Here is a 72,089-nt window from a genome sequence, read left to right on the forward strand (position 1 = left end):
GCTTAGATCCCTGAATTTTTAATAGATATGGACGTAAAACAGTCTCGATTCTTAGTTAAAAGCAAAAAAAAAAAAAAAAAAAAAAGGCAGTTAGCATTTATTTTACGTAAATACGTCGAATGTGCTGTTAGTCTTCAAATCACTGTGGCACCGCCTTATCACCACAAAGAGCTTTTTACGTTGAAATTCTTGTGTATAAATGCTTCAATCTCTGAATTCTTTATAGATATGGACATAAAAGTCTCGATTCTTAGTTAAAAAAAACCAAAAACAAAACGGGCAGTTACCATTTATTTGACGTAAATATGTCGAATGTGCTGCTAGTCTTTAAGCCACTGTGGTGCCACCTTATCACTACAGAGATTTTTATATTGAAATTCTTGTGAGTAAATGCTTAAATCCCTGAAATCTTCATGGATATGGACGTAAACCAGTCTCGATTCTTGGTTAACAGCAAAAAAATGGAAAGTTAGCATTTATTTTACATAAATACAATGAAGTATAATGCCAATGCTGTAGCAGCTAATATCTCCCATTGATTTTTTTCATGTTTCAAAATGGTTGCATGGTACGAAAAATATAATAATGACCTTGAATCCTCAAACAAATCACTCCTGAGACAATCCTTCCTGTTTGTATGCGGTACAGTTTTCATACTTTTTCAACCTAAATCCAGCGCTGGGTCGCTGCATGTGTTTGAGAAGAACTAAGACCGACTGCGAATAACTGAAGCGGAGTGTAGGACGGCCCCCTACGAAACGGCGTGCCGCAGTGTCTGGGGAATCTGTCACGTCAATATAATTATGATGTCTGTGCTCCAACGTGTTTAGTGTGTCTAGCAGTGGTAAAACGTGTTTTTTTTTTTCTCAACTGTCTGTGTTGAGAAAGAGTGTGTCTATAATGTAAACATATTACAAGTCATACACACGTGCTTTTTATGAAAATAATTCAATATTTTTTGTTGTGATGGTAATAATGTTGAGCTGTCGCTGTAGGTTTAGGCTCACCTAACGGACTGCATTTATTCTAATTTTATTAGGATATTTCTGTTTATTTTTGCTATTTTTAAAATTTGTTTTAACTTAACATTATACTTTTGTTCCGATTTGCTAGTATGTTTTGGAGAAAAAAAAATCCTGCTCTATGGAATTTTTTTTAAAAGCCAAATATCTCAAGGTAACACATTTTAGAGCTATAATTGCAATACCATGAAACCGTGATATTTTGGCTTAAGGTTATCATACCGTCAGAATATCATACCGGCACATGCCTAGTTGATTATTCAAATAAAATTCGAAAAATGTATTTGTACTAGCACAGCAAACATTGTTCAACTAAACCGTGCATTCTTATTCGATGCGGAGTCTTAATTGTAATATTGCAAAAAGGTCTTAATATTCCTAACAGTATTTTTTTTCATTTTAGTGCAGTAATGGCTTTTATTGAGTAATGCCTTTTTCCCTTTCAGTTGGTGTAATAACAATGCAAGGCCTGCACTTAAACAAATGTCAAACACTCCACGGTGCTCCCTGTGTTGACAGCGAATACATTTCAATAAAGCCAGCGCTTCTTATACACTCAGACACACACAAACACTCTCAAGTACACACAAGAGCATATATGGAGAGCAATTTACTGAACCCTTTAGGTTAAGTACTTTACTGTACCACAGAAAACATACGGGAACAGCAGAAAACAGTACAACACTGAGACAGGTACATTTGATGGCTTGAAGTAATTCCCAAAGATTGCATCCAGTCTCTCTGCTCATTGGCCGTTCCTTTAGGTACACTGGTTTGTGAGGTGCATTCATTGAAAATGTAACTAGGGGTGTGACAAAATATCAAAATGGTGATATAACTACTTTGTATCCCAAAAGGTTATCGATATGCTCCTGCCAAGAATCAAGATATCGTTTTAAAAAGGTGTCAGTGTTTTAGAAAAAAAAAAAAGGGGACCAACATGTTGCTACCAAAATCTTCCACCATAATAGTGTCTCAGGTAATTCTAAGGCTGCTATTGACAGTGCTCGACACCCAATCCATTTGAACGTATGGCATACACATTTAAAGATTAGTGGTCACTTGTACAAATTATGCCGAAACTGTACAACTTGACAAGTATGGTCTTATGGCAATCTTATGATGCCACAGTCAAATAAAGTGTTACCTTTTAACTAGGGCTGTCAAAATGATCGTGTTAACGGGCGGTAATTAATTTTTTAAATAATGACGTTAAAATATTTGACGCATTTAACGCACAAGCCCCACTCAAACAGATTAAAATGACAGCACAGTGTCATGTCCACTTGTTACTTGTTTTTTGGTGTTTTGTCGCCCTCTGCTGGTGCTGGGGTGCGACTGATTTATGGGTTTCAGCACCATGAGCATTGTGTAACTATTGACATCAAGAAAGGCGAGCTACTAGTTAATTTTTTGATTGAAAATTTTACAAATTTTATTACAACGAAAACATTAAGAGGGGTTTTAATATAAAATTTCTATAACTTGTACTAACATTTATCTTTTAAGAACAAGTCTTTCTATCCATAGATCGCTTTAACAGAATGTTAATAATGTTAATGCCATCTTGTTGATTTATTGTTTTAATAAACAAATATAGTACTTATGTACAGTATGTTGAATGTATATATCAGTCTTGTGTATTATCTTTCCATTCCAACAATAATTTACAGAAAAATATGGCATATTTTATAGATGGTTTGAATTGCGATTAATTACGATTAATTAATTTTTGATTTGTAATTAACTCGATTAAATATTTTAATCGTTTGACAGCCCTAGTTTTAATACAAAATTTCTATAACTTGTACTAACATTTATCTTTTAAGAACTACAAGTCTTTCTATCCATGGATCGCTTTAACAGAATGTTAATAATGTTAATGCCATCTTGTTGATTTATTGTTATAATAAACAAATACAGTATATATCTGTCTTGTCTTATCTTTCCATTCCAACAATAATTTACAGAAAAATATGGCATATTTTATAGATGGTTTGAATTGCGATTAATTACGATTAATTATGTTTTTAAGCTGTGATTAACTCGATTAAAAAATTTAATCTTTTGACAGCCCTACTTTTAACCCAAATAAATCAACCAATAATCCTTACTGGACTCTAATCCGCACAAAATGATTTTTTTTTAAAAGTAGCGGGTTATAGTCTGAAATTTACGGTACTTTTAAAGTGCTGTTTTAGACCAGGTGTACCTAAAGTTGTGGCCAGTGATTACTGATCCCTGCTGAACAAATTGTCATTCTTCCACACGATTTCCCAATGATTGCTATTGTTCTTACTTTTCCGCATGCAAGTCTTTATGTTGATATCGAGCAAAGTATGGCACTGAGAAATTGGATGTAAAAAATAAAGACTACCATATATATATAGATTTACAATATGGACAATTTACATTACAATTCTACTTAATTCTACTATTTTCCATGAGCTGCTTTGGTCTTTAAGAGAAGCGTCTGAGCTTCATGAGTTTCTGGAAGGCCTGCTTGAACTCGTCATTGAACACGGTGTAGATTACTGGGTTGATAAGCGAGTTGAGGTATCCCAGCCAGGTGAAGACGTCAAAGAGCACCGGGTGAAACCAGCATTCTTTGCAGATGGCCGTGACCAGCGTGCCCACGAAGAAAGGCAGCCAGCACACGATGAAAGCGCCCAGAATGATGCCCAGTGTCTTAGTGGCTTTCCTCTCACGTGCCGCGCACAGCCGCTTCCTTTCCAGAACGCTGTCGGCCAGCTTCACCTTCACGCTGTTCACGAACAGGGGTGAAGCTCCTGTTCCCGAGTGGTGGTGTCCTTCCTGGAGCTGTCCTTCCTGGTTGGACGAGGAATTAAGAGAACACAGGGAAGATCCCGCCGAGGTCTGAATAAGCTGTGCCGTGGTGAAGCGCTTCCCGGATGACATCGGCGTCTTAAAGATGCGCGAGCGCGCCGCCACGTAGATCCGTCCGTAGAGGATGATGAGAAGCACCGTGGGAACGTAGAAGGCCCCGAACGTGGAGTAGAGTGTGTACGAGATCTGATCTGTATTCACCAAGCACTCAGTTAGCTCCTCGTGGGCTTTGGCCTGCCGCCAGAAGAGCGGAGGCATGGAAATCGATATGGAGATCACCCACACTACACCGATCATGATCCCGGCTCGGCGCATGGTGCGGCGTTTGGAGTACTCCAGCGCGGCCGTGATGGCCCAGTAGCGGTCCAGGGCGATGACACAAAGGTGGAGAATGGACGCCGTGCAGAAGGTGATGTCGGACGACAGCCAGATGTCGCACACGATCTGCCCCAGCGACCAGGTCTTGCTCACCGTGTACACGATGCTGATGGGCATCACCAAGATGGACACCAGGAGGTCGGTGACGGCCAGCGAGCCAATTAAGAAGTTGGCGGGCGTGTGCAGCTTCCTCGTCAGGAAGATGGTGGCGATGACGAAGGCGTTGGACAGCACCGTGGCGAAGGTCACCAAGCCAAGGAGCACAGACAGGGAGATCTGAAAGCCCAGAATCCAGGCCCCACTCCAATACGGAGACGCGGCGGTAGGATCGGGAATCTCTGTCGTGTTGCTGATGAAGTAGTCCAGGGAGCTATTGTATAACTCCATCTTGCTCGTGACCCCCTACACCATTAGAAGAGCCTCATTGCAAACCCGGGAGTACAGGGTTCAATACCCCGTTGCCTTGTATTTCACATCCATCTGATCCCATCATTTCAGGTTCCGAGCTAATGGTCTTGTAATTGAAGCCAACTTATTTGTCCATTTTAGTTTTCTGCTATCGATTAAGTCCCGCTTGCATTGCGGCAGGAGCCATGGATCCTCATTTGTATTCTGCTTCTGTCAGAGGGCCACTTTTGTTCCTTTTCTTTCCACTCCTCTTATCGCATCTAAGCTGCAGCCGGCCGGCAACAACACCTCAACGCCAAACCTTCGTATCTATCAAACGCTTTAATGGGCTTCTCCGTTTCAATAAGGCGAGGCGCCGAGCTGCGTGCGGTAAGATGATGACAACAGATATACAGGTCGGCTTGTTGTCAAGCCGGTATCTCAGGCGGAGTCCAAGTGAAGCCAGTCAACAGTTACGTGGTCCAGTTAAGGCTTGGTCCGTATACCTCTTCATCCTTGTTCTGGTTCTGTATGTGAAACACAAAGGAGAAAAAAACTTGCATTGAACTGCTTTTCGTCATCATCCCTTCGTCCATTCATATACAGTAAAAACAATACCCACATGAATCATGACCAATATCAACCTGTAAATGGAAAATTTGGATTCAACACTAACACACACTTATCTACTGCCAGTTTCATTTATTTAGTCTCATCACATGCCTGATGACCAAAATTCCTTGCAAGGTTAATGTATATTCACTTCAATTCAGCCCTTTTTAGCATGAATGGAAGGACTTTGTAATCACAGGAAGGGCGTAGGTTTGGTCTTAGAGTGTCGGGTCCGATCACGTCTTTTTAAAAGTATCGGAATCAGCAAAAAAAATATCGGACATGCCTTTTTTAATATATATATATTTTTTAATTAAATTGTTTTCTAATTGTATTTAACGTTACAGACATAATATGTTACACTCATCCAGAGTCTTTAGTTTAAGCTTAAGGTAGGGTTATCAAATTTATCCCGTTAATTTTGTAAAAAATTTATCACGTTAAAATATTTCAGATTCAGAATATTTATTGTCATTGTCACAAAAAAGCACAACAAAACTTTGTTTGGAGCATCCATCCAGCTCATACAGCTAAGTTGGTAAAGTGCAAAGTGCACTTTAACGCATGCACTGCACAACCCACTCACGCATTGTCGCGTTCAATCTGTAACTGCTCCGTTTTACCTATATATAGAGCTAAAAGGCAGCGTAAAATGAGTAGAGTGAATTTTGGCAGCCTTTGGAGCCTTTTTTTAAATTGACTAAAGCCTTCTAATCCCTCTCCCTATGATTAGAAATATCGTGGGAAGCAATGTGGGGAAGAAAGTTAGTAGTTTTTTATTTAACACCCTACGTTATTTTCCAACGCAGAGACGATATATCAATTGGTACCACGACGCACAGTCATGGTGGCACTTCCCATCATGCATTTGGGCATGGCTACAGTATCATTTACTGAAAGCTCAACAAAAACACTAGATGGCAATATTTAGTCACAATATACAAAGTCACATTTATCCTTTAAGAATTACAAGTCTTTCTATCCGTGGATCCCTCTCACAGAAAGAATGTTAATAATGAAAATGTCATCTTGAGGATTTATTATCATAATAAACAAATACAGTACTTATGTACTGTATGCTGAATGTATATATTCGTCAGAGTTTTATTCATTTTTTTCTTAATGCATTGCCAAAATATATATGATCGGGAAAAATTATCGGGAATGATTGGAATTGAATCGGGAGCAAAAAAAAAAAAAGCAATCGGATCGGGAAATATCAGGATCGGCAGATATTCAAACTAAAACGATCGGGATCGGATTGGGAGCAAAAAAACATGATCGGAACAACCCTAGTCTTAATATTGGTACGGACGATATAACAGCATAACCTGCTTGTACACTTTTTGCTGCGGACGGGATATTAATAAGACCAACCAATAAGAACCTTATTATTTGATAGGCTACATGATTAATGCAATATACTGTAAATCTGTATTGACTTATACTAACTTTCACATTGCAAATTTATAACGTCTTAATGTTTTCTTAAATCTAGTCGAATTATTTTCTTCATCTTGTTTTGAGTTTTAAAGGCTAGTTAACAGATTAATGCGTCAGATTCTTCCACTTACCTTTAGCAAATATTACCATTTGTTCTTAATAACACTGGAACTACCAGGGTTTTTTTTTTTTTTTTTTTTGCTATAAAGAAATATCAGAAAGGCATCAAATGACCCCGATACCAAACTGACTACTTGGCTTTGTCAATAAATAGAACACGCAATCAAGCAGCCTAGGTGTGAAGGGGAGGGGGGTTCACTCTGGATCGCTGCAATGAGCATCTTGAATATTGTTAAATCAAGACTTGTTAACTACTGAGTTAGTGTAAAAATGATGAGAGGGCCATGTGGCATGAAACTACGACTAGCATCCAGAACTGTAGTGAAACTGGACTGTCTACATCAAAAAAACAAAAAAAAAAACAAAAAAAAAACTGTGTGTTAGAACATCTGGGACAAATCCCATCAAGCACCTTTACTTTGTCTTGACAAGTCTAACACTCAGTTGTCAAGGTTCACAGTATATTATGTTGAAGCACACAATGACCTTTGAACTTTTCACAGCAGCTCAAACAGCTGTTTTGTACAGCAAACACAAGCTTCAGTATACAGTATATACAGTAGGCAAACTGCAGCTTTTGGAATACTGTATGTAAAAAGGTTGTCCACCCGACTGCCTGCCTGAGCGGTCCACTGTCCAACAAAGCCAAGGCAAACACTCAAGATGCTAATTGGAGCAATCCAACCCTGTGGTTTTGCGAGTGTAAATGGGAATGACTAATGAGGACCTCAGTGCTCACAAAAGATATACTGATTAGGGTCAGTTGACCCTTCTCTGGTTACAAAAGTGATTTGTATCAACTGATCTACCCTTGGTACTTCTGGTGTTAAGCACAAACATCTAAAAGTTTGTCATTTTTCACCTAAATCAAGAAGAAATACTTTAAAATATTTTTAAAAGTATCTATTCTTGAATTAAGAAAATTTCTTTTTTAAAAGATTGAATATACAAACTTTTTGCTTAAAATAAGTCTGTTGAGCTTATTTTCAGATAGTGATTTTTCTTATTTCAAAAAATCTGAGTAACATTTACCTGAAGCACTGGCAGATAATTTCACTAATTTTTAGTAGATTTACACTGAAAACACACAGAAACACTGAAACCGCTACTGTTTTCCCTCATTTTGAATCCTGCGGCATATAGTCCAGTGTGGCTTATTTGTTTATTTATTTGGGTGAATACATAGGTAACACTTTATTAAATAGCGGCATCATAAGACTGCCATAAGACTGTCATAATTATGACACTATCATAGGCATTAATGAATTTATTAAAGGGTACTACGAATAGAAAGACATGTTCTTTAAAGATAAATGTTAGTACTTGTTATAATAATTTTATATTTTAAAAAACCTCAATATTTTCCTTTCAATAATATTTGTAAAATTATTTTAACTAGTAGGTCACCATTGTTGTTGACGTCGCTGGGCGGTGATGTCACATGGCCGCACTGCCAAAATTCCACGTGTCACTCGAAAAAAAAAAAACGAACAACTATTTATGTAAGGCAGTGATTTAAATACGCCACAAGGTGTCAATGGCAAGTATTAAATGAATTAGGGCTCAAGCCGATGAGTGCGTTTTGTCCCTTGACTGACGCTGTAGTTTTCCCTTAATCCACAATGGGGTGTAAGGCAGAGAGAAAGGAGAGTGGACACAGGCGTAACTCGGACCGCCCCGTTTATTGGCATAAGCTTCAGCAACTCCTTCACAACAAACTAAAGTATCATATATAAGTAACATATCATAACAAAAATAAATATTCATCTCTCAAAAATTATATTCACAAAAAGAAATATGCGTCAATCTGTATTGATGAGGCCCTATTCTCACACAGTTAAGCAACAATGCAAAGCGAACTGGCATTCACAATCAAAACAGATATGCAAAATACACATAAAACTTACTCAGACTTTGGTCAAGTTCTATTTAAGCATTTTAGGAACTCGTTTGGCTTAACAAATACACTGGATGGCACTATTTAGTCAAAATATACACAATATATACATAATATGATGCTGGCAGCCTTTATCAGGAGACAACACTACAGTCGAGGGACAAAACGCACTCATTGGCTTGACCTCCTATTAATTTAAAACTCGCCAATGACACCTTTAAATCACTACCTTACATAGTTAAAGAGTGACACTGTGAAGTACGGCAGCGTGGCAATGTGACGTCACCGCCGTGCGACGTCGACAACAATGGCGAGCTAATAGTTTATTTTTGGATTTAAAATTTTACAAATTTTATTAAAACGAAAACATAAAGAGGGGTTTTAATATCAAATTACTGTAACTCGTACTAACATTTATCTTTTAAAAACTACATGCCATTCTCTCCGAGGTACCCTTTAATGCTCATGGCCGTGTCATGTCATATTTGTGGTGGTTTTATGACAGCCTTATGGTGCCACTGTCAAATTAAGTGTTGCCAAATACCATAACTAGCTATTAATGAAACAAGTAGAACAGTAACTGAAGAAATAATCAGCACAGGACATGAATTTTGATTGCAATTTACATCTGTAGTGCTGCAGTGCATGCTAGGAGGTATGTTGGACGACAACAATGTTGACAGCATGTGGCAGCAGAGGTTGACTGTCTCCCTCAAGGGAGCAGTGATGGCCAAATGAAGCTTCTTGAAGCTTCATGTGGTTCATTTGGTCTAATGACAGTCTTATGATGCCGCTGTCAAATAAAGTGTTACCGGTTAAATTTTTTTGGTGTAAACATCCCATGATACAGTGAGGACAGCTGCAGCTTATATTCCAGTGCGACTAATTTACGAACAAATTCGATTTTTGTGTCAAATTTGGTGGGTGGTGGCTTATAGTAAGGTGCGCCTTACAGTCCGAAAAGTATGGTACATGCGATGACATTTTTCTGTTGTCATTCTAATGTTTAGGCAGCTAAGTGAGAAAAATTGGCAACAAGTAACAGATAAATTGCTTTTGAAGTAGGCGTAATCAGTAATCAGTGCTTACATTAATTTTTTAAGTAATCTGTGACAACACTGCGTATGACACATGTTTTTGGACAGTTATTTTGTATCTAGAGGGACTTAATGGTTAATTCCGATTTACGCGGAAATTCGGGCTACATCGCCAGACTAGGAATGGAACTCATTTGTAACCCAGGGACTACCTACAATTTGACATCATCTAGAGACCACACATTCAGAATTCACTCTGTACAAGGAATGAACAAGGCAGTTACAGCAAAAGTCAACCACCCTTTCTTTTGGATTAATTTTTTTCAATTTAGGGAATGTTAGAACAACAGCAATTCTAGAGCATCTTATCAAATTTCTCTGTTCTTGCTGGGATGTGTTATTGAACGAATTACACTTAATTTAAACAAGATCAGATTCGAAAACCTCGCCCTCTGTTTGCAGTTCCATACAGGTTGAGCCTCTACAAAGCATCCTTTAATGAAAAACTTGTGTTCATTGATTTCTTTCTGTGGCATTTCATGACGCCAGCATCTCTTAGCAGTCACTATTCATTCCCAAGGCAATGCAATGGCATACAATTCTTGTCCTACCCTATTGATAGCAATTTCAAGCATTCTGGATCCACAGTAGGGGTGACAGGTGGCCAAATGTAGGATGCAGGATTTTGCGCCAGGAGCTTTTAAGAGCGAGCTTTTACTCTCCTTATCTAATATGTGTGTCCACAGCAATCATGAAGGTTTACCACAAATTTGAGCACGCTCACACAAGGATGCAACAGAGAGATAAAAGGAGAAGATTGGCTTGTCAGAACATGGCTTTAATTTGTTATTGAATTTGAATGATTTAGTATTTACTTTCACATTTATATAAAAAACGGCATTGGCTTTTTATGACTGTATCTTTTTTCCTTATGAACTCCAATTTGATTGAAATACAAGCGACATAAAGTGCATTCAGGCCACTGTGTAAAGTCTTGTGGGTACATGTTCCGAAACGCGACCGTGACTTTACATAGTTAGTGAATTCATGACCTGCATGATTATTCTGTGAATAAAATGTGAACACTCATTCTACATACCAAAAAGAGGCTAACTCCTTTGCTAAATCAAATATGCACCACAGAATGAATATATACGATATAGCCTACAAGACTCAACTGACTATAAGCCGCCACCAACCAAATTTGACACGAAAACGACATTTGTTTATAGATAAGCCACATTGGACTATAAATCGCAGCTGTCCTCACTGTATTATGGGATATTTAAACCAAAAGATATTAACCGGCAACAATTTATCTGACAGCGGCATCATACGACTGTCATACGACCAAATGACCCACCATGGAGCTTTGAACCAATTGGCTGCAAGGCTTCATTGCTTCAAGAAGCTTTATTTGGCCATCACTGCTCCCTTAGGGGAGACAGTCAACCTCTGCTGCCACTTCTTGTCAATACTGTTGTTGTCCAGCATGCCTCCTAGCATGCATTGCAGCACTACAGACGTAAATTACAATCAAAATTCATGTCCTGTGCTCATTATTTCCTCAGTTACTGTTTTAGTTGTTTCATTAATGGCGTTTTATATTTTTAACTTATTTTTTTAGCGTAATGTTGTGCCGTACTGCTTCTGTCTGACAATGAATGACCTGAAAAGAATTACAATGGTATCTGACTGCCACTGTTACCGTTTCTGTTATATACTGTGTATATATATATATATATATATATATGTCTATATAGGGCTGTCAAATTTAACACGTTTAACAGGCGGCAATTATTTTTTGTATTTATCACGTTAACGCATGCACTGAATGACCCGCTCGCATATTGCCTCAAACAGATTACAATGAGGCCGTTTATGGACATTAAGAGTGAAGAGAATGCCACCGGCCGCTTGGGGGCAGCGCCGTTCCATACTCATGTTATTTCTTCTAAACGTGGGAGAATTAGTAGTTGTGAGACATTTATGCTGTATTCACAATGCAATGCAACTTGCTATTTGTGCTCCACACATTTTTCAGTAAGTCTTCTTTCTTTTAGTGGCAATTAAGTGTCTCTTGTTGTATTTTGGGTAAGATATGTACAGATATATGTTATACAGCAAAGGCGAGTGGACACAGGCGTTCTTTGGACCGCGCCTTTTATTGGCAACTCCTTCACGACAAACATAAGTATCGTTTAGTGAAAGGACAACAAAAATAATATTCCTATCTCTCCCCCCCAAAAAATAATGTTCACAAAAAGAAAAGCACTTCAGTCTATAGCAGTGGTGGGCAAACTATTCCACAAAGGGCCGCAGTGGGTGCGGGTTTTTGTTGCAACCCATTAAGAGGACACCTTTTCACTAATCTGCTATTTTACAAGTGCAATCAGTCGATTGCAGTCAGGTGCTTCTCATTTCTGCTGAAACCGCATTGGTTAAACTATCTGTGTTGGGTCAGTTGGAACAAAGACCAGGACTCAATGCGGCCCTCGAAGACCGGTTTGCCCACCCCTGGTCTATAGTAATGAGGCCCTATTCTGACACACAGTTAAACAACAATGCAAAATGAACTGGCATTCCATATCAAAATAGCTATGCAAAATACACGTAAAACTTTGGTCACTCTGTTTTTATTATTATTTTTATCCTTATTATCTACTTTTGATTGAAAATTTTACAAATTTTATTAAAACGAAAACATGAAGAGGGGTTTTAATATAAAATTACTATAACTTGTAACTATAACATTTATCGTTTAAGAACTACAAGTCTTTCTATCCGTGGATTACTTTAACAGAAAGAATGTTAATGCCATTAGTGGATTTATTGTTACAATAAAATACAGTACTTATGTACAGTATGTTGTTTGTAGAGTTGTGGTCAAAAGTTTACATACACTTGTGAAGAACATAATGTCATGGCTCTCTTGAGTTTCCAGCAGCGCTAATATTTGGTAACATGTCCCTTGGCCATTTTCACTTCAATTAGGCGCTTTTGGTAGCCATCCACAAGCTTCTGGTTGAATCTTTGACCACTCCTCTTGACAGAATTGGTGCAGTTCATTTAAATTTGATGGCTTTCTGACATGGACTTGTTTCTTCAGCATTGTCCACAAGTTCTCAATGGGGTTTAAGTCAGGACTTTGGGAAGGCCATTTGAAAACCTTAATTCTAGCCTAATATAGCCATTCCATTACCACTTTTGATGTGTGTTTGGGGTCATTGTCCTGTTGGAACACCCAACTGCGCCCAAGACCCAATCTTCGGGCTGATGACGTTAGGTTATCTTGAAGAATTTGAAGGTAATCCTCCTTCTTCATAATCCCATTTACTCTCTGTAAAGCACCAGTTCCATTGGCAGCAAAACAGCCCCACAGCATAATACTACCACCACCGTGCTTGACGGTAGGCATGGTGTACTTGCGGTTAAAGGCCTCACCTTTCCTCCTCCAAACATATTGCTGGGCATTCTTTCCTCCAGAAGGTCTTATCTTTGTCCATGTGATCAGCAGCAAACTTCAGTCGAGCCTTAAGGTGCCGCTTTTGGAGCAAGCTTTTCTTGCACGGCAGCCTCTCAGTCCATGGAGATGCAAAACACGCTTGACTGTGGACACTGACACCTGTGTTCCAGCAGCTTCTAATTCTTGGCAGATCTGCTTTTTGGTGATTCTCGGTTGAATCTTCACCCTCCTGACCAATTTTCTCTCAGCAGCAGGTGATAGCTTGCGTTTTCTTCCTGATCGTGGCAGTGACAAAACAGTGCCATGCACTTTATACTTACAAACAATTGTTTGCACTGTTGCTCTTGGGACCTGCAGCTGCTTTGAAATGGCTCCAAGTGACTTTCCTGACTTGTTGAAGTCAATGATTCGCTTTTTCAGATCCATGTATGTATATTTTTGACCCAGCAGATTTGATCACTTTTTCTGTTAACCCATAATAAAGTCATAAAAGAACCAAACTTCATGAATGTTTTTTGTGACAAAGAAGTATCTGTTCCAATCACTCTATCGGAGAAAAATCAGAGTTGTAGAAATAACTGGAAACTCAAGAGAGCCATGAAATTGTTCTTCACAAGTCACTTACAAACAAGCTTTTGACCACAACTCTATATATCCGTCGTGTGTCTTATCTTTCCATTCCAACAATAATTTACAGAAAAATATGGCATATTTTAGAGATGGTTTGAATTGCGATTAATTGCGATTAATTGCGATTAATTTTTAAGCTGTAATTAACTCGATTAAACATTTTAATCGTTTGACAGCCCTAGTTTTAATATAAAATTAGTATAACTTGTACTAACATTTATCTTTTAAGAACTACAAGTCTTTCTTGTGGATCCCTTTACCAGAAAGAATGTTAATAATAATGCCATCTTGTGGATTTATTGTTAAAATAAACAAATACAGTACTTAAGTACAGGATGTTGAATGTATATATCCGTCTTACGTCTTATCTTTCCATTCCAACAATAATTTACGGAAAGATATGGCATATTTTAGAGATGGTTTGAATTGCGATTAATTACAATTAATTAATTTTTAAGCTGTGATTAACTCGATTAAAAATTTTAATCGTTTGACAGCCCTAATATATTAGTATATATCATAGTAATATATTTAAACATCAATGTGTGATTGCGGCTCCCAGTGAGGTTGCCACCCCAACTGTCCCACTGCTCTAGACTGTGAGGGAGATTAACAACCACAAATACAAAATGCTGCTTATTCACCAATCCTGTTAAAAAACAATTTTTGTTAATTTTTCCCATGGTTGATCAAAGAATTACTAAACAAATGCCAATCTTATAGTTTGGACGCTCACATGGTGTTTGCTTGCAAAGGAAGGCGTGCCACAAGGCCAGATGTGATCCACGCAGGCAATCAAACAGTAGACATCTGCAGAGACTCAAACACAAATCCTGGATTACGAGACTGGAGCTGATCTTTGTTTCATCTTTTCGCTATCTGCCCTGTGTGTGTGGATTCTTTCATCTCAATCCTGCAGGCTTGAGTAGTTACAAAAAGTTTGAATAAATAAAATGCTCTGCTCGTGTTGTGTTCCCTGCACTAAAACTATAACATATGGTGAAATAAGGTACCGGATTTTCTGCATGGTAAATCAAAAAAGTGCAAAGTAGGGCAGCCCTTTGGACAGATTTGTTTACAAGACTGAAGATGAAGTTTGGTTAACAAAGTACATTGTGTGGTTTAGGCTATAATTATGTGCAGTGTTGTTTTCATGTCTTGGGAGACTAAACCTAACAAGACGAATGCCGGTTGTCATTTGACGAGACTAGAACGAGAAAAAATGCGCCATTGTTTCAGTCACATGTTCACAATGTGTAACATTTTTATGTGTAGCTAACCAGTCTTGTCAGTAACGCGTTAGTTAGTAACACGTTACTGTAATCTGATTACTTTTTTCAGTAATGAGTAATCTAACACGTTCATTTTTCTACACCAGTAATCTGATTAAAGTTAGTTTCCTTAGTGTCTCTGCGTTACAATTTTTTCATTGCCTCATAACGTATGTAGAATGAAGAATACTGTAGTCATGTATGAGGAGCATTTTGAATAGAAAATGCTAAAATAAAAGGTTCCCGGTACGTGTTTCCATGACAACCTCTTAGCTATTTCCTGTTTTGGTCTCGCGTCACGTGTTGTGGGACTGAGGCGGGGGGACATTTGCGCCGAGTGTTGAGACGTTGCAAGGGAATGTTGATCTGTGGATATCCATGAATGAAGGTGAGTATTTTTCCTTCATTCTGGAGGGTATCAGCAAAAGGTTGGAACCCCCACATGCGCGGCCGTCGTAGCTTTGCCGAAGCAACGACGGGTAGTCATCGCTCCAAGTTGGCAAGCTTTGTTTACATCATATGCGTGTTGCACATTTACGCCGTGAGGTGATGTGTTCGTTTAGCATCTGTGGGGTGTGTTGTAAGTCCGACTGAGTGTAAAGTGCTTAGTTGCCGCCATGTTTTGTGGCCAAATTTACCGCGTGTGTGTTGAGAGGAGTACTTCCAGGTTGTTAATGTGCACGTCTGTACGCGCATCCGCGCCCGCCGCCACCTTTGTGTTTATTGCACTGTACAACCCACTTGTGTGTTGTTGATTATTGTGCCGTCAGTTTGCATTGTTTTACATTGGCACTGATGTGTTGATAAACCGAAATTCAGAAGTTTTGACATTAGGCCTAATCTTGGAGTTAGCTGGGTTTAATTGGTCGGTGGAGTTGATTTCAACAAATTCCAAGCAGTTTGTCAGATATTTCTTAGTTTCAGGGCTCCGGAGTGGCTAAGCTAGCGCGAAATTCTGATATTCCCCTTGAAATTCAATCATCGGAAAGTCAATTACATTAGATGACATTTTTCTGTTGTCATTCTTATGTTGAGGCGGCAAAGGGAGAAAAATGGGTAAAAAGTAACTGATAGGTTACTTTTAAAGTAACTTAGTTACTTTGATAATGAAGTAATCAGTTAAGTAACTAGATTACTTTTTTGAGACGTAATCAGTAATCAGTAATTAAATTACTTTTTCAAGTAATCTGTGACAACACTGTAGCTAGCATGCATCGTATGGAGTCACAGGAGTGCCAAAATTAATAGTAAATACTTAGATAACCAATAAAGGAGAACATTTACAAATGCAGTTTTAGAAAGACAATAAAAGACAACATTTACAACAATGGTGAGCGGAGATTTAGTCTAACAGAGCCACCACCGGGCGTGCCATATTCAATAGACGACGATCTTGGCTAAGGCCTGATTTAGAATTACCCGAAAAAATGATGGGGGATATAAAAAAAAAAAAACAACACTCATTTTCAAAGTATTATTATTATACATATATTTCTGGCTGGAATATTCAAGAGACAGAAAAACATACAGCTGGGATGCCTGTATGTACGAGCATGGACTAAGCTACTATCAGAGCAGATATCTTAGAGCAGATATCTATCTCTAAGTTCATTTTATTGCTGACACTGCATTTCGGGGTCATCAGCATGTTTTGCCTATTTCGTTTTGTTATTGCATGTACATGATGGCTGGCCCTGTATCAGAAAAACAAAAGCCCCGCCCATACGTGGAGATTAGGGGGGGCCGGGAGGCATAGCCCCCTGGTGGCAGAAAATGTCATTGCATGTAATTGACTTTCCCATATATGAATTTAGAATTAAGACTTTGGTGGGAAAAATGTTGTTAATGAGTTGTAAAGTAATAAGACAAAAAACAAAAATGAATGAAATTAACAAAAATATTTTTATAACGGGTCAAAATTATTTTTCGAACCGATCATGTGACTAGCACTTTAGAGATGGTCATTTGCTTTGCTTAGCCAAAACCACCTGAAGACAGAAGAGGCAAGAGGGATACTTTTGGTAATTTTTTTAAAGCTTTCAAAAGTGACAACAACTACTAAGCGAAACGCCGGAGAGCACTTCCAAAAATTAGTCGATCCCCACTTTCATGATTACCTACGTTGGCTCAGCGCTCTTCGCAGGACGCCGGGAGCAGAAACCGTGTCACACGCAGGAAGTAGATGCACATTTATCGGAAATAAAGGAGGGAAATATAAACATTACCGACGTGGACCAATAGCGTACTGCATGAATGCTATTTTTAGACCGTGAAGTCAGATCTTAAAGCGGAAGTGGGACATTATAGACACGCCCTTGCATACAAACCATTATATTTCTGCAAGTTTTCTCCGGTAATCTTTCAAAAACAAACATGCCGATCAAACTACAAATGACTCGGTAACACTTTACAATAAGGGTCCCTTAATTAACATGAGTCAATGCATTTTAAAACAATAACTAATGTACAGTGGGGCAAATACGTATTTAGTCAACCACTAATTGTGCAAGTTCTCCCACTTGAAATGATTAGAGACGCCTGTAATTGACAACATTGGTTAACCTCAACCATGAGAGACAGAATGTGGGGGAAAAAAAAAAACTGAAAATCACATTGTATGATTTTTAAAGAATTTGCAAATCATGGTGGAAATTAAGTATTTGGGCAATACCAAAGGTTCATCTCAATACTTTGTTATGTACCCTTTGTTGGCAATAACGGAGGCCAAACGTTTTCTGTAACGCTTCACAAGCTTTTCACACATTGTTGCTGGTGTTTTGGCCCATTCCTCCATCCAGATCTCCTCTAGACCGGTGATGTTTTGGGGCTGTCGTTGGGCAACACGGACTTCCAACTCCCTCCACAGATTTTCTACGGGGTTGAGATCTGGAGACTGGCCAGGCCACTCCAGGATCTTGAAATGCTTCTTACGAAGCCACTCCTTTGTTGCCCTTGCTGTGTGTTTGGGATCATTGTCATGCTGAAAGACCCAGCCACGTCTCATCTTCAATGCCTTTGCTGATGGAATGAGATTTTCACTCAAAATCTCTTGATACATGGCCCCATTCATTCTTTCCTTTACACAGATCAGTCTCTCCTGGTCCCTTTGCAGAAAAACAGCCCCAAAGCATGATGCTTCCACCCCCATGCTTCACAGTGGGTATGGTGTTCTTCGGATGCAAGTTAGTATTCTTTCTCCTCCAAACACGAGAACCTGTGTTTCTACCAAAAAGTTCTATTTTGGTTTCGAAACGATATCGTCATCGCACACACCATATAACTGTTTGCATTAGTCTAACACATATATAGTCTAACACATACATATGGTACAGGTTTTCGTAGGCACCGTCTAACTGTTTGCATTAGGCTAACACACGTAATATAATTAATCAGGAAATGTGTATCATTTTCATATTTACGGTAGGACTACACTACTAATATAAAATAAATAGCACACCATAGTTTAATGAGAAGAAATAGAGATACACAATGCCGTCTTATCACAAGAGTGACGCACATACTCGGGGAATCTGCTCTCAGCAAACTCCAAGGACAAAGCGCTTTGTCCTAAAACAAGCACCACCAGCCCGGACAGCAAAGTTGATAGCGGGCGTCCCAATCCGCGCACGAACCTAAACCGCCCAAAACCGGCCACAGCGGGGGCGGCCCCAAAGCAACGCCCAGAAACGCCTTCGACGAGACCCGCGTCAGCAAAGACTTCAAAAAGACTGGACACTGAGATAAGACAGATTTTCTTCTGCTCGGAAACATGTAGCCTTGTTTTGGATCCAGAATTGTCCCTCCGTCGTCTGTTTTTGCCTTGTTTTTGACCATTGTCGACGAATAAATTGTCAACCTGTTTTCGGCGAGTGTTCTTCAAGCTTTTGAAACATGGAGTCAGTGTGCAAAGGGTTAACACAGGAACGCGCGGAGTTTAGCTTCCTCCTTAGCCTGGCTCCTCGGGGGAGTCAGCGACGGAGCACATTTCCGTTCTGTTGCCGGCCTCCCCGTGCAGTTTGGGCTGGGAGGACTAAATTCCTTCAGTCTGACCATAACACATTCTCTCAGTCCTCTTCTGGATCATCCAAATGCTCTTTAGTGAACCGCAGACGGGCCTGGACGTGTACTTTTTTCAGCAGGGGGACACGTCTGGCAGTGCAGGATTTGAGTCCCTGGCGGCACATTGTGTTACTGATAGTAGCCTTTGTTACTGTGGTTCCAGCTCTCTGTAGGTCATTCATTAGGTCCCCCCGTGTGATTGCTCACTGTTCTTGTTATCATTTTGACGCCACGGGATGAGATCTTGCATGGAGCCCCAGATCGAGGGGGGTTATCAGTGGTCTTTTATGTATTCCTTTTTCTAATAATTGCTTCCACAGTTGATTTCTTCACTCCAAGCGAAGAGTGAAGAGTTACAGAAAAAGTTTGGCCTCCGTTATTGCAAACAAAGGGTACATACTAAAGTATTGAGAAAAACTTTTGGTATTGACCAAATACTTATTTTCCACCATGATTTGCAAATAAATTATTTAAAAATCAAACAATGTGATTTTCTGTTTTTTTTTTTCCACATTCTGTCTCTCATGGTTGAGGTTTACCCATGTTGACAATTACAGGCCTCTGTAATCTTTTCAAGTAGGAGAACTTGCACAATTGGTGGTTGACTAAATACTTATTTGCCCCACTGTACATAGTTGTTAAAAATAGCAAAAAAATATTATAAATGATCTCCGTATTCGAACAAATGGGAGATCGACCTACATCTCAAAATAGATGGTGTTGGACCGTAGAGGGTTCCATTGTATTCCAGTCTCACCTTCATCATTCACATGTAATAGATGGCTGAACAGCCTATCTGCTTACATATCAGTCAAGTCAAACACAAGTCTTATCTTCTTGTGCTCTGGTTTACAGGACAATGAGATAATGAGGCTGGTAATGAATGCATGAGAGGAAAAGATCTCCAATCAAGAACAGGCGCTGCTCAAATTGGGCTACATACTATTTGCGTGAAAATGCATTAGTTCCTCCGTCTGGTTTTGAAATTAAATAACACGAGGGGCAGAGCCCAAACCATGACGCGTGTTCAACTTGTAAGTACACTGTACTGTACAGTACATTACAGCCCCATTCATGAGAAATCCAATTCACTTCTCCTTTCAGACTTGGCTCCAGTCCCACCAGATGCCTTACAGTAATGTGTTTGCAGTACACGGCAAACCAACGGCTCACCCCGTGAACCGGGCGGACCTGCTAACGCCGCAGGAGGGGGGCTAATTGATTTAACTCAGCGGAGGTACAGCCATCGCCGCTCATCTGTCAGCGCCTGTCTGCTGTCGACTTCGGCGTGCGCTAACGGTAGCACGACTTTAATGAGCGAGTGTGTTGATGAAGAGTATGTTTAAGAGAAACTCAGTTGATGGCGAGGAAATTGGATGAGGACTTAATAGGAGCCAGGGGAATCTTTAATAATGAAGCAATATTGGGACACTACATTCGGTACTATAATAATGGGGGGGAAATACTATAATAACAACGCAATTAGGTTAATAAAGGATTTATGAGTGCGAGAGTAAGCCCTGGGACAAATCAAATATTTATTTCCCATGAGAAAATTTTGTATTGAAGTCATCAATTATCCTAAAATGGATTTCGTTAAAGGTTCCACTGTATTGACAAAGCTCAATAAGCATGCAGTCTAAAGGTCATGCAAAAGAAACAAGCTCAAACTATTTAAAAACAACCTTTTGAAACAACTATTACAAAGTATGACCAGGGGTGAAAGTGGGCGGGATAGGCCAGGAACGCAGTTCTGGTATAAGAATCAGGGCTGGAACGCAGTTCCGGTATAAGAATCAGGGCCAGAACGCAGATTCAGGGCCGGAATGTTGTTCCGGTATACGGTGCATTGATTCCGAAAATATGACGGCAACTGTCAAAACGCTATGTAAAAAAAAAAGAAAAAATACAAAGCTGCTACATATGCATTTTATCTCCAAGAAGAAAAAAATCTACAACAATCAGATTTACATACACAAGTGTTAACAACAAGCATAATAAATTGCTAGTGTAGCGTAATCCATTTCCACTGATATTTATTATTTATTTTATTCCACGGACGGCATGGAGTTTTCCCCGGCTGCTGCAGTTATGAGTTTGACGATGACGAGTCACGTTGCAGCAAAGCGAAACGCCTGGACTTATTTATCCGTTCAATTGGCTGACATACTGACAAGTGGTCACCAGAGATAGTTAGCTCTGATTGGTTCAAATGTACATTATTTCTGAAACATGAAACAGCGAAAAAAGGGCAATGCAACAGAAAATGGATCCAATCTTTAAGAGCAAGGAAAGAGTAAAGGTGGCTTATTTATCATATTTAGTTTTATTTGCTCTGATGGGGAGCTTCAGAACATCTTAGCTGCCAATTTTATTTTTCAGTCTCAAATGGTCAAAAATGTACCTTGAGTGTATTTTTAGTTTGGATGTGACTTTTTTTTTTTTTTTTTTTTTTAATTCAGGCAAATTGATGCGCGTTAAATCTTTTCTATTACAAACAAAACAATGTTAATAAAGTTATACTTTATTATAAATTGGTCTGTTACTTTTTTTCTTTAATAGAAAAAAAGGACACAATGTTAGGCAGAGGCATACGTATAATAGTAATAGACAAATGATACTATTTACAATGGCGGCAGAGAGTTTGGGGGGGGGCGCGAAACATTTACGTCTTCCTTGGGGGGGCGTAACAAAATAATTGAGAAGCAATGGGCTACTTATTCATTTCCTTTTAATTTAAAAAAGTCAATGTTTGCGCGATCTTCAAAATATATTTCATGTCACTCTGCATAATATAAGTCATTTGTACTTATTTTTCTGAATGTATGTTACTTATATCTTTATTATTTAAAAAAATACAACAGAAAGAAAATGTTTACATTATCTTCAATTTTAATATACATCCTATGTTCTTAAGTAGTTAAAATTGAAATTTGGCATTTAGTATGTGAGGAAATGAGGGAAAATCAAAATTAGGAGATGGATAAATAAAATTTCTGGCTCCGTGGCGACCTTCACGTCGGGGAGTTCCGGCAAGAAATTCTAACCACTTTCACCCCTGAGTATGACAGAACGTCATTAGTTGTAATAAGTATTGGAAATGCGTTTATGTGAAACTGAGCCCCGTCGCTACTGGAACGGAGGTTATACAAAGTCACACTTTTAGATGCCAGCCGAGCACTGAAGCGTCTCTTTATGAGCCAGATGTCCACCTTTATTTAAAATTTAAATTTTGCCAAGTGTGCCGTTAACAAACATGCTTACTTTCCACTCCCGTGCTGCTTGACGCCACAATATATAAAATAACAGTAGTAGTGTTTTGTTTCTCTAACATTCATTCAAACAATGAATGATTAATAATGGCTATTGTGGAAGAATCGACCATAGAGATGTATAAAATATAAATTAGTAGAGGTGTTGGATTCTTAATTCATTCACTACCCTTGAAGGGGAAAGACGTCAATATCGTTTTAAAGGGGAGGGCTGGCAGATAGAATAGATTGGATATCAATGGCAGCGAAGAAAGTTACACTATCCATTGGGTATATAACTTGTAAGAAGTATATATTTAAAGGTCTGTCAGTATGAGCAACGGGCTAAATAATAAGGGGCTCTGTTATAATGGTGTGAAAAAGTATCTGAATCTTTTGGAATTTCTCACATTTCTGCATGAAATTACCATCAAATGTGATCTGATCTTTGTCAAAATTACACAGGTGTAAAAACAGTGTCTGATTTAGCTAAAACCACCCAAACATTTATAGGTTTTCATATTTTAATGAGGATAGTAGAGGTAGAGGACACTACCAGACATTGCTATGTTGCAGGCTAACTACAAATAAAAAAAAGTTACACATTGTGAACATGTGACTGAAACAGTGACGCCATTTTGTCTAGTTCTGGTCTCATCAAATGACAACTGGCATTTGTCTCGTTATGTTTTAGTCTTCCAAGACACCTTTTTAGCTCGTTATTGTCTTATCATCATATAAAAAATATTGACGAAATATTTTCATTGTCGTCATCTTTGACGAAAACAACACTGCAATTAACTAGAGCCTAAACAACACAACATATATTGTTTCCCACACTTCATCTTCACTATCACTTCTAAACATATCCGACAAAAGAACTGCCCTAGATCGCACTTACAGCGGTATGAAAAAGTATCTGAACCTCTTGGAATTTCTTACATTTCTGCATAAAATCCCCATCAAATCTGATCTGATCTTTGTCAAAACCACACAAATGTAAAAACAGTGTCTGGTTTAACTAAAACCACCAAAACATTTATAGGTTTTCATATTTTAATGAGGATAGCATATAAAAAACAGCAGAAGGGGGGAAATAAATAAGTGAACCCTCTACCTAAGGAGACTTAAAGAGCAATTAAAGCCAATTTTTACCAAAAAATTTAAGTCAGGTGTGTGCCCAATCAATGATGATTGGTTTAAAGCTACCCTGCCCACTATAAAACACACACCTGGTAAGAATTGGCTTGATGAGAAGCATTGTCTGATGTGCATCATGGCTCGGTCAAAACAGCTGTCGAAAGAACTGCGATCAAGGATTGTTGATTTGTATAAAGCTGGGAAAGGATACAAAACTATCTCTAAAAGTCTGGATGTTCATCAAACAACAGTCAGAGAAGTTGTCTACAAACAGAGAGAGTTTGTCACTGTTGCTTCTCTTCCAAGGAGTGGTCGTCCACCAAAGATGATGCCAAGAGTTCGGCGCAGAATACTCAGAGATGTAAAAAAGAACTCTAAAGTGTCTTCTTAAGACATACAGAAATCACTGGTACAGTCCAATATCTCTGTGCACACATCAACTATATGTAAAACGGCCCGTCTAACCAGACCATAGGACATGGTTTCAGTAATCCATGTGCTTTGTTGACATGTCTTCAGCAAACTGTTTGCGGGCTTTCTTGTGTACCGTCTTCAGAAGAGGCTTCCTCCTGGGGTGACAGCCATGCACACAAATTTGATGTAGAGTGCGGTGTATGGTCTAACCACTAACAGGCTAACCCCCCCCCCCCCTTCAATCTCTGCAGCAATGCTAACAGCACTCCTGTAACGAGTCACATGACATTTTGGAGGGAAAATTACCTGTACTCAATTTGGACATTTAGGGATGTATGTAGTTTCTAAGGGCTGTACTCACTTTTGTTGCCAGGGGTTTAGATATTAATGGCTATATTTTGAGGGGAAAATAAATGAACTCTATTATATAAGCTGCACACAGACTACTTTTCATTGTGACAAAGTGTCATTTTGTCAGTGTTGTCCCATGAAAAGATATACTTAAATGAAAACTCACTTTTGTGAGTTTCTGTATCTTGCAATAATAATAATAATATATATATATACCGTAATTTTTGGACTATAAGCCGCTACTTTTCCCCTCATTTTGAATCCTGCGGTCTATAGTCCAGTGCAACTGATTTGTTGATTTATTTGGGTTAACAGGTAACACTTTATTTGACAGCGGCGTCATAAGACATAAAATAATTGTCATAATTATGACATGACACTATCATAAGCATTCATGAACTCTTATGACAGAATTTTGTCAACAACTCCATTTATGTCCAGCTCGGATCTTTTAAAACCATTCAAAAGGGAGAGAATTTTACCGGATGACCAAAAAAAATGACATCTGTCATAAGCATTCATTAATGCGCATGGCAGTGCCATGTCATAATTATGATGGTCTTATGACAGTCTGATGGTGCCACTGTCAAATAAATTGTTACCAAATTCCATTACTAGCAATTAATGAAACAACTAGAACAGTAACTGAGGAAATAATTAGCACAGATCATGAATTTTGATTTATTTACATCTGCAGCGCGGAAATGCATATTAGGAGGCATGTTGGATGACAACCATGTGTACAGCAGTTGGCAGCAGAGGTTGAATTTCTCCCCCAAGAGAACAGTGATGGCCAAATGAAGCTTCTTGAAGCAGTGAAGCTTTCCAGCCAATTGGTTCAAAGCTTCATGGTGGTTCATTTGGTCTAATGTCAGTCTTATGATGCCGCTGTCAAATAAAGTGTTACCGGTGGATATCTGTTGGTGTAAATATCCCATAATACAGTGAGAACAGCTGCGGCTTATAGTCCAGTGCCGCTTATCGATGAACAAATACCGTTTTAGTGTCAAATTTGGTGGGTCGCGGCTTAGTCAGGTGCGCCTTATAATGTCTTATGTTACTATATTGTACCATCTACAAAGACAACGACAACTTGGTAGTGATAATGTATACTCAACAAGAAAACAGTACATTATTTTCAATTAACGGTACCCACCTGGACGCCACAAACTCTATGCAAAAAAGTTACCCGAGAGTTTAAAATTACGCTTACCACACTGAATGCTAATACTAACGGGAATGCGAATGCTCCGCTAACGCTCCGAGCCACCTAGCATCGCATTTCCCTCCTCCGCCCTCCCACTCTGCTACCTCCCAGGCAAAATCAGACAACAAGTGGTTCATTCAACTAAATTGTAGTAACGCCGCTAACGCGCCCCTTCACATCCTCGGTAACTGTAACGGCATTGCAAATATGGGGTAAATAATTAGATTACTGACTACTGGGAAAAAAAATAACACCGTTAGTACTGGTGCACGATAATTATTGGTCCGATAATTATCGGTCCGATAATAGGAATTATGACATCATCCCGATAAATCCAATAACATTATTAATAGGACCGATAATATGTATTGTGCTGGCTTTACAGTTTACAGTGACTTTACACACTAGTATAGGAAAGCATTTGACCATTTGCGGGGCATTGCCCCCACCTGCTGGTCAGAATAATTCGTTGCATCTATTTTTTTGTCACAGTAGTTTTGTTCACATTACAAGCTCATTCACATACACATTGCGGTGTGTAGCGGTCTCATTGACAATCGTGAATGCTTTCTGTTGCGTTTCCGCCTCGGAATTATGTCTGTAAGTATTAATGTTTACTTATACATATGGATGTGCACCATATGTTTACTTCTGTGGTGAAGGGTCATATGTACAGAACTTAAGTTGTTGTGTTAGAGAAGCCAGCCAATGCTTTAGTAGCTCAAGCTAGTGTGCTATGCTATACATATAATAGTTGTGCATATAAGTGTATTGTGCAGTTTGTTGTATATTGAGTAGAGATGTCCCGATCGATCGGGTCCGATCACGTCATTTTCAAAGTATCGGAATCGGCAAAAAAATATCGGACATGCCTTTTGATAATATATATATATATTTTTTTTTAATTAAATCGTTTTCTAATTGTATTTAACGTTACAAACATAATGTGTTACTCTTCCAGAGTCTTTAGTTTAAGCTTAAAGTAGGGTTATCAAATTTATCGCGTTAACGGCGAGAATTATTATTTTTTACATTTATCACGTTACAATATTTAACGCAATTAACGAATGCGCTGCACGACCCACTCACACATTGTCGCGTTCAATCTATAATGGCGCCGTTTTACCCATACAGTATATAGAGCTAAAAGGCAGCGTAAAATGAGTAGAGTGAATTTTGGCAGCCTTTGGAGCCTGTTTTTAAATGGTTAAAGCCTTACAATCCCTCTCCCAATGATTAGAATAATCGTGGGAAGCAATGTGGGGAAGAAAGGTATTAGATGATCTTTTTCTTAACGCCCTATGTTATTTCCCAATGCAGAGAAGATATATCAATTGGTACCACGACGCACAGTCATGGTTGCACTTCCCATCATGCATTTGGGCAGAACAGGTAAATGGCTACAGTATCATTTACTGAAAGCTCAACAAATACACTAGAAGGTAATATTTAGTCACAATATACAAAGTCACATGTATCCTTTAAGAATTACAAGTCTTTCTATCCGTGGATCCCTCTCACAGAAAGAATGTTAATAATGTAAATGCCATCTTGAGGATTTATTGTCATAATAAACAAATACAGTACTTATGTACTGTATGTTGAATGTATATATTTGTCCGAGTTTTATTCATTTTTTTCTTAATGCATTGCCAAAATGTATATGATCGGGAAAAATTATCGGGAATAATTGGAATTGAATTGGGAGCAAAAAAAAGCAATCGGATCGGGAAATATCAGGATCGGCAGATACTCAAACTAAAACGATCGGGATCGGATCGGGAGCAAAAAAACATGATTGGAACAACCCTAATATTGAGTATTGAATATGTGTATTTTTCTGCTGTACTTTCACATTATTAAGACGAGTGTCTTCCCATAAAAGCAAAAAAAGACCAAGCCTTGTGGTTTATGGACGTGCATTCATTTTTAGCTGGCTGTCGGGCAATGCAGAAGTGAAACGCACTGTTTTGTTCATGTCATCATGAAAAAAATCTGGTGAGATCAAAGGCAAATCTATGTTGAATCCACCACTAGTTTTTTTTTTTTTTTTTAAACCTCCAGATGTTCAAAAACTCAGGTTATACATTTAAAAATATATATATTTATTATCGGTTATCGGTATCGGCTTTGAGGAGCAGGAAGTTATCGATATCGGTATCGGGTTCAAAAAATGGATATCGTGCACCCAAAACCATTAGTAACAACCTTATACTCTAACGCCGTTATTAACAACACTGGAAATAGTAAGATTACAAAAACTGACTTGGCTGTTTAATTAGTTGTAGCACTGGAAGTCAATTTAATGACAATTAGAACCTTTCAGGAATGGAACATAAAGAAAGCTTTGTTCTTATTTTTTATGTGCTGTGGGGGGCTTGTGGTCCATCCGTTTTGTTTGCAGGTGCCCTGGAGCACAAAGAGTAGGTGTTCTTCCCGAGCTGCGTAGGCGTATACGCACATGCGCCATCTGCACCACCCCCCAACTATCCGCCTACACACACATGCAAATGCAAGTACAAAGAAAAAAAGATTTTTTTTTTTTTTACATTCATGGACATGCAAATTTAGGCCTTTGAGGTAAAAGTCAAAATGAGCCTGCGGTGTAAGGCACAAGTGGACTAAAAGCACCTGGCCAAGGGTGAAATTACATTTTTGTTAGGGCCAATGTTTGATAATGTGTCCTTAACGACTTTTGGCCTTATTCTTATGTTTTCAATTTTGAATAAAATCTTCACAGAGATTCTCCACTTATGAATAGAAAGTCACTAGGGTGAATTTAAAGCTGTAATGTGAAGTAAGGTTGGCCAACCATGTTTTTGAATAATATCAATGGCTAAACATTCATAAGCATATTTTCGTTACTTTTTTTAACGCAACCCTTCCAGATTCTTTGTTTAACCCATAGCAATGCCCTTGACAACGAAAATGCTTTTCTTCGGCAATCTTCGGAAATTACGTCACACTATGAAGTGCGAGGGAAGTCCGCCATAGAACAGTATTGTTTGTTGCATTGCTTCTCGGTAAGATGCCACGGCGGTTTTGTTCTCACTCAAATGAAAAGTTGTATGAGTGGCCAAAGGATAGCAGGGCACGTAAATGGACATCTTTCGTTCGCACGAAGCAAATGAATTTCACGCCATCATCGAGTAGTGTTCTCTGCTGCAAACACTTCGAAGATGCCTGCTTCCTTTACCGGTCTGCTTATGATCAAGGATTTGCCAAAATGTAAGTGTGATTTTTGGATAGATGACTGATGACTTTGTCAAAGCAGAGCTACCAACTGTTGTGGAATGTACAGTAGAAGCTAGCGACGTTAGCCGAAAGCCAACTCGTGGCAATAGTCGTGGCATAGTTGTTGTTGTGTTCGCTAGTGTTACGTCCCAAGGACGGCTCGCGAAGGGCGTAACATAAAACGAGCCACACAATTTCACAAGTGGCACAAAATTTACACAACAATCAAACTCTCAATGAATATGTACAAAATGTAGATGACGCGCGGCTTCAGAGTAAGCCCAGGCCAAAACAACAAACAAAAGGAATCTACACTTGAACCCCACCCGCTAACTAAAGACAGCCACTAACCTAGCTTCTTACGCTAAAAAAAACAGGAGAAAACGGGTTGAACAGAAATGACGACTTACCCCTTCTTGCTTCAGTGCTCTTATTTACAGTGGTGAACAAAAACGATCCAATAACGAATAAACACAAAAAACCTCACTGAAAAAGCGGGAGTGTATCAGACTAGCGATCAAATGTAAACAAGCGTGAATGGCGAGCAAACAGCTGGCGAGGAGGACCGCAGCAGAATGCTGTCAAACGTGAACGTTGACAGCTCAAGTCCCGCAGTGAATCATGGGAAATGTAGTCTCGGGACAACACTGAAGTGGTGCTTTGTAATCTGTTCGCTTGTGTGAAAAAACTACATTTCCTCACGCCATTAGACGCCACTTCCTGCCGATAGTCCCAGCTAGGAATTAGTAGTAGCTGGTAGTAGGAGGCGAGGCGAAGATGAGTGAGAAGCTAAACTTTACGGTCGAATGTGGCGGCAGTCCGCTATTATTTTGTTTTCTTATTGTTGCCGCAATAAAGTGGAGAAAGCTATCTCCTTCTTTCCCCCCAACGTTTTTATATTATTATTTTATATGCACGAGAGCTGCAGGATCGGCCAAAATGAACATGCAGTCTGATTATTATTTTTTTAAACAATGTCGTCAGATAGACAAAAACATAAAATGATGTGCAAATGCCTGCATCTTCAAATCATGAAAATAATCACAGCCAATCTTGTAATCTCGATGGGTCTTGTCTCCATTCCATGTCAGTTAGGCTCGGCACATTGTTTGCATCCTGATTAGTGTCTGGCTAATACATGTTAGGTCCAACATAAAATTCCAAGCTCCTCTTCTTCCTCCAACTCTTCAAAAACTTGGATCTCCTCCCTTGCGCTCGATCTATTATATCGCTGTTTGAAGGGCTTTGTATGGCGGCCGTATGGAGCGCTGCCATGGCTGTTCTCGGTGTGACGTATCACTTGCGGGTTCGTCCCCTTTCAGGCTCGAACTTCGGAAATGCGATTATTTTGTCAAAGATACAACATATCAATTATTTTTTTCATGCTTTATTTGTTGGACAATGTTTAATTACTTTAATTGTGACCCTATTTGGCATGTTATGAAATTACTTCACATCACTGCTTTAAAAGTGTTTGCGTTTACTATTCAGCTAAAGTACTTTTTACTGAAACTGTATGTAAGGTAATGTATGTGTGCTGCATGTATTAAATGCGAGTTGGCAAAAGAAAGTCGTATGACCCATTAATGCTGGCACAGATATCTCTGCCAAACTTTCTCAAAAGCTATTTGCATAAAACTGATTAAAATGCAGCTTCCTGATGTCGTATCTCCCGTTTTCCTAAAATAATCCACACCGATAAAGAAAACTTGGTGCTTGAGAACTGATATTTCCCACCATCCTACACGGTGACTCTCCTGCACGGACGTGACCCTCAGAAAGTGGAGCAGGTACTAGTACAAATCTAGGACACCTGAGAAGCCCTTCATTAGAAGTGTGTCTATATGATGAAGCTGACAGAGAGAAAGAGAGAGAGACACACACAAATAAACAGGCACACAAAATGAAAAATCACTGCTGTCAAACTAAAACGCAAACCTCCATCAGTGTTTAAACAGAGGTCACCCATAAAATGAAATGCTGTTTTGGATGCGAGCCCAACAACAATATCCTGTCATCCACAAAGACAAACCAATCTGATGAGATTTTATAGAGATTCAGGCATCTTTAATATGTCGACTGACAACTAGTTGTATGACACCTCTTTCATATCTTGAGGGGGTCTATATCGCTTTCACCGGTACTAATTAATTTTGAGGAGGGTGGTAGGAACTCCGCCACACAAAAAAACTACAAATGTGCTGACTGCTTTATGGTGTACGTCAGTTGCCCCTTTCCCCATTCATGATAAAGACAGAAGTTGATGTGAACGCTTTTGCGCTAATTCCGCAAAAATGGCAGAGCAACAAAAGCGACAAAACGTTTTGTCTGAGGAGGAAAAAAAGGGAAGCTATCAGGAAATACAGAATAAACATTGACCTGGCTTTCAATCGCTGGTGTGACGCCCCCCCCCCCCCCCCCCCCCCCCCAAACAAACTCGTCAGCGCTGACAAGTTTTGGTGGGGTGGGAGGGTTAGCCACACTAAGCCTCACGGTTGCTCACCGTCATATGCTATTGCATAGACTTCATAATGATATTGACCGGACACGGGGTGCGGGGCCGATTAATAGGGGGCCTATTTCCGTCAAAGCTGACCAAGTGGAAACACAAAAGAGCTTTTTACGTTGAAATTTTTGGGAATAAATGCTTAAATCCATGAATTCTTTATAGATATGGATGTCAAACAGTTTCTATTCTTGGTTAAAAGCAACAACAAAAAAACCGGGCAGTTAGCATTTATTTTACGTAAATATGTGGAATGTGCTAAAAATCTTTAAGCCACTGTGGCGCCGCCTTATCACAACAAAAAGCAAAAAAAAAACTGGCAGTTAGCATTTATTTTGCATGAATATGTCAAATGTGCTGCTAGTCTTTAAGCCACTGTGGCGCCGCCTTATCACGACAAAGAGCTTTTTACGTGAACATTTTTGGGATTAAACGCTTAAATCGCTGAATTCGTTATAGATATTGATGTCAAACAGTCTCGATTCTTGGTTAAAAGCAAAAAAACGGGCAGTTAGCATTTATTTTACATAAGTATGTTGAATGTGCTGCTAGTCTTTAAGCCACTCTGGCGCCGCCTTATCACCACAAAGAGCTTTTTATGTTGAAATTTTTGGGATAAATGCTTAAATCCCTGTATTCTTCATACATATGGATGTAAAACAGTTTCGATTCTTGGTTAAAAGCAAAAAAAAACAAAAACAAAACGGGCAGTTACCATTTATTTTACGTAAATATGTCGAATGTGCTAAAAATCTTTAAGCCACTGTGGCGCCGCCTTATCACAACAAAGAGCTTTTTACATTCAAATATTTGGGAATAAATTCTTAAACTCAAGAATTCTTTTTTTTTTTTTTTTTTTTTTTTTTTAAAACCTGTCCTGTTCAGCTGTTTGACACAGAGAATGGAAGTCTAAGTGCCCGGGTTGTCTGAACAGTTTTAATGTTTCACATTGAGAATCTGATATACTCCCATTGTGATCATTCAAAATACCTTTTTATTATGACAAAGCAGCGAACAGGAAGGGATTATGGGGGGACAGAAGAAAAGCAACACAAGAGAAGAAAGAAAAGAAACACATACACAAACAACAACAAGAAATACATAGAACATCTAGACTAATTATTAATATGCTGGTGCCATCGTCAGCGAGATGTATTTCCAGTTTACACCATGTGGGGGCCTATTGGCCAGTGAAAGAGGGGGACAGGTGTGTCTATAAGATAAGTGATTGAAAGAGATAGAGTGTACACAAATCAGTTCTGTGATCTAGAACCCAGTAATCATGTGAATCTCTTATGAGTGTAAGCCCGTTGGCGACCAACCCTACGCCGCCCCATCGCCAATCCCGGCACCAAGACCCCCAACCCAAGCATGCACTACGGCATCCCGCGGCACGCGAGCCCCACCGGACGCGCAACAGCCACGCAGACGGGCGGAGGAGCCGCGCGGGAGCCAACCCAGGGCCACGGCCCCCACCCAGCCAGCCCGGGGAGGGAGGGCCGGCAGGGGGTCGGGGGGTCCAGCGCAGCCCATCCCTCCTCCCGCAGCCCAGCAAGGGAGCCATCGCCCCCCCCCCCCCCCCCCCCCCCCCAGGATCCAGGGTGGTCCCCCGGGCCACCTGCGCACCCATCAACCGGCCTTCAGGGATGGCAGGAGGGGACGCACCACCAACCCCACATCTATCCCCACCCCCGCCCGCCCACCCGGGCCACGAGCCACAGCCGCAGCCCCCCAACCGGCACGGCACGCCACGGGAACCCCAGCAGCCCACTAAGCCCAAGGCAGGGCAGGGCCCCCCGCCGGTGCAGGCAACACCCTGCTGATACACCGGCGCCCAGCCAGCGACCCGCGACAGAGCGCAGGGCGGATGCCCAGCCAGAGAAGAGGGGAAGGCGGAGGCAGGAGAACGCCGAGGAACTGCCACGGGGCGATGCAAGATCGGAGCCCCGACCCCCCCACCCCACTCCCCCCCACTCAAGAATTCTTTATAGAGATGGGTGTACCATGACTGAACCATGACTGTGCGTTGTGCTACCAATTGATATATCTTCTCTGCGTTGGGTAATAACATAAGGCAAGTAAAGTTAAGACAATGATCAACTGCCACCTTGCATCCCCACATTGCTTCCCATGATATTTCTAATCATAGGGAGAGGGATTGCAAGGCTTTAGCCAACTAAAACTAGGCTCCAAAGGCTGCTAAAATTCACTCTACTCATTTTGCGCTGCCTTTTATCTATCTCTATAGGTAAAACGGCGTCATTACAGATTGAGCACGACAATGAGTGAGAGGGTCGTGCAGCGCATGCATTAATTGCGTTAAATATTTTAACGTGACACATTTTTTTAAAAATTAATTGCAGCCGTTATCGGGATACAGTAAATTTGATAACCCTACCTTAAGCCTAAACTAAAGACTCTGGATGAGTGTAACATATTATGTCTGTAACGTTAAATACAATTAGAAAATGAATTAATATACATATATATATTAGGGCTGTCAAAATTAACGCGTTAACGTGCGGTAATTAATTTTTTTGATTAATCCCGTTAAAATATTTGACGCAATTAACGCACAAATGCCCCGCTCAAACATATTAAAAGGACAGCAAAGTGAAAGGTGTACTTGTTGTGTTTTTCGGAGTTTTTCCGCCCTCTGCTGGCACTTGGGTGCAACTGATTTTTTTAGGCTTCAGCATCCATGAGCATTGTGTAAGTAATTGACATCAACAATGGCAGGCTACTAGTTTATTTTTTGATTGAAAATTTTACAAATTTTATTAAAACGAAAACATGAAGAGGGGTTTTAATATAAAATTTCTATAACTTGTACTAGTTATTATCTTTTATTTATTTTCTATAAATTTTTATAAATATTCATATATTTTATTTATTTATATATTTATATATTTTATTTATTTTTATTTATCTTTTAAGACCTACAAGTCTTTCTATCCATGGATCGCTTTAACAGAATGTTAATAATGGTAATGCCATCTTGTTGATTTATTGTTATAATAAAGAAATACAGTACTTATATACCGTATGTTGAATGTATATATCCATCTCGGTCTTATCTTTCCATTCCAACAATAATTTACAGAAAAATATGGCATATTTTATAGATGGTTTGAATTGCGATTAATTGCGATTAATTATGATTAATTAATTTTTTAGCTGTAATTAACTCGATTAAAAATTTTAATCGTTTGACACCCACCCCTAATATATATTAAAAAAAGGCATGGTCGATATTTTTTGCCAATTCCGATACTTTGAAAATGACGTGATTGGACCCCTCATACAACATTCAATCTTTTTCATATTTGGCATGTACGTGATGTAGCCCAGCCTGAACTCGACTTCATTGAAATATCACCCATTAGGCCTGGCGCCCCCTGCTGGGAAAAGGAAATGTCCTTTTTTACGAGACCGACTCCTCCTCGAAGGGACAAAAACCTAATGACCCCCCCCCCCCCCCAAAAAACAAAAACGAAAAGAAATTGGAGAAATCAACACAGGATTCCAGAGGGCCCGTTGAGTCCTGCTTGCAGGGCTAGTTTCATTTCATTTCAGGCAGTTACATTCATCTTCACAAATACAGTTCTTTGCTTTCAACAAACGACAAAAAAAAAAAAAAAAATGGCAGAAAGGGAGTGGGACGGAGTTTGAGTGGGAAAATCCATGATAAGGAGTGTCCATGTAAAAACAAAGAGTTTGGTTGGTATACTGAATCTAGCAGTAAAACAAGAACCTGTAAAAAGTTGACGTTTGGTGTTGTGATGATTATTTGGCCTTTTCTTGCTGTTTACTTTCAATTTGTGACACTCCAGTGTCAGTGTTTACCTCGACTCGGCAATGTTTCTTCGATTCGCCTCTGGTGTTTTGATTACTGCGGTGACAAACGACGACAACAGCCTGATTTCACCAGCACATCAATGACGACGGTCTACTTGCACGGCTACAACAGCTTTGTGTCAACGGCGAGGCTTATCTAGGAGTTTATCTTCATTTGTGTTATTGATCATTCGTAGAGGGAGCGCTTTGCCACATCTTCACAACATCTCATTACTGGTCCGGCGGGGTTTGTTTCATAGGCAAAAGCAGACTTTTTGCAGTGCCATCTGCTCAGCGGCTTCCAAGCCAACTCGTGTGCTGACTACTGTTAACACTTAGGGCCAGCGATGTGACGCCGCCGCTATTGGAAGGCACCTCAAAGCGTTTCGGAGTGTTTGTAGTTCTGTTTTTCTGCTTTTGAGGAGCGTTCAAGACACAAAGTCAGACTAAAATTATCTCGCGTCGGTTTCATTGCCTTCCTGTGCTGACAGACCTCAAGCAAACACATTAAACACAGGGAGGACGAGGTGTCCCCAAACTTTTTATGATGATGCCAAAAAGCGTGACATTTCTCTATTCTGTACTTATAGTTGCTATTAGGAGGCAAGATGGATATTTAAAATTTCTTTAAACCTAAGCTTTCAAAAGCTTCAACAACAACTGAGCTTGAACCAAGGATTGAATACGATATATTATCTAGTAAGTTAATTTTATTGCCAACAATGCGTTTTCAAAAGTCAAACTCCACCTATGCTTGGAACCATAGGCGGATCTACTATTGAGGCGAAGTAGGCTATTGCCTTAGGCCCCCAACCAGTCGGGGGCCCCCAACCAGCTACCCCTGCCCTAATGAGCAAGGGCCTGGGCCACCAGAGCCAGCAGCACCCCCAACTATTTGTCATGTATAATTATGTCAGCATACCAAACAAACAAATATAAAAGAAGAAATCCATTAAATGCTGCATTTATATTACCCCCCCCCCACTCACACTCACAAAAGCAGTAACAGTAACAGTCAAAATTTTTAGGGGGGGGTCGTAAGTCTAACTAAGGACATGTTTTATTGAAGTTGCAAAGCCTGCCCCGATATGCAATGAGTCAATTTAACGCAAGGTAAATAAAAATGAGGGCGGTAATTTTCACGGCAGCGTTTTATCACCGCATGCATGCGTGCAGATGACATATGAGACTCCAGTTCCTTTCACAGATGTTTATTGGTCAATCAACACGCCGTAGAATTACAGTTCAGACATGAAAAATTAGGAAACACGTCTATATTAAACACTGTAAACGTTAGCACTGCTACATTGAGGCTAATGGGGAAAAAGAACCTACTTTAGCCTGCTATAAAACATTGGCTGTCTTCTCCAAAACGCAAACTTGAGGTTAAAAGGAGACACTTCAAACATGAAAAATCGCTGGTTAACAGCGTTGGCTAACAAAAAATGAAAAAAAAAAATCTATTAATGACACCACAAGCAATAACGAAGAGTGCTTTTTACGGAGTGTATAGCTTTTAATATAAATATAAATAAATGCCACCTGCGCGTTTTTTTGCCTTTATCCAAGAACCGAGACTGTTTTATGTCCATATCTATGAAGAATTCAGGGATTTAAGCATTTATTCACAATAATTTTAACAGAAAAAGCTCATTGTTTACATTTGGCGGCCACTAATTTCCTTACTGACTAGACTCACAGTTCGCAATATTTATGTAAAATAAATGCTACCCGCACCGTTTTTTTTTGCTTTTAACCAAAAATCGAGACTGTTTCACATCCATATCTATAAAGAATTCAGGGATTTAGGCATTCATTCACAAGAATTTTCAATGGAAAAAGCTCTTTGTTTACATATGGCGGCCGCTAATTTCCTTACTGACTAGCCTTATATGAGGTGTTGATGTTGGTGAGCCGTTCTATTTTTCCTCCACTCATGACATTGTGTGTTACTCCCAAACAATTAAACTTTGGTTTCATCAGCAAAAACGTCTGTGGCGTGTGTAAGGGCCTTTTACGAACATTAAACGAGCAACAATGTTTTTTTTTTTTTTTTTTTAGAAAACAGTGGCATCCTCCGTGGAGTCCTCTCATGAACACCATTGTTGGCCATATTCTTACATATACTTGCTGTGTGCACAGAGATATTGGACTGTGCCAGTAATTTCTGTAAGACTTTAGCAGACACCCTAGGGTTCTTTTTTACCTGAGTATTCTCAACTCTTGGCGTCATCTTTGGTAGACGGCCACTCCTTGGGAGAGAAGCAACCATGCCAAACTCTCTCCATTTGTAGACAACTTTCCTGACTGTCGATTGATGAACATCCAGATTTTTAGAGATGGATCCCAGCTTCAGACAAATCAACAATCCATGATCGCTGGTCTTCAGACAGCTCTTGACCGAGCCATGATGCACATCAGACAATGCTTCTCATCAAGACCTTTCTTACCAGGTGTGTGTTTTATAGTGGGCAGGGCAGCTTTAAACAAATCATCAGTGATTGGGAACACACCTGACTTTAAAAAATCGGTAAAAATTGGTTTCAATTGCTCTTTAAGTCTCCTTTGGCCAGTACTTATCAAATAGTGGGGCGGGCCCCCTCAGGGGGGTGCAGAGCGATGTTGGGGGTGGCGCATGTCACTTTGGGGAACATACTTTTTTGCCGTACGAGAATAAAGTGTAATTGCACATCCTTTTACTGGGTGGCAGTGCCGCTCTCGTTTTCAGTGTTGCGCAATATTTTTGAACCAAACAAGAGGACACAGCAAAGAGCACTGGAGATATGAAAAGATACAAAAAGGAAATATGACGAAGCGTATGTAGCATTTACCTTTTGGCTTTGACTTTTAGTACAGTGGGAGACAAGGAAAGACCAATCCGTTTACTTTGTCAAAAAATGTTCGCAGCGGACAGCAGGAATTATTTTTTTCAGCGAAAACTTGCCGAATATTGCCAACACTCCTCCCGCTTTGTCAGTGTTACATCAGTAAACCAGCGAGCACTGTCATATAATCATATAAGGTGGCATACAAAGTTGCTCAGTGCAAAATAACTCCACAACATAGGAAAGGAGCCGAAACTGCCAGGAGCAAAAATAAACTGTCCATCTGTCCAATGACACTGTCGTTTTTGTTCTATTAATTTTTGTTTTTTCGGTCTAATTGTTTGGCATATTGTCCTCGTGAGTTAATATTGCTAATCAATTTGAATGCATTATTATTTATTAACTTTATTAAATTGCATTTTTCAATGTCAAACGGTGAAAAAATCTTGAGTGTATTTTTACAGTATGGATGAGTATTTTTTTCCTAAACTTTATTGTAAGTTGATCTATATTACTTTTTTTAATATTAAAAAGAACAAAATTTTGTGCAGAGGAGTATTTCATATACAAATGATACTGCAGTATATTTTCAATGGCGGCAGAGAGTTGGGGGGGGGGGGGGGGGTAACAGAGAATCATTGAGAAGCACTGCCGAGGGTTCACTTACTTTCCCCCCATCTGTCACTGCATTTTCATCTGTGTGATTTTGACAAAGATCGGATCGCAATTGATGGTGATTTTATGCAGAAATATAAATTCAAAAAGGTTCAAATACATTTTCATACCACTGTAGTTTCTGTTATGTTTACATTTCAATATATCAAATATCAAAATTGCAATTTGAAAAACTGAAAACTAAAAATCCTGTTCATTGAAAAAAAGTTTATTTATTTCTTTATTTTTTTAAGCCAGATATTTCAAAGTAACACATTTTAGAGGCAGGGGCGGACTGGTAATCTGTGGGTTCTGGAGGATCACAGAACGGCCGGTGCCCTGGACGGCCGGCGGCCGCCATTCATTATAGATCACTGTTTTTGTCCCCCCTAGCCTCTGATTATCTACAGTTTGCATCCAATCCGACAGGTGGCAGCAATGCGCCTGGCTGTTCATCGCCAGTCCGATAGAAGAACGAAAGAAGCACAAAGTTGCCTTCATTGGTTCCTTGTGGAAGCAAAATGGCGACGAGCGTTAATGCCCAATATGGATGGTGGTGGCAAAAAAAAGAAAAGAGAAGGGTGGCGCGGAGAAGGTTAGGAAGAAAAAAATTAAAGAAACTGGAGAGCAAAGCATTAAAATGTCATAAATTGACAAATATTTTCGCAACCAGCAGTCTGGCTGCAACGGCCACGTTGGGTAACAGCAGCCCAGCCCCGGCGATGGTGAGAGGGGGCAGCCGCTCTGACGTGCAGCCGGTGCAGGGAGGGAGAAAAATAGAGGGAGGAGGTAATGATAAGCTGGTGGAAGTTCGAGAGGGAAGTTCCCCAGACAAGCGCAGAGCAAGTAAAAAGGGATGAAGAGGGTCACTTGCTCGGTATACTGGCAATTGTTATCCACAAGGTAGGTACATTTTAAATGAAATAAATGACAATTAAAGGGTTAGTGCCAGCTAGTCGATGTACTCGTTTGCAATCGTGTCAAGTTATGCTAGTCCTACTATCACTCTCCTAAGAAAAAATATTATAGCTGTAAAACAACGTATGCACACGCAGCAGCAATATTAATTCAGAAGAAATATAACAAAATATTAATAAAATGAATGGTTTTACTTTAAAGTTTAGGTAGTTAAATTGATATATATTTTTAATCATTTATATATCGTTTTGTTTTCTGGTTAATACTTTCCAATGAAGGTTATGTATACAGGATTTGTCTTGAAATGTTTTTTGTATTTTCATTGAAATTTATTATTTGTATGGCAAGATTAATTATGGCAGGGGTCTCCAAACCGGTCCTCAAGGGCCACTGCGGGGCCTGGTTTTTCTTTCAACCGATCGAGTACCGACAGTTTAACCAATGAAGTTTCTGCTAAAACAAGCAGCACCTGACTGCAATCAACTGATTACACTTGCAAGAGGTGTTGTCTTGTTTTGTTGGAATGAAATCCTGTGCCCGCTGCGGCTTTATGTGGAATAGTTTGGAGACCACTGAATTATGGCATAAACAATGAAATCGTTTTATAGACAGAGATATATAGAGATATATTATAATCAATTGGATACATGAATGAATGAATGAATGAATTTATTGTCATCATCATCATAATCATTGACAGTTTCAGAATGTGGAATTTGCCCGAATACATAAAACTTGCTTTGAAGAATACATTTTCATTTGTTTATTCAGGTCTATCATAGAGCTAGTACAGAAAATGAACCCAACTCCAGTTCAGCCTTGCAGTACTTTGAGCGCCCCAAGTCAGACAGTGACAGTCTAGACATATTTTCTTCATTTTCTCTTAAAGTGCAAGAAATTGGTGCATTTTACAATAAAATGTAAAAAAAAAAAAAAAATCTCCCCGAGGGTTTGGCGGTATGCCCCCGGACACCCCTACGGGGTCTGTTTCCCTTCGTATAGCGTATCTTGTGGGCTGGGCTGAGTCAAAGTCCAGGGCTGCTTTTTAGTCCCAGTCCGCCCCTGTTTAGAGGTGTAATTGCAATACCGTGATAATGTGAAACAGTGATATTTTCGCTTAAGGTTATCATACCATCATAATTTCATACCGACACATGCCTACTCTCATCAGATTTTTGCTTTCAGAAAGACTCCCATGTCGGTGATTGAACGGGATGAAGTTGTGTGTAATTTTTCCTCAGTTTTCCTGTCACCCTTGACACTGAGCCCTATACCTGGCCCTGAGCGAGCTCAATGATTTGCAGCCGGCAGCGCCATACGTCCTTGTGACTCCGAGCAGGGTATCAGGCTAAAGTTGTACGGCGTCTACTTCCTTTAAAAGAAAGAAATCGTCCCTGTTGTTTTTCCCTCCACATCAGCATGAATTTCCTCTGGTATAAATTATGAAGCCAGATTTGTATAATTAGCCTAATGAGCTACAAATGGGCCCTGAGAACAGCCCCTGATCAAGTCAACTATTTCCTAATCCATTTCATTTCCATGAGTCCGTGTCATTAACTATTTATCAGCGGGTGCATGACGTGACACTGCCAGGATTTTCCTGCTGTTCTAATGGCTCTGATGTAGTTGTGTTCACCTCTGAGCGAGAAGCGAGAGAGCAGAGCATCAGCACGGTGCAGTCAAGAGTGCACTTTTCATCATGGTGCTTCCCTTTCATTTCCACAAATCACATTGCTGAGTGACTTCTTTCATGATTTACTTCTTCAACTTCGGACTTCTGACATCTTCCGATATTCCCAATATGGGGACCAATCAGCAGAAGAGATGCAACAAAGATGAGGATGATAAAACACCATATGCCTAAATCCTCATTGGACCATATTAAGTTCTTCAGCCTGGATAAAATAAATCTCCAAATGCGCCCCTCAGTCATCATCATTATGAGTTGCTCTGGATATGCTTTCTGCATAATTGCACAACGAGCAGCAACCAATACGAGCCATGTAGGATGCAGTGTGAACAATTGTCTCACTGTGATGTCACCATGTTGATGACACAATAAGTCTTCCATTCATCCATAACTATTAGGAAAATGTGGATTTCTATCCCTTTCACATGCAAACTCTCATGTAATCCAACAAGAAAAGACTAATTGTAGAAAAGGCAAACCGAATTAGATAATTATACTGAGGTTTCATTTATTCTCACGTTTGTTTTTCATTTATTATTAGAAAACATGTATGGTTTTATTCATAAAAAAGTGGCGTGAAGGTTTTTTATGCCTTCCTCATTGAGGAGCCAAAATATTAGGGACATTTCTCAGTCCGCGCTGCAGCGCACTTCCACACCACCGCAAACCGCGATAAATAACACATTAAAAAATAACTTGCTTTCTTTTATTTGACTGGGCAGGCCTCCCCAATAAAGTTCTAGCAACCACTTGTACTCTTATACTAGTTTTCACCTCGTCGCTGAATACAAATCTTATCAAATGACTGGGCGTAATGGAATCAGAATGCCTGAAAAGAATGAATGCTATGAAAAAATTAAGCACTCACCGTGTTTTGTAGCGATTACAAGATGCTACGGTTAACAAATCAACCAATCAGGGAATCCCTGGGAAGCGGAGAAGTCCGTTTCACGCGCGTCCGTCCCGGGCAAACGCACGATGGAAGCAGTCCGTCCGGCGCGCAGCCTCTTGTGTGCGTCCTGTTTGCTTTGCCGTCACGCACTGCGCTCCACATTGCATATCTCCGCGTGGAAATTGACGTCGCGGTCCGGTTTAAGTAAAGTTGGTCAAAACAAGTCGCGTGCCAACCCACGCGGAAGACGTTCTCTCTCTTCCAAGGTGGATGCAAGGTGCACCAAAGTGTGAGTGAGTGAGTGAGTGAGTGAGTGAGTGAGTGAGTGAGTGAGTGAGTGAGTGAGTGAGTGAGTGAGTGAGTGAGTGAGTGAGTGAGTGAGTGAGTGAGTGAGTGAGTGAGTGAGTGAGTGAGTGAGTGGTCACTACATTGGACATAGGTGTATATTGCATTATATATTGAAAATTATTGTTAATGAGCCAACTAGATGGTTGTGTATTGGTTTAGTTGTGTTTTTTCATTTTATGTTTTGTTTTTGTTTTGTTTTTCTTCTGTCTTTCATTGTGTGGACAGGAGCAGGGGCGTCACTAGCTTTTAGGAATTAGGGGGTGTTGAAATTCGCCCCCCCCCCCCCCCCCCCCGGCCCAGACGCACCCGGGGACAGCACCAACCAAAACAAGTGCCGCACAGCTGACGCTGCCCTGCGTGCGCCTGCCGGGAAGGCCGAATTTCGCGCGTCCTCTTATTTTAACCCTTTGTACTGACGCCATGTTTCAAAAGCTTGAAGAACACTCACCGAAAACAGGTTGACAATTTATTCGTCGACAATGGTAAAAACAAGGCAAAAACAGACGACGGAGGGACAATTCTGGATCCAAAACAAGGCTACATGTTTCCGAGCAGAAAAAATCTGTGTTATCTCAGTGTCCAGTCTTTTTAAAGTCTTGTCGAAGGCGTTTCTGGGCTTTGCTTTTGGGTCATCCCCTCTGTGGCCGGTTTTGGGCGGCTTAGGTTCGTGCGCGGATTGGGACGCCCGCTATCAACTTTGCTGTCCGGGCTGGTTGTACTTGTTTTAGGACAAAGCGCTTTGTCCTTGGAGTTTGCTGGGAGAGCTGATTGCCAGAGTTGGTGCGTCAATCTTGTGATAAGACGGCATTGTGTATCTCTTCTATTTCTTCTCATTAAACTATGGTGTTGTATTTATTTTATATTAGTAGTGTAGTCCTACCGTAAATATGAAAATGATATTATTTCCTGATAAATTATATTACGTGTGTTAGAGTAATGCAAACAGTTAGACGGTGCCTGTACCATATGTATGTGTTAGACTATATATGTGTTAGACTAATGCAAACAATTATATTGTGTGTGCGATGACTGTACCTTTTTCCTTCAGGGGGCTTAGCCTCCGGGAGATGACCAGGATGTAAGTGAACGTAGCGTTATATATATGGCGGAAAACACTCAGGTGACTTGAAGTTCCTCTCTGAGACCCCCAGTTTGACCAAATTTCAAAATTGTTCTATATGCATGTGCGATACATTATTGGTAAGCTTAAAGTGCATGTGACACGAAAAAGCATGTTTATTTCATAATACGCACGGTATTTTATGCTCCTGAATGATATAGACCGCTTGGATGTGTGTGGAAGCGATCGCTATATTTAGTTAGTTTTTTTTAATCCCGCGCCATGAAAATGAGCGACTTCCAGCTTCGGTCTTGCATTGAGGAGGAGGGCGCTGTGACGTGTACAGTAGAAAGCGTCCTCTTCACTATACAGCTTACTGTTGTGTATGAGGACGAAGGATTCAGCTGATTTTGTGGATTAATACGTTTATTTTTCGTATCACGCCAGCCAAACGGCTGCAGAAAAATCATTCTGTATGAGAGAGAGGCATATGCGCCTTTTTGGAGTTTCAAAAGGTTCCCATTCAAGGTGGATATTTACTGTGGGACCATTGGACTTACAAGGAAGTGAGTAAACATCTTGTTTAGTATTATGTCAAATATTAATACAGCTTTTACAAAGTAAACACTACAAACTTTCTTTAAATTCAAGGACTACTTACGTTTGATCATTGATAGACATGTAAAAAGCTCTCCTCATGCACATTAGCAGCACGTTAGCTGCACAACAACTGCAGCCACCCTCCTCCGGGGAACGAACTGTAAATTGCTCTCCGCCGGGCGGTTTGCCGATCCCGATGACAATCGACAACTCAGTCGTCATGTCAAATAATCCGGGCTAGTTATGTGGGATTTTCCGCTTCGAAGACTTTGAAACATCACTCGGTTCGGGTTAGCATGTCGGCTAGCTGTCATGCCTTTTGGTTTGTTTACATTCTCCGAAGCCGGGGAAGGGAAATGACATATGTCCGATTCAGGTGTCATAAAATATCATTCGGGAGGTGCGACAGTAAAGGTGAAGTCGACAGTTTGACCATTATGGAGTAATTTTGCCATGTCGTCCTGAATAAATGCATTTTTATTATTTCATAATCCATTTAGCACAAGACTGTTATTTGTCATGACCATGCGATTTATTTAGCAATTGGGGAAAATACTTGGATAAAAAGAATATCCTGTAAAAATATTGAAATAAAGAGACAGAAACAATGACATTTTGCAGTTCTCTTCGTCGCGTTTTCCTCGTTGTAAATAGTTCCCCCTCGACGGGCTGACTGGCCCTTCTCAAGCCATTTATATAGCTATTGGGGAAAAATACTTGGATAAAAAGAATATCCTGTAAAAATATTGGAGTAGAGAGACTGAAACAATGACATTTTGCGGCTTTCTTCGTCGCGTTTTCCTCATTCTGAATAATTCCCCCCTCAATGGGCTGAGTAGTAGAACCGATGAGCCCAGTCTACCGCTGACGTCATCCACCTGTTGGGGACGCTAAAGCCCTATAATGGTAGGCGTGGCTAACCAGCAGATTAAAAGACTAATTTCTCGTCATCTGCGCTTTGCTAAATTGTTGTATAAAGTCGAATCGTCTCAAAATATGATTCTAATTCACATAATAATGCCATTTAAGACTTTTTTTTCTCCTGTCATATGCTTTTTAAAAGTAAGATTAACAAAACTGCCACATAGTATATGAATGAATCTGTTGGAAATGTCTTGGCTGACATGTGCTTTCTGTTTTGCCTTTTATGCAGCTTATTTGCAGAAATTCAGTGACACGCCAATAGGGAGCAGTCGTAAGAAAACGTCATGGTTGATAAATCCTCACTCTAGCCTGCGTTAACCACATCACGGTGCGGAGAAATTTACTGTGGGTGGTAAAATTGAGTAGAGGTAAAGAAAAAGCAGCTGCCACAAAAAAAAAAAAAAAAAACTATTGTGACCCACGGCTATGCTTCTCCTTGGATGGATGAAGACAGTTTGGACTCGCCCTACACATAAACAATAGTCTTGCTGATACTCTGTAAATAGGTTTGAGCAAATGATTGGGAAAATGCGCATTAAAACCTCAATCTTTTATTAACCTTTGAGCCGTGTACTTCCTAATCATTGTTCATGTTCGATGGTCATCATCACACCTGTGTTAGCATGAAAAAATGTCAATTTAAAAAAAAAAAATTGTCAATTCTAAATAAGACTCGAACCTCTAAACACATAATGTGCAGCAATTCACAGATTAAACAATCTTGTCAATTCACAGATGAAGCAATCTTGTCTGTTCATTAAAAAGTGTTGATTGAGCTAGCGGGTTCTCATCCTTCTCTGCTATATTCAATCTTTAATTGAATCAATACGGTGCTCCTTGAAAGCTAATTACAAAGCTCTTCAAGTATAGAAAATGTTAATGAAGAAACAGAGCTCATCACTCATCCGGGCGGAAGCAGAAATTTAGGCGGGTGGACGCACACCAAGCGACGATCCAGCCAGTCTACACTAACTTATAATACAGTATACAGTAGGGGTGCGCCATTTTAGGCACCCCACGATTCGATTCGATTACGATTCCGGGTGCTACGATTCGATTATTGACCACGGTACTGATGATGATCACTGTTATCACGATGATCGATGCATCGTACATTACTAATTAATAGGGCTGTCAAACGATTAAAATTTTTAATCGAGCGAATTACAGCTTAAAAATTTATCGTAATTAATCGCAATTGAAACCGTCTATAAAATATGCCATATTTTTCTGTAAATTACTGTTGAAATGGAAACATAAGACACAAGACGGATATATACATTCAACATACGGTACATAAGTACTGTATTTGTTTGTTGTAACAATAAATCAACAAGATGGCATTAACGTTATTAACATTCTCTTAAAGCGATCCATGGATCGAAAGACTTGTAGTCCTTAAAAGATAAATTTTAGTACAAGTTATAGAAATTTTATATTAAAACCCCATCTTAATGTTTTCGTTTTAGTAGCTCGCCATTGTTGATGTCAATAATTACACCATGCTCACTCATGGTACTAACTAGAGATGTCGTGATGACGTGATCCGATCACGTCATTTTCAAAGTATCGGAATCAGCAAAAAAATATCGGTCATCCCTTTTTTTTAATATATATATATTAGGGCTGTCAAAATTATCGCGTTAACGAGCGTTAATTTTTAAAATTAATCACGTTAAAATATTTGGCGCAATTAACGCAGATGTCCCGCTCAGACAGATTTAAACAGTGAAACGCTCACTTGTTGTTATGGAGTTTTGCCGCCCTCTGCTAGCGCTTGGGTGCGTCTGATTTTATAGGCTTCAGCACCCATGAGCATTGTGTAAGTAATTATTGACATCAACAATGGCGGGCTACTAGTTTATTTTTTGATTGAAAATTTTACAAATTTTATTAAAACGAAAACATTAAGAGGGGTTTTGATATAAAATTTCTATAACTTGTACTAACATTTTTCTTTTAACAACTACACGTCTTTCTATCCATGGATCGCTTTAACAGAATGTTAATAATGTTAATGCCATCTTGTTGATTTATTGTTATTATTGTTTATTATTATTATATAGTACTTTTGCACAGTACTGTATTTTAATTAAATCGTTTTCTAATTGTATTTAACGTTACAGACATAATATGTTACACTCATCCAGAGTCTTTAGTTTAGGCTTAAGGTAGGGTTATCAAATTTATCCCGATAACGGCGGCAATTAATTTTTTAAAAATGTGTCATGTTAAAATATTTAACGCAATTAATGCATGCGCTGCACGACCCTCTCACGCATTGTCGCGCTCAATCTGTATAGACGCCGTTTTACCTATATAGAGAGATAAAAGGCAGCGCAAAATGAGTAGAATGAATTTTGGCAGCCTTTGGAGCCTTTTTTTAAATGGCTAAATCCTTGCAATCCCTATCCCTATGATTAGAAATATCATAGGATGCAATGTGGGGAAGCAAGGTGGCAATTGATCTTTGTCTTAACACCTTATGTTATTTCCCAACGCAGAGAAGATACAGTATATCAATTGGTAGCACTACGCACAGTCATGGTTCCACTTCCCATCATGCATTTGGGTTGAATGGCTGCAGTATCATTTACTAAAAGCTCAACAAATACACTAGATGGCAATATTTAGTCACAGTATACAAAGTCACAAGTTTTTCTATCCGTGGATCCCTCACAGAAAGAATGTTAATAATGTAAATGCCATCTTGAGGATTTATTGTCATAATAAACAAATACAGTACTTATGTGCTGTATGTTGAATGTATATATTCGTCCGAGTTTAATTCATTTTTTTCTTAATGCATTGCCAAAATGTATATGATTGGGAAAAATTATCGGGAATGATTGGAATTGAATCGGGAGCAAAAAAAAGCAATCGGATCGGGAAATATCGGGATCGGCAGATACTCAAACTAAAACGATCGGGATCAGATCGGGAGCAAAAAAACATGATCGGAACAACCCTAGTACTAACCCATAAAATCAGTTGGACCCAAGCGCCAGCAGAGGGCACCAAACACCAAAAAACAAGTAACAAGCGGACATTACATTGTACTGTCATTTTAATCTGTTTGAGCGGGGCATGTGTGTTAATTGCGTCAAATATTTTAACGTGATTAATTTTAAAAAATTAATTACCGCCCGTTAACACGATAATTTTGACAGTCCTACTAATTAATAAAGTAGCCAAACAAATTTATGCCCATTATTTATTTAAAATATCCAAATGATTCAACAGGAACAATGGAAACATGCCCATACAACAAAAAGCTGCCTTTAAACTGCTTTTTTGTGTTGTTGTTTTTTTTTTTTTTTTTTAAACAAAGTGCAAAAGCATTAACCATTTTAAAGGCAGTACTTATTTCTCAACATGCCCATACAACACACAGCTGACCTTGAGATGCCCTTTTTCAGAAGAAGATGCAAAAACATTTGCTGTTTCAAAGGCAGAGCTTATTTCTCTCAACAATACAATAAAATTTACACTGGTGGAATGAATTCCATATTTTCTGGAAACAAACAAATTGTCTTTAATAATATGAATTCTTTTAATCAATATACTTTGTTTTCACAGATTTCTATACTATTTCACATGTTTGTAGTGTTACCGCTGTACTTAAAGTGCCTGTGACACGATAAAGCATGTGTATTTCATAATACGTGCGGTATTTTATGCTCCTGAATGAAATGGACCGCTTGGATGTGTGTGGAAGCAATCGCTGAATTTTTTTAGTTTTTTGAATCCCGCGCCATGAAGATGAGTGCGTTCCGGCAACAGTCTTGAGTTGAGAAACAGGGTGCTGTGACGTGTACAGAGGAAGTTGTATGAGAAGGACTAAGGATTCAGCTGTTTTTAATCAACTCGTGTTTCGAAGCCTTTTTCCAGTTTTTAAAATTGAGTCAGTACAAGGGGTTAAGACTAAGGTGAACGTGCAGAGTTTGGCCTTTTGGCCGGGTTGTTGGCGTTCTGCCGGCCTGGGCTGTTGGAATTGTGCTAGCGCAGTTCTTGCGATTCGGCTGGCATCATTCCGGCAATCTGGCTGAAAGGTCAGATGCCTTCATCCATCATTAAACAAAATACAATACTTTGGACTTTTTGGATAGTTATTTCCGGATTCTTAAAGGGTTAATTCCGACTTAATTCGGTTTACATCGCCAGCATAGGAACGGAACCCATTTGTAACCCGGGACTACCTGCACACTGTGACTTTACTGGAATAGACTCATAGACAAATTTGCATTTGCATTTAGATCGGCTCGTTTCTTATCATACTGGATATAAAATAATTCCTCTCATGTTGCCTGTTTCTGTATTAGTCCAGTATTAGTCTCCCTTCTGTGCTTGCAACTTTAGTTTCAACATTCTTTTAAAATACAGTATATTTTTTGTTTGACTTCCCATACCCGAACCGTGACCACAAAATCGAATTTTTCTGATGAAATCAATAAATGTCACAGCCCTTGTAGATAAGGAATAATTGTCAGCAGCAGGAATCTTTTGAAATGATTACAGGAAGTCTACAAATCTGAGCTTTGACCTGAAATACTGCAGGCATCTTTTTTCAAAGAGTGATTAAAAACTTTTGTGCTTCTTAAATTGAAGCATTAAACAGCCTAAAAGAATTGAGGCAGCATTCAGAGTTTGACAGCCGTATCAAAAATAGAGCTATAAACTCTGCATGCAGAGGAGAAATAATTATAAATGAATCTAAATGATCTACCTATCTGAGCTTTCAGCTAAAAATTGATTTCAGTTTCAATAGAACAAGCTTTAGAACAAGCTGCCGAAGCAATACCTCGAATTATGATTTCACATTTATACAAAATTAAATGTTAGTAAACACTGTCATGAACGTTTCCCACCAGCTACGAAAGTTAACTCCAGCGTATTTAGTGTGTCTAGTAGTGGCAAAATATGGTGTTTTTTCTCTCTCGGGCAACTGCCTGTGTTGAGAAAGACTGTGTGTGTATAATTTAAACATGATACGAGTCATACACACGTGCTTTTTATGGATTTTTTTTTTTTTTTTCTGATGGTAATAACGTTGAGCTGTGCCTGTGGGTTTATGCTCACCTAAAGGACTGCATTTATTGTAATTTTATTTAGAATATTTGTTTGTTTTTTATTTTATATATTCTTTTTAACTTATTATACAGTGGTATGAAAAAGTGGATAAAATCACCATCAAATGGGATCTGATCTTTGTCAAAATCACACAGATGAAAAAACAGTTTCTGCTTTAACTAAAACCACCGAAAAATTTATAGGTTTTCATAATTTAATTAGAATTACAGTATGCAAACAATGACAAAAGGGGGAAAAATAAGTAAGTGAACCATCACATTTAATATCTTGTGCCCCCCGAAAGAAATTCAACTTTGGTTTCATCAGTCCACAAAATAGTTTGCCAAAACTTCTGTGGAGTGCCCAAGTGCATTTTTGCGAACATTAAAGGAGCAACAATGTTTTTTTAGACGGCAGTGGCTTCCTCCGTGGACACCTTCCATGAACACCATTCTTGGCCATAGTTTTACATATAGTTGATGTGTGTACAGAGATATTGGACTGTGCCAGTGATTTCTGTAAGTCTTTAGAAGACACTCTAGGGTTCTTTTTAACATCTCTGAGCATTCTGCGCTGAACTCTTGGCGTCATCTTTTGTGGACGGCCACTCCTTGGGAAAGAAGCAACAGTGCCAAACTCTCTCCATTTTGTAGACAAATTCTCTGACTGGCGATTGATGAACATCCAGACGTTCAGAGATGGTTTTGTGTCCTTTCCCAGCTTTATACAAATAACTATCTTTGCTCGCAGGTCTTCAGATACAGTAGCTTTTTTAACCGAGCTATGATACACTTCAGACAATGCTTCTCATCAAGACATTTCTTACCAGGTGTGTGTTTTATAGTGGGCAGGGCAACTTTAAACCACTCATCAGTGATTGGGCACACACCTGGCTTAAATTGTTTGGTAAAAATAGGATTCCAATTGCTCTTTAAGTCTCCTTAGGCCAGTGCTTCTCAATTATTTTCTGTTACGCCCCCCCCAAAGGAAGACGTAAACGTTCCACGCCCCCCCCAACTCTCTGACACCACTGTAAATATACTGTAGTATCATTTGTATATAAATTCTTATTATTATAAGTACAACTCTGCATAACATGCATTGTGTTCTTTTTAATATAAAAGAAAAAAGTAATGTAGATCAACTTACAATAAAGTGTAAAAAAACAAAAACAAAAAACAAAAAAAAACAAAAAACACATCCATTCTGTAAAAATACACCCAAAATACATTTTTTGACTGTTTGATGCTGAAAAATAAAATTTAATAAAATCAATAAATAATAATAAATTCAAAATTGATTAGCAACATTAACTCATTTGGACAGTATGTCGAACAATTAGACCGAAAAAACTGTTATTATTTTATTTATTATTATTTTGCACTGAGCAGCTTGGTATGCAACCTTATATGATGCTGACAGTGCTCGCTGGTTTACTGATGTAACACTAACAAAGCAGGAGGACTGTTGGCAATATTTGGCACTCGCTGAAAAAAAAAAATTCTGCTGTCCGCTGCGAAAGTAAAAAGTCTGGTCTTTCCTCATCTCCCACTGTACTAAAAGTCAAAGCCAAAAGCTAAATGTTCGTCATATTTCCTTGTCTAAGCTTTTCATATCTCCAGAGCTCTTTGCTGTGTGCTCTTGTTTTGTTCAAAAATACTGCGCACACGCTGAAAATGAGAGTGGCACTGCCACCCACTGAGTGGATGTGCAATTACACTTAATCCTAGTATGACAAAAATGTATGTTCCCCAAGGTCACATGCGCCACCCTCAGCATTGCTCTGCGCCCCCCTGGGGGGCCCGCCCCACTATTTGAGAAGTACTGCCTTAGGCAGAGGGTTCACTTACTTATTTTCCCCCTTCTGTCATTGTTTGCATGCTATCCTCATTAAAATATGAAAACCTCTAAATGTTTGGGTGGTTTTAGTTAAAGCAGACACTGTTTTTACATCTGTGTGATTTTGACAAAGATCAGCTCATATTTGATGGTGATTTTATGCAGAAATATGAGAAATTCCAAAAGGTTCAGATACTTTTTCAAACCACTGTACATACAGTGGGGCAAATAAGTATTTAGTCAACCACCAATTGTGCAAGTTCTCCTACTTGAAAAGATTAGAGAGGCCTGTAATTGTCAACATGGGTAAACCTCAACCATGAGAGAACAAATGTGGAAAAAAAAAAAAACAGAAAATCACATTCTTAGATTTTTAAAGAATTTATTTGCAAATCGTGGTGGAAAATAAGTATTTGGTCAATACCAAAAGTTTATCTCAATACTTTGTTATGTACCCTTTGTTGGCAATAACGGAGGACAAACGTTTTCTGTAACTCTTCATTCTTCGCTTGGTGTAAAGAAATCAACTGTGGGAGCAATTATTAGAAAATGGAAGACATACAAGACCACTGATAATCTCCCTCGATCTGGGGCTCCATGCAAGATCTCACCCCGTGGCGTCAAAATAATGACAAGAACAGTGAGCAAAAATCCCAGAACCCAACGGGGGGACCTAGTGAATGACCTACAGAGAGCTGGAACCACAGTAACAAAGGCTACTATCAGTAACACAATGCGCCGCCAGAGACTCAAATCCTGCAGGGCCAGACGTGTCCCCCTGCTGAAGCCAGTACACGTCCAGGCCTGTCTGCGGTTCGCTAGAGAGGATGATCCAGAAGAGGACTGGGAGAATGTGTTATGGTCAGATGACACCAAAATTGAACTTTTTGGTAGAAACACAGGTTCTTGTGTTTGGAGGAGAAAGAATACTCAATTGCACCATACTCACTGTGAAGCATGGGGTTGGAAACATCATGCTTTGGGGATTTTTTTCTGCAAAGGGACCAGGACGACTGATCTGTGTAAAGGAAAGAATGAATGGGGCCATCTATCGAGAGATTTTGAGTGAAAATCTCCTTCCATCAGCAAGGGCATTGAAGATGAGACGTTGCTGGGTCTTTCAGCATGACAATGATCCCAAACACACAGCCAGGGCAACAAAGGAGTGGCTTCGTAAGAAGCATTTAAAGGTCCTGGAGTGGCCTCGCCAGTCTCCAGATCTCAACCCCATAGAAAATCTGTGGAGGGAGTTGAAAGTCTGTGTTGCCCAACGACAGCCCCAAAACATCATTGCTCTAGAGGAGATCTGCATAAAGGAATGGGCCAAAATACCAGCAACAGTGTGTGAAAAGCTTGTGAAGAGTTACAGAAAACGTTTGGCCTCCGTTATTGCCAACAAAGGGTACATAACAAAGTATTGAGATGAACTTTTGGTATTGACCAAATACTTATTCTCCACCATGATTTGCAAATAAATTCTTTAAAAATCAAACAATGTGATTTTCTGGGTTTTTTTTTCACATTCTGTCTCTCATGGTTGAGGTTTACCCATATTGACAAGTACAGGCCTCTCTAATATTTTCCTTTGGGAGAACTTGCACAATTAGTGGTTGACTAAATACTCATTTGCTCCACTGCATGTTCCAGTTTGCTTCTATGTTTTTTGAAAAATAAAAATTCTGTTCAATGGAAAAAACGTTCAAAGATATCTCTAAGAAACACATTTTAGAGCTGTAACCTGAATACCGTGATGCCGTGAAACCGTGATATTTTGGCTTAAGGTTATCATACCGTCAAAATCTCATACAGGCACATGCCTAGGTACAACTGTATAAAATGTCATTAAAATCCGCCCAGCCATTTCGGGGTCCATTGGGAACGAACTCCCACACATAGACAAGCACACAGACAAAGTTCCATTTTTATGTAAATATAGATATAGATACTTAGTTGTTGGTAGAAAATCAGTCAACACACTAAAAAGGACCACGAGGCAACCATTCTAAGCACATGTACTCCTGGCTTCCATTATATCTTTCAAAATAGATAGGCTTCTTGCTGACATAGAGCAATAAACCCTGAATGTTGAAGCTTGAATAACTGGAATTTTGCAGTAAACGCTAAAACTGAGATGATACAATATAGTAATCCTTAAAAATGGGAACTTTATCTTTTTTTGAGTGAGGGGCAGCCCTCAAAATAAGACTTGCTGACAGTGGCCAATAAAATGTGACTGATTGGAAACAACGATCGGAAATGCTGAATGGAACATCTCCCTATTGATCCCATAATTTACTATACTTCTTGCCACTCCTCTTCCTCATCCACATTTGTCATTCACTGCATCGTTCAAAATAAATGTGTTCCTTGCTGACAAAGCATTGAAGCTTGAATAGTCGTGCAAATGCTGAAAAGGAAGACGTCCGGATCAATTCGACCTTTTCTCTTGATGCCTTCGAATATATTTTATCATACTGCTCATAATAGAAAGAATTCTCGCTGACAAAGACCAATACACCTTGAAATCTTTCGAGAAAATGGTTGAAATAAATAATAATTATGTTGTGGCGGAGCACTGACAAGGCCGATGTCCCTACAAATCTCATATTTGTGCTCAAATCAATAAGGTTGATACTTCAACACAGCTAAAAAAAAAAAAAAAAGACAATTTGAAGGAAACTAGTAAAATAAAGCGGGGTTTTGACCAAGGCAAAAGAGTGCTGTGAAAAAAGTTTTTTGCCATTTATTGAGGTTCCCAACTTTAGTCATTGAGATCATTGAATAAACCTAACCATCAAAGATACCCAAAGTAAACTTAAAATGCAGGACTTTTAAAAATAATCATTTGTATGCATTAAGGCAATGTTTTTCAACCAATGTGCTGCGAGAGATCGTCAGGTGTGCTGTGAGAAATTATCCAATATCGTATTGTTTTTTTAGGTCGTTGGGCAGAGTTGCCGATTAGAAGGTTTCGGACGTGTGCATATGAGCGAGGTATTGCTGGTGCCGCGTTCCAGAACTGCTCGGATTTCTAACCATCAGCCACCTTGCTGTCCGCGACAATGTGGACCCCAGCACATCTACTGTTCGTCATTTGATTAGACTCGTCAAGTGTCGATATACACGAAAGCGTCCTCTCCATTTTACCTATGTGACGACCGTCAATCCTCCCTGTGTTTTATTCCAACACCATAGACTTCACCATCAGCTGAGGGGACACGGGGCTCGCTAGTGGCCTAAAACCAAAACAAGCACCTCCCTTAAGCATATATGAAGCTCCATGAGCAGCGACATAAAAAAAATCAAAGTTGTTCCCTAATAAAATCCCGATTAATTATTTTATTATTATTTTAAGTATAACAAAAGTTAAAATGGCTATAAAAGATGCAGAAAAATCACCAAATTCAGAGATAATCACCTATATTTTCAGGATCAATAATAATATTTAACATATTATATATGTTTTTGCCCAAAATAGCAACTTCAGTTAATTTTTTTTCAATTTAGTGCAAGTTTTCAACAGCTAATAAATCACTCAATTTTCACATCAGAAACTTAATACCTGAGGAAAGCATGCAAAGTCTTTTTAATTTTATTCAACAAAAGCCAAATTTGTATTGTTTTGGTATACGGTTAGAGCTTATTTAGGTTGAATTCCGCTACTGTGTAGAGATACCAAACCCAACATGGCGGCCGTCACAAAACAAAGAACTTTTTAAGTTGAAAATTCTTGTAAGTAAATTTCTGTAGATATAAATGTAAAACAGTCTAGATCAGGGGTCGGCAACCCGCGTTTTGTCTTTAGCCGCAGTTTTTCAAAAATGTTTGAAAATGGAAAAAGATGGGAGAGGGAAATATATTTTTTGTTTTGATATTGTTTCTGTAGGATGACAAAAATGACACAAACATTCTTAACGTTTTCAAATGCTGTAAAAAGGTGTAGATTAAATAATGAATTTGAACATTTCTGTCAATGAAGATTTGCGTCATAGCCTGCGACACACGTTTCTATCAGTAGGGCGGGATGCCAGGCAGGTGGCAATTGTAAACACACTGGCGGCTGTGTGATGGGCCATGGATCTGAACGGGAAAAAGAGAAAAATAACTAACAACACAAGATTCAACGTTTCTTGGACCGAATCATTTGACTTCATTGCCAACGCGGAAGGAATGCCTGAATGTTTATTCTGTGGTGAGAAGTTGCTAAATAACAAAGAGTCATGTGGAAAAACATTTCCAGGGAAGGCATGCTACATTTGAAGCCAAGTACCCAGTTGGGAGTGAGAGAAAAAGTACTATTGTATTACTTCTGAAGAACTTAGAGGACCTCAAAAATAGATTTAAGAAGTGGATTGCATCGACAAACTCCACTACTGCTGCAAGTTTTATTGCAACCCGGGAGATAATTCAATTCATTTTTATTTGTATAGACCTAAATCACAACAAGGTTGTCTCAAATGGCTTTGCAGAGGCAATATGATACACAATTTAGAAACAGCAAATGAAGCAACAAAGATGAATAAATAAAGTTCAAGTCCTGGGCATCCCCCATCCTTAGACACTCCATGTGGGCAAGGAAAAACTCCAAAAACTCCAGAGTCTTTGGGAGAAAATGAGAAACCTTGGGGAGTACCGCAGTCAGGAGAGATCCACTCCCAGGACGGATAGACAGGAAGCACCAGGACTGCTCATGGGAAATAGCAGGCGAAGTTACAGTCCCTAAAGATGCAGTGGAGTAAAGGAACAAAAAGAGGTCCATCTAGCCAGATGAGACAGGGGTAGCAACGAGGACGTCCATCCAGCCAGGGGTCCGGACAGTCAGGAGGCTGCAGCTGAAAAATAGCCTCTCCCCAGAGGGGAGGGGGGAAGGGGGACACGGGGTGACTAGTGATGAAGAGACTAGACAACTAGATATTACCATTGGAAAATAGAAATAAAGTAAGACAAGTGGTAGGTAGAGTGAGAAAAAGGAGATAGAACTCAGTGGCTGTACTTCCCCCAGCATTATAGCTTCTAGTGCAGCTTAGACTAAACTGTGAGTCTACTCCGACTTCAACTAACCTGACCATAAGCTTTGTCGAATAGGAACGTTTTTAATCTAATCTTAAATGTGCAGACTGTCTCGGCTTCTTTAATATTAGCTGGAAGCTGATTCCATAAAACAGGGGCTTGGTGGCTAAAGGCTCTAGCTCCGACAGTACTTTTAGAAACCCTGGGAACTACCAGTAGACCTGCATTCTGAGAGCGGCGTGTTCTGTTGGGGCAGTATGGAACCAGAGCATCGGTGAGATTAGATGGCCCCAACCCATTAATGGTTTTAAATGTAAGAAGGAGGATTTTAAATTTAATTCTAAACTCGACTGGAAGCCAGTGAATGGCCTGGAGCACAGGGGTGATGTGCTCTCTTCTATTGGTTCCTGTTAAAAGTCTTGCTGCTGCCTTTTGGACTAGCTGAAGGCCTTTTAGAGAACTTTTAGGACAAGCTGCAAGTAGGGAGTTACAGTAATCCAATCTCGATGTAACAAACGCGTGAATTAATTTTTCTGCATCGTTTTTAGATAAAATATTTCTAATTTTGGCTATGTTGCGCAGGTGAAAGAAGGCCGTTCTGCAGGTTTGTTTAATGTGAGCTTTAAACGATAAGTCAGGGTAAATAAAACTCCTAGGTTTTTAACTGTGGTGGTGGAGGCTACACTTACATTGTCCAGAGTGACTATCTGGGCAGCTAAAGAGTCTCTCACACTTTTCGGGCCTATTATAAGGACTTGTCTTTTCAGGGTTAAGTAGAAGATAGTTAGTGCTCATCCAGGTATTTATATCTCGGACGCAGGTGCTTAGTTTGTCCACTTGCCTGATCTGCTCAGGTTTAATTGATAAATACAGTTCTGTGTCGTCAGCGTAACAGTGAAAGTTAATGCTATGTTTTCTGATATTACCTGGAGGAAGCATATACAGCGTAAACAAGATAGGCCCGAGGACCGATCCTTGCGGCACACCATAACTAACTCTAGAGTACGGTGATGATTGCTGGTTTACATTGACAAACTGGTACCTATTAGATAAATATGATTTAAACCAGCAGAGGGCTGCTCCTCTAACGCCTATGTCACATTCTAGTCTCTGCAATAGGATATTATGGTCGATCGGTCGGTCAATAAAGCGTGGAAAACTGTTTACCGATGGAGAGTACATGACGGAGACAGTCATCAACGTATCAGAACACCTATTTGCAGACTTCAAAAACAAAACAGAGATATTAAAGAAAATCAAAGACATGCCCATAACGGGCATGTTATGCACGTTCCATTTTGTTGTTTTTCGAAACCTGAAAATAAAAATGACATCAAAAATTGCATTTCTTTATTGCATTTCTTTAATTTAATAAAAGCAATGGAACATTTCATTAATATTGTAATAAAGTTAAACTTGAGATGGAATCATACAACAGAGTAGTGACGTGGTGCGTTGGATGGACTGCAGGGAAAATAAACATTATATCATGAAGGTTGATTATGTATTTTTAGCCAACTTAGTCATTTTGATAGTAGGGTAATATAGCAAATGCAGATACATACAGTGTGTGTTGCCTGCATTATAAGGCTTATTTAAGGTTTTAAATTTTTTGGGCTCCTTACATATTTGTCTTTTTTGTTTTTCTGGGTCCAATATGGCTCTTTCAACATTTTTAGTCACCGATCCCTGGTCTAGATTCTTGGTAAAAAGCAAAAAACGGGCAGTTACCATTCATTTCACGTAAATATTTCAAGCAAAAGTTACGGTATTGTGTAATCCAATATGGCGGCCGTCACGAAACAAAGAGCTTTTTAAGTTGAGAATTCTTGTAAATAAATGCTTCAGTCGCACAATTTCAATAGATATGAACGTAAAACAGTCTAGATTCTTGGTTAAAGTTAAAAAACCGGCAGTTATCATTCATTTTACGTAAATATTTCAAGCAAAAGTCATACTAATTTTATCCATTGATTATTTTTCACGTTTCAAAGTGCATGCATGGTGCTATTTAATATAATAATTACCTTGAATCCTGGACCAAATCACTCTTGAGACACTCCTGCTTGGTTGTATGCAGTTAAAACCTTTGTCCTATTTCCACCTAAATCCGGCGTTAGAACGCAGCATGTGTTTGAGTTTATCACAGTGAAAGCCAACTCAGTTCTGCCTGTATCGGCTCACTACACGAAGGCGTGGCGCAGAGTCTGTGCGAGCTGTCTTGTCAACTGATGGTGGAGTCTATGCCAACACTTTGTCGAGGACAGCAAGCTGGCTCATGGCTAGAAATCCGAGCAGTTCTTGAACACGACACGAGCAGCAATCCCATAGCGCCATGGTGCCAAGCAAGCTTCAATGAATGTGGTTGGCTGTGGAAGCTTTTTTTTTTTTCTACAAACATGCTGGTGTAGACATAATTATTTTTTTCGGTTGTCTGAGAGCAGGATCCTCGGTTTTAAAAAAAACCCTGTTAGGTGCAGACATGGCCTATCATTGAAAAAAAAACTGCTCAGTTTAAAAAGGACCAAACATCGCTCGTGTGAAAGAGCCCTTGAGGCACTAAATCGGGTCAGATATCCAGCACTCTAAATTCAACATCTGTACAGGCGTAATTAAAACGCTTTTTCGAAGTGTCAACCTCCAAAGAAGGTCCAACACACGGTTTGGCCTTAAAAATGAAAAAGCATCCAGTGAATAGAACATAATGCATAACATCCAGTGCAAAAATGGAAAACCCGGCTAGCTCATAAAAACATCCATTTGAAAGAGAGATGTCCATTAACGCTCCCGCTGTTGGAACAGCAGATGAATGATGAGGAAATGCCGCCCTTATAAGTAACGTATAACTCCCGAACTTGTCACGAATAACTCATTTAAATAAGTGAAGCCCTAATCCAAATACCATATGCACACATTTATATACACGCCGACAGCTGCACAATAACCTTGCTGTCATCCATCAGAATAATGCACACATCATTTGAGCCTATTGTGGTGATTAATGGCCAATAAACTTTAAAGCCCTGCATAGTTAAGTCAGCCCACTTTTGGTTTATTTGCCTGCTTAGGACTTCTTGCAGCATCTGGCATGACAGACAGTTTTATACATCAGTGATAGCAACTGGAAGCTTTTATTATTCTAATCGACAACTGTGATTTCTCATAGTCGGTAAATCCCGATATTTTGATGAGATATCCATCTGAGCGAACTGTTCTCACACACTTGTTCTTCAGAATTCTTCAAGTTAAGTGGAACTTTGGTTTTAGTGAACACGGCGAATACATTCCGGCATAGAATTTACCATCAATTAGCGTAACTTTAGCTCAAAATATTTACATAAAATGAATGTTAACTGCCTGTTTTTTGCTTTTAACAAAGAATATAGACTGTTCTATGTTCATATCTATAGAAATTCAGGGATGTATGCATTTACAGCTCATTTGCTCCCAAAAACGTATAAATACGTTCTATTTTTAATTGTTTTAGTGTCCCAAGATGTATTTATATGTCTTTTACATTTTTTTTTCAAAAAAGACATCTCTGGGTCGTGATTCAATTTAGCTCCAAAGCACAAAGCTGTATTATCTCCTTGTACTTCTGCGTGATCACAGCTCCTGGCTGGATCACATCATTTTGTACCCTTGATATATATCTTGTTTATCTATAAAGTCTTCGAAGCAGGCAATCCTTGGCTGAGTCTGATTCTTTTATCTCATTTGAGATCTCATTTTTCCCCATTAGCCTCAACGTAGCAATGCTAACGTTTACAGTGTTTAATATAGATGTTTCCTTATTTTTTACGTCTGAACTTTAATTCTGCGGCGTGCTGATGACCAATAAACATCTGTGAAAGGAACAGGAGTCTCATATGCCATCAACACACACGTCTAAACGCACGCACAAATGTATGCACGCACGACGCGATAAAACGCAGCCGTGAAAATTACCGCCTTCATTTTTATTTATCGAGCAATAAATGGACTTATTTCATATCACGACAGGCTTAGCAACTTCAATAAAAGATGTTGTTAGTTAGTTAGTTAGTTGGACCCGTTTTAGGTGTTCCGGCATGCTTTCCTCAAGTATTACGTTTCTGATTTGAAAATTGAGTAATTTATTCGCGGTTGAAAACCCAGCAGGGCCGAAAACCAAAAGTGGTTTTTGCCATGTGGCAAAACTTTTTTGCCAAGTTAGATTTTTTTTTGCCATGTGGCAAAATGTTTTTGCTATGTGGCTTTTTTTTTTGCCGCATGGCAAAATCCATTTTGCCACATGGCAAAAAAAAATTGCCACATGCCCCAAAAAAATTGCCACATGCCAAAAAAAATTACCACATGGCAAAAAAAAATTGCCACATGGCAAAAAAAAATGTCACATGGCAAAAATATTTTGCCACATGGCAAAAAAATGCCACATGGCAAAACATTTTTGCTACATGGCAAAAAAAAAAGTGTCACATGGCAAAAAAAATGTCACAAGGCAAAAATATTTTTCCACATGGCAAAATATTTTTGCTACATGGCAAAAAAAAAATGTCACATGGCAAAAATATTTTTCCACATGGCAAAAAAAAATGCCACATGGCAAAAAAAATTTGCCACATGGCAAACACATTTTGCCACATGGCAAAAAAATGCCACATGGCAAAAATATTTTGCCACATGGCAAAACATTTTTGCTACATGGCAAAAAAAGTGTCACAAGGCAAAAAAAATGTCACATGGCAAAAATATTTTTCCACATGGCAAAATATTTTTGCTACATGGCAAAAAAAAATGTCACATGGCAAAAATATTTTTCCACATGGCAAAATATTTTTGCTACATGGCAAAAAAAAAGTGTCACATGGCAAAATCAATTTTGCCACATGGCAAAAAAAATGCCACATGGCAAAAAAAAATTGCCACATGCCGAAAAAAATTGGCCACTTGGCAAAAAAAAAATTGCCACATGGCAAAAAAAAAGTGTCACATGGCAAACACATTTTGCCACATGGAAAAAAAATACCACATGGCAAAAAAATTTTGCCACGTGGCAAATACCACTTTTGGTTCTCGCTGTCTCTCTGAAAACCTCCACTAAATAAAAAAAAATATTAAGTTGCTATTTTGGGCAAAAACGTATACGATAAGTTAAATATTGCTATTGATCCTGAAAATACAGGTGATTATCTCTGCATTTGGTGATTTTGGTGCATCTAGTGTAAAATTTGACAATTTTATAGCCATTTTAAGCTTTGTTATACTTGTATACAAAATAATTACTGTATTTTTCGGACTATAAGTCGCAGTTTTTTTTCATAGTTTGGCTGGGGGTGCGACTTATACTCAGGAGCGACTTATGTGTGAAATTATTAACACATTGCTTATATGATCCTTGGACAAGATTTGTCCGTAAGTATGGTTGTTGCAAAGAATGTACATATTATGTTAGTAAGCGAAATGTTCTATTTTTTGTATGAGACGCTTTTTGTTTATGTTTAGTGAACCTGTATAGTGTGCTAAGCTAACGTTGTTGCTAATGCAAATGCTTGTGTACTTTTTTTTTTGTTGTAGTTTTGCGACGGTCTAAAGAGGACAATGATTTGAGGCTATTTTAATAAATCAGATGAAAAAGGAAGAAGTCTGATTATTAAGGCGTCGTTCACTAGCTGTCTAGCTTTGGAAAAAGTAGACGCTTCGGAGTGAGGACAGCATAGACAGATTTAAATGACAGTAGAGTGAAATGCCCACTACAGTCCTTATGTACTGTATGTTGAATGTATATATCCATCTTGCGTCTTATCTTTCCATTCCAACAATTTATTTTACAGAATATACAGTGGTACCTCTACATACGAATTTAATCCGTTCCAGGACCTTGTTTGTAAGTCGAAATGGTCGTATGTCGAGCAGGATTTTCCCATAGGAATACATTATAATTCCATTAATTCGTTCCAAAGCCTAAAAACATACACTAAATTCTTAATAAATACTGCTGGCACTGTTACAAATGGCAATTAAACATAGAAAAACAAATAAGTTATAAATAAATAATTCAGAATAATATAATAATAAGAAGAAGAATTAATAATTATTCCTGTAAATAATGTAACGAATCGGATTCTAATATGGCGGACACTTTTTACTGTCCCTGAACGCACCGCGAAGCTGACGTCTCAGGGAGATAGGTCGGTGCGGTAGAGATAATACTTTCGTTTTCTTGAGAGCAGTCAACTGCTTAAGACAATGGGCGTTTTGTGTTGGATAAGTTCTTAAATAAATGATAAAAACGAGACGAAGCTGGCGATTTCCTTGGCAATGTTACCACAATAATAATTGTCACCTTAACTTATAAATAGTGGCGAACGGTGGTCGGAAGAGGACCATGGAGCTGTATTGTTGAGCCAGTTCAGGGACGCGCACCCCAAGCTCCTATTTTTCTGTAACTTGCATCTTCATTTCAAAGGTAAGCATCACTTTTTTCCTTGTTTCTCCAACTGTATCAACTTTTTTTGAAAACTGTGTTGATTTCTCACACAAGAAAATCCACCGTGCGTTCGTTTGCAGTGCTGTCATGTCGTCGTATTTCGAGCAACTCGTCGGATGTAGAAACAAATGGCGGCTCAAATTTTACGTCGGATGTCGAAAAGATCGTGTGTCGAAGTGATCGTATGTAGAGGTACCACTGTATATATAATTTACAGAAAAATATGGCATATTTTGTAGATGGTTTGAATTGTGATTAATTGCGATTAATTACGATTAATTAATTTTTAAGCTGTAATTAACTCGATTAAAAATTTTAATCGTTTGACAGCCCTAATCATTTCACATGTTATTTTGGTGTTTTGGAGTGACACTGATGGTTTGCTAAACTTGTTAGCATGTTCTTTATCCAATAGTTATCTGAATAACTTTTGATAGCTATGTTACGTTAACATACCAGCCTCGTTCGCATTTCGTTGTTCATGCATTATGTAATATTATCATACTGTACACTTATTCAGCATGTTGTTCTCTATTGTATTTTTATTTTAAATTGCCTTTCAAGATGACATAACTGTTCTATGTATTGGATTTTATCAAGTAAATTTCCCCGAAAGATGCGACTTATACTCCGGTGCGACATATATGTTTTTCTCCTCTTTGATGGGCATTTTATGGCTGTTGCAACTTATACTCAGGTGCGACTTATAGTCTGAAAAATACGGTAATCGGGATTTTATTAGGGAACGACTAGGAATTTTTTAATGTCGCTGCTCATAGAGACTAGTATTTACCTAAGGGAGGTGCCTGTTTTGGTTTTAGGTCGCTAGCGGCTTTGGTTTTAAAAATATTTGAATTTTAAGTTTTTGAAATTGGCTCCTTACGGATCGGCCCCGTGTCCCGTCAACTGATAGTGAAGTCTATGATTCTGGAGTCACTTTCCATTACACCCAGAGGTGAAAGTGGGCCGGAACGTTCTGGTGAGTGATTCGGCGCCGTAACAGGGCGGAATGGTGCTTAGATCTCGAAAATATGACTGCAACTGTCAAAACCCCAAGCTATAAACAACCTGCCCGCCATCTCCAAGTGGAAAAATATCTACTAACGTCAGATTTACATACACAACTGTTAACGACAAGCAAATAAAGTGTTTCTGTAGCGTCATCAATTTCCATCGATATTATTTATTTATACCACGGATGGCCAGAGCTCTCCGCTTTAGTTAGCTCTGAGAGGTTCAAATGCACGTTCCGTGGAACAGCAAAAAAAGCGAAAAAATGAACATGCTTTTTGAATTAATGCGATTTAAAAAAATGGCAAAGCAATGGAAATTTGATCAGATCTTTAAGAGAAAGGACAGATTTGAAGAGACTTATTTATTTTATTTAATTTTCTTGATGGGGAGGTTCAGAACATCTTTCATGTCAATGTGCACTTTGGACTTATTGTTGTTCATTTATGTTAGGCTACTTTTTTATTTTCTTATAATTTATAATCTTTAAAATATATTCCATTTCACTGTGCATAATGTAAGTCATTTTGTATTTACTTTTGTTTACCAAAAGTCTTTATTATTCAAAAAAGAAAAATAAATGTTTACATTATCTTCAATTTTAATGTACATCTTATGTTCTTAAGTAGTTAAAATTGAGGTTTTGCATTTAGATGTGAGGAAATGAGGGAAAATAAATTAGGAGTTAGAGGTTGGGGTTACTGCTGTTTTTGTTAACTTTTACATTGCAAATCATTGAAAAATACAATTTTGAATTAAAACTCAGTTTCTCATGTTTGCCTCGTGATAGTCTGTGTAATGCAGTAGCATAATGCATATGTAAAACCAGTTTTTCTGTGCGTATGTGTTATAGGTATAACTGTGCCAAAAGCAGTTTTCTTTGTATTTAAGTGGTGTTAGGAGGTTTCACCCCAAAAAAACATAAAAATAAAAAGTATGGCCTCGTGGCAACCTTCATGTCATGGAGTTCCGGCAAGAAATTTTAGCCACTATCACCCCTGATAATATCCAACCCAAGTGAGCATCAATTACTTAAGGGGATCCTCTATTTTTAAGACAAGTAATTCTTAAAAGATAAATGTTAATATGAGTTATAATAATTTGATATTAAAACCCCTCTTAATGTTTTTGTTTTAATAAAGTTTGTAAAATTATTTTAAGTGTTAGGTCGCCATTCTTGTTACGTCGCAGTGCGTGACGTCACCAGTTCCATTGCCGAAATTCCAGCGTGTCACTCGTTAGCTTTCCCAACATGTCGTCAGTTCTACCCTTCCTATTTGAACCAGATCTGAAAAGTGAAGAGCAGGACAGCACTGTCGGTCGTTCACAAGACGAGCTTCAGGGAAAAATGCGTGCAGCAAATACCTGATAAGACAAAAGTTGGGCAAAACTGGTGATGCGAGAGAGTCCTGTTGGGAACTTCGGTTTGGAGCGAGAGTGTATGCTGTCCGGTTTTATTAGCAGATATTCAAGGTAAGCATATTGCGTTTTCAAACTTATCCCATTATAATTATGTAGATTTTTAGCATCCAGAGCTGTCGTGTGCTTTACATACAGTACAGGCCAAAGAGCACACCTTGTGTAAACCATGTCTTGTACATTGTAACGCATAGTAGCTAGGATACGAGTATAAAAGTACCAAAAAGGGGAGACACGTCCACTTATGCACATTTATTCACAAAAAAGTAATATTTCCACCTTGACCACTCTTCACTCGGGAGCTCAGCAGTACGCAAACACGCGTTCCCTGACGAACTCCAACATTGTTGTAAGGTCCACGTCAGAGTCACTGTCCTCACTGTAGCGTGCCATAGTGCTTTAATTATTTAGTATGATTTGGGGAAAACTGCCACGAAGAATAGTCAACATAAAAGATAGCAATAGTTATCCAAATCCGCGTTTTTTACTCACTCAAAGATCCAGGAATTAGACCGATCCCATGGCAATGTCGCAGCCGTCGATTCCACAAAATAGACTGATCCGGAAAGCCGCTGTGGGGCCGACGAATCAAAAAAATGGACAGATCCGAAACCAATATTGCAGACGTGGTGGGGCCGTCGGATCCAGAAAATAGACGGATCCCTTACTTGACTGAGGATCCAGGAAAAATGTTCGGGCGCCAGTTGTAACGAGTGGTGGGTAGGGTACGTGCATACAGGGACTAAAATGGGTAAGAAGCTTCCATTTATTTACTCACTAAAAATAATTATTCAACCTTGACCACTCACTTCACTCCCCTTGTTTCCATTTGACTGGAAATTGCATCCAAAATCAGCACATCGTGGCATTTTACTTCACAAGTTTAGGCAGCAATAAGCAATTGTTTAACACGCTACACATTTGGAAAGATACCAATTACGCCATCACTGCAAGCCCGCAAACCATGGCACCAACTAACGGTCAAAATATGGACTAAATATTATAAAATATTGCCATTGATTTAACATTTTATGTGTTTCTAACAACATATTTTAGTACAAGAGAACAATTGTGGTTTAATGGAGCCTACATGTATTTAAGTTAGCGGATCACTTTAAAATCATTATTACCTGAACGTAATAGAACAGTTATTCCATTGTGCTGTGTGGTGAGTGCTCCTTAAACTGTTTGATTTCAATTGTGGTTTAGCCACAGCACTCGTTTAGAATGGCCAGTCTCTCACCATCTAACTACTGAACCGCACCGCTAAATCTTTGCATTGGGGCGGTTTGTTCAGTCACACTGTCTGCTAGCCGCGTGAAGTGTGCCTTTATAGATATTTGTGAAATTCCAAAGAATTCTCTGAAATTGAGTTGCTGTTACATGATGAACCACTGGAGTGACAAATTAAACTTCTCAACCTGCTAGTCTGATGGATGACTCTGGGAGTTCTTGGACTATTTCTAGGAACCTGTAAGAGGTGTGTCAGAAAAGTTACACAAGGTATATTTCAAAACCTAGCTAAAAGTTTTCCCTTTCAGAATAATCCCACTAGAGTCAAACACACTTTTTCACACCTTGTTTAAGGATTCTCCTGGGATTCTCCATTACTACGTCACAATGGCTTGAATGTCATCCACCTCCCTACAGCGGTGCTCTTTTCTCTGTTGTAAAGTGACCATCCATCCATCCATCCATCTTCAACCGCTTATCCGGAGTCGGGTCGCGGGCAAATAAGTATTTAGTCAACCATTAATTGTGCAAGTTCTCCCACTTGAAAATATTAGAGAGGCCTCTAATTGTCAACATGGGTAAACCTCAAACATGAGAGACAAAATGTGGAGAAACAAACAGAAAATCACATTGTTTGATTTTTAAAGAATTTATTTGCAAATCATGGTGGAAAATAAGTATTTGGTCAATACCAAAAGTTTCAATACTTTGTTATGTACCTTTTGTTGGCAATAACAGAGGCCAAACGTTTTCTGTAACTCTTCAAAAGCTGTTCACACACTGTAGCTGGTATTTTGGCCCATTCCTCCATGCAGATCTCCTCTAGAGCAGTGATGTTTTGGGACTGTCGTTGGGCAACACGGACTTTCAACTCCCTCCACAGATTTTTTTTAAGGGGTTGAGATCTGGAGACTGGCTAGGCCACTCCAGGACCTAGAAATGCTTCTTACGAAGCCACTCCTTTGTTGCCCTGGCTGTGTGTTTAGGATCATTGTCATGCTGAAAGATCCAGCCACGTCTCATCTTCAATGGCCTTGCTGAGGGAAGGAGATTTTCACTCAAAATCTCTCGATACATGGCCCCATTCATTCTTTCCTTTACACAGATCAGTCGTCCTGGTCCCTTTGCAGAAAAACAGCCCCAAAGCATGATGTTTCCACCCCCATGCTTCACAGTGGGTATGGTGGTCTTCCGATGCAATTCAGTATTCTTTCTCCTCCAAACATGAGAACCTGTGTTTCTACCAAAAAGTTCTATTTTGGTTTCATCTGACCATAACACATTCTCCCAGTCTTCTTCTGGATCATCCAAATGCTCTCTCACCAACCGCAGACGGGCCTGGAAGTGTACTGGCTTCAGCAGGGGGACACGTCTGGCATTGCAGGATTTGAGTCCCTGGTGGCGCATTGTTACTGATAGTAGCCTTTGTCACTGTGGTCCCAGTTCTCTGTAGGTCATTTACTAGGTCCCCCCGTGTGTTTCTGGGATTTTTGCTCACCATTCTTGTTATCGTTTCGTATCACGAGGTGAGATCTTGCATGGAGCTTCATATCGAGGGAGATTATCGGTGGTCTTGTATGTCTTCCATTTTCTAATAATTGCTCCCACAGTTGATTTCTTTACACCGAGCGTTTTACCTTTTGCAGATTCAGTCTTCCCAGCCTGGTGAGGGTCTACAATTTTGTCTCTGGTGTCCTTCGACAGCTCTTTGGTCTTGGCCATCTTACCACCGATAATGAGTTAAAACAGGTGCCATTAATACAGGTAACGAGTGGAGCCTCGTTAGACCTCGTTAGAAGAAGTTAGACCTCTTTGACAGCCAGAAATCTTGCTTGTTTGTAGGTGACCAAATACTTATTTTCCACTCTAATTTAAAAATTATTTAAAAGTTTTTTTCCCCACATTCTGTCTCTCATGGTTGAGGTTTACCCTTGTTGACCATTACAGGCCTCTCTAATCTTTTCAAGTAGGAGAACTTGCACAATTGGTGGTGGACTAAATACTTATTTGCCCCACTGTATACTAAAAATGCCACTTTCGCGGCTACGGCTTCATCCAGTATTGCACTCCCTTGGTTGCCCTCAAACCAACTCAGTGAACTTTTGTCTAACTTTCTGTCGATACGTATGCCTGCTTATATGGCAGTGTAAGAGTGCACTCGGTTACATGCACAATTCCCGGGGTCTATTTTATTGACATTAGTTCACATATGGGGCCATGTTCCTTACAGGTGCGTTTTGTGGCGGAAATGATAGAATTACGATTCTTCTGGCTGCCGATGATGAAGGCTCAACAAACTTGGCCCACCTCCAGACAGGTTCTGTCAGTTCGGATCAGGCCAAACGCACCAACTACCTACAGTACGTTAGGATGAAAGGGGTTTGCTTTCTTGACTTTTTTTTTTTTTTTAAATTAAAAGCTCACTGAGTCATTAAAGTGCCTGTGACACGAAAAAGCATGTTTATTTCACAATACACATGGTATTTTATGCTCCTGAACAGAGGTTGCGCTAGACATTTTCGTTGTCTGTCATTTTGACTGACAGGGTCATAAAAATCCGGTCATAATCTATTTTTACCCGTCACTTAAATTTTTAAAATGATAATGATGACATATTCAATAGTATTTAGTTTTCATTCATTTTTAATTAATATTGTAACGCTTGCTTGGCGGCGAAAAATTAGACACGGAAGTCGTGGTATTTTTCTCCCTCTTTTTACTCTGCTTACCGCCAACAACACCAACAAAACAACAACTCCGCCCCCAAAGAAAAAGAGGCAACTATATAGACCCCAATCACCAACGTCACACAATGATCTTAATTGTGGTTGTCAGCCCAAAATCTTCTAAACATATATTATATGCATCTTACCAGATATAAAATGACTACTACATAGTTTGTGGTGATCGTTTGGTGCCCAGATTTCTTGTCGAATTACAGCAGTCCATCTCGCTCTCCTCTTCGGGTCTCTCAGAATACGGTAGAACTTCAAGTCTCTCCATCTATCTTCTGTTACTGCAACCAACCGCCACACACGCCTTCACCATTTTGATTATTAATGTTAACGAGCAGAAAAACACGCCGTAATAGGAGGCATGTACGTAGCGGTTATGTGTAAACACGACGAGCTGACACACAATATGGCGGCTCCAGTCAGGGGGGTGGAGTTGTGACGTCATGTGATTGGGGTCTATACACAGGCGGCAATCTAGTCCACCAATTGGATGATGCGCTGGCACACCGGGTGCACCAATAAGAACCTCGCGTTGATGTGTCAATCACGGTGCCGCCGCCAGACCCCGGTGACGCTACAATATTCTGACAGAATAGCCAACGACGTCATGCATTAAGAGAGACAATACCTAATTAATATGCTCACTCGCCACCCTGTGGTCTGGGGTGTGAATTGCAAACTGTCAAAATGACGGACGGACTTGAGTTTTTTCCGTCACCGTTTTAAAAAACCGGTCAACGACGGAAAATATTCGGTTAACGCGACCCCTGCTCCTGAATGAAATGGACCACTTGGATGTGTGTGGAAGCGATAGCTATATTTATTTAGTTTTTTTTAATCTCGCGCCATGAAAATGAGTGACTTCCGGCAACAGTCTCGAGTTGAGAAAGAGGCCGCTCTGATGCGTACGGAGGAAGGAGTCCTCTTCACTATACAGCCGTACTGTTGTATGAGAAGGACTATGGATTCAGCTGATTTTGTGGATTAATACGTTTATTTTTTGCATCACACCAGCCAAACGTGTGCAGAAAAATCTTGCTGTAACGAGGGAGAGGCATGTGCGCCTTTTTGGGGTTTCAAAAGGTTCCCATTCACCGCTATATCTTGGCCAAAACAAGCCCTACTACTGTGGGACCATGGGACTTACGAGGAAGTTAGTAAACATCTTGTTTTGTATTATGTCATTACTGGGATCATTTTAATATGTAGGTGGCTTGCATTTTGTGACTGACATGCTCTTTGTCCCCTCGGCCGACGACCGGCGACTTGTCTTCATGTGCCCGGTGTTCTGTCAAATTTTCCGACTGATCAGAATTTTCAACTTTGTAATGGCTGTATTCGCGGCTATTTTTAACACAAAGTAAACACTTCAAACTTTCTTTAAATAAAGGACTACTTACGTTTGATCATGGATGGGCATGTACCGTAAAAAGCTCTCCTCATACACATTAGCTGCACATCTTTGCTGCACAGCAACTGCAGCCGCCCTCCTCCACTGAGTCTCTCGCTGTTTTTACGACTTCGCCGTGTAGTAAAGATTTATTTTGCCATATTTGTGTTGACCATTTGGCAGCTAGACGCTCCTCCGACGTCGGCCCGTTTTTTCGGCGGTCATTGTCCAGCTGCTTCCCCGGCGAGCTCTCCTGTCCGTAGCAGCAGGGGAACGAGCTGTAAATTGCTCTCCGCCGGGCGGTTTACCGATCGGCGAAGACAATCGACAACCCAGTCGTCATGTGAAATGGTCCGGGTTAGTTATGTATGATTTTCCGCTTCGAAGAATTTGAAACATCACACGGTTCGGGTTAGCATGTCGGCTAGCTGTCACACCTCTTGGTTTGTTTACATTCTCCGAAGCCAGGGAAGGGAAATGACATAAGCTCGATTTAGGTGGCATAAAATATCGTTCGGGAGGTGCGACAGTAAAGGTGAAGTCGACAGTTTTGACCATTATGGAGTCATTTTGCCTGTCATGCCACGTCGCTTCCTGTTTTATTTTGAAGGCTTCACCCTCTTCATAGTCGTGTACTTGCCCTTCCTCTTGTCAGCTCATCACCTATTGTTTCCACCTGTTCCACATTACCATGTGTGTGTATATAATGCCCTAGTTCCCCTTGTCTTGTGCAGAAGTGTCTTTCATCTAAGGTCAGTCACGTCAGCCTCTTGCCATAGCTATCATAGTTATTCTGAACATTATTCTCCGTTTGGAGCGCTTTGTGTTAGAACCTTCTTGATCCTAGCCAGCTTGACTTTTTCCTCCGTTTGGAGCGCTTTATGTTTTTGCCT

At 39.4% G+C, this 72,089-nt stretch overlaps 1 protein-coding gene across 1 annotated transcript; it reads right to left on the bottom strand.

Annotated features, from left to right (window-relative positions):
- Positions 1–1,066: 1,066 nt before the first annotated feature.
- Positions 1,067–42,339, bottom strand: htr1d (5-hydroxytryptamine (serotonin) receptor 1D, G protein-coupled). Its single transcript, XM_057860374.1, has 2 exons — positions 42,065–42,339; positions 1,067–5,161 (listed from the first exon to the last, which is right to left on the bottom strand). The coding sequence occupies exon 2, from the start codon at positions 4,632–4,634 to the stop codon at positions 3,483–3,485; it is 1,152 nt and encodes a 383-aa protein (XP_057716357.1). The 5' UTR covers positions 4,635–5,161; positions 42,065–42,339; the 3' UTR covers positions 1,067–3,482.
- Positions 42,340–72,089: the final 29,750 nt, after the last annotated feature.

The sequence above is a fragment of the Corythoichthys intestinalis genome, chromosome 15 (genome assembly GCF_030265065.1).
Source record: "Corythoichthys intestinalis isolate RoL2023-P3 chromosome 15, ASM3026506v1, whole genome shotgun sequence".
NCBI lineage: Eukaryota > Metazoa > Chordata > Actinopteri > Syngnathiformes > Syngnathidae > Corythoichthys > Corythoichthys intestinalis.

Bases quoted from the DNA above. Each gene is read 5' to 3' on its own strand.
- htr1d (XM_057860374.1), bottom strand. From the start codon at position 4,634: ATGGAGTTATACAATAGCTCCCTGGACTACTTCATCAGCAACACGACA.